The following is a 54,317-nucleotide window of genomic DNA, read 5'->3' as shown; positions in this document are numbered from 1 at the left end:
CTATTCTGCACTAGCTTGTGTTTTAAAATATTAAATGAAAAAAATACATCAATGTCTGTTGCATTTTTGTACCCATGTTGCAGTTTGATTTTACAGTAACAAATGAATTCTAATAAAATAAGAGAAAATACCATCTTTATAGATAGTAACCGAAATAAAATGAAGCAACAACAAATATTTAGTTTTGTGCAATTCTTTTGTATTGATGCTTGAATAACCAAATTAACTTGTTTATAAAGATCGCCGTGAAAATGATGCCAACGTTTAGTCATTCTTAAAAATAATTTATTTAACTGTAAAAAGACGTTTATACACAAACAGCAATGATATTGTAAAGATGCAGATTAAAAATAACTGTACGTATTCATGAAGGATCTTTACTAATAGACATTTCTAACGGAAAAGTGACAGTTAACTCCACTTTCTCCCTTCTTTGCTCTTAGCTTGCTGGAAGGAAGTGTCATGTCTCATCCCACCGGAAAACCACACACACATATACAGTATATGGTACACACGCGCACACACACACACACACACACACACACACACACACACACACACACACACACACACACACACATCACCAGTGTTCCATAAGCAGACGTCTGAATGGTAGCTATAAGGTGTGTGTGTGTGTGTGTGTGTGTGTGTGTGTGTGTGTGTGTGTGTGTGTGTGTGTGTGTGTGTGTGTGTGTGTGTGTGTGTGTGTGTGTGTGTGTGTGTGTGTGTGTGTGTGTGTGTGTGTGTGTGTGTGAGTGAGTGTGTGAATGTGGCTGCTGCCGTCAAGCTCCTGGCGTTGACACAGTAAACTGATACTAAAGGGTCTGAGAGGGGAAATGTCTCCCCGCCACACACACACACACACACACACACACACACACACACACACACACACGTATATACACTCACACACACACTCTAGAGGGAGAGGAGAGCACTGGAGGAGCGGCACTCACACGGAGATTGAGTTACAGCTGAATTAGATCTGAGCTGTGGGAACCAGCACCTTCCCCTAGACACACACACACACACACACACACACACACACACACACACACACACACACACACACTGTCACTTCTTGACACCATAGACACGCTGGGACACACGCTGAGATGATGCAGTATGTGTATACATTCTCACACACACACACACACACACACACCCCTTATAAACAAACAAATGGTCATGAACAGATGCAGGAAAAGCCTCAGAAACACACACACACACACACACACACACACACACACACACACACACACACACACACACACACACACACACACACACACACACACACGAATATGACATCAAAGAAAAAATCCCACAAATAAATAGCAAGTATGAACACGATACGTGTGTTCGTGTGTGTGGCTAAATTAACAGACATAATCATAAACACTGATACGGCGGCAAGTTAATATCTGGTGCAAACACTGCGTGTGTGTGTGTGTGTGTGTGTGTGTGTGTGTGTGTGTGTGTGTGTGTGTGTGTGTGTGTGTGTGTGTGTGTGTGTGTGTGTGTGTGTGTGTGTGTGTGTGTATTGATCGTGTTGACCTTGACTTGGGGATGGTGGCCCTAAATAAAGTGAGACTGAAAAGAAAGACGACAGAAGAGAGGCCACCACACCGAAAGCCAGTAAACTCTCCACATCTTAATTGCCCTTCCGTTTTCACATGGTAATGCCTTTTCCTTATATGTGTGTGTGTGTGTGTGTGTGTGTGTGTGTGTGTGTGTGTGTGTGTGTGTGTGTGTGTGTGTGTGTGTGTGTGTGTGTGTGTGTGTGTGTGTGTGTTTATTTGTGTGCCCCTGCCAGGTTCACACAGCGAAGCCCGCCAGTGTGCCATAAACACACACTCTGTGCCCCTCGCTCCATTGTACACACAGCCGGATGGCGGGATGGATGGAGCGTTTCCACCCCCACATACACCCATTTTGTTTCATCAACCAACGTTTCCCATCGCCCCCTCCTGATCTGCCACTGCTTCGTGGAGTGTTCTGGCATTTTAGACCTCTCTGAGTCACTCTTTTCTCTCGATTCATATGCAGAAATTCTTACGAACTTACAAACAGTCTGAGTGATGTTATGTTTGAACAAACTGAGAGGAATGAGAGCAAAGCTTGGACAGTCCTTGTACTTTTTTCCTGCACCCTGCCAGAACACCACTAGAGAAATCTTTATCTTTTATTTTTATACTTGAAACATTCTTTTTTAGATACACTGCTCCATTATTTCAGTTTGCGTTTTATTATGTTCAACAAGTGATTCTGTATTCGAAGTATGTATGTAACAAGAAACCCCATTTTAAAAAGAAGAAATGCACTCGTTTTATAATTCTAGTTGTCTGATTAACAGAAGACATGATGCAACTGTTTTTCGATCACCATTACCAAAAATGTAACCTTTACACTACAGCATGTGTCAAATCAACGTAGTTCCCCTTCAAAGGTGGAACACCGATGAAACATTACTCAGAAACTGTGTCACATCAAAGTCAGCTGTCAAGAGCAGTATTAAGCCGCCCCGCCGAGAACACTTTGAGTTTGCGATCTCCATTAATGTTTCCTCTCTCTTTGACCTTTGACCTCTCAGGGCCTTGATATGATGTGAAGGTAAAAATCTCACACACACACACACACCCAATGGGGCACAATTAGGTTCCCCTGTCGACAACTGCAGCTGTGACCACATGATTACCTGTTTTTCCACCCTAGGTTCTATAATATCACACACACATAAATAACCCCCCCTGAACTTCCCCTTGCCACAACCAACACACACACCTACGCTGTGCCGCCATCCGTTTAGCCCCGTCCCCGTGGGCGAGAGCTCCAGGAGCACCAGGGGAGTGAAAGGGGAGTGCAAACAAACTCTCCCCAGGTCCGGGGCTCCGGTTTCAGCCTTCCGTCCGCCGTGGCTGGGGGGCCATGGGAACACGAAGCGCCAGGGGCCCTGTGTCAATAAGGAGCAGTGGTTCAACACAATGGGGGCCTGCCTGCAGACAACACCGCTGACAGACACCCACACAAAAGGGCCTGTGAATGGGAAGGAGGCTCATGCACATGCGCGCGCACACGCACGCACGCGCGCACACACACACACACACACACACACACATACACACGAAAGAATAGAGCAGTGTGTGGTTGCCCACAAGGCCAGTGTTGATGACTGCTTCTGTGTGTGTGTACACACACTCCAACACACATGCCCACGCAGACATAAACACTGATAATGCCTGAAGTCTGTACAAGGTTTAAACTTACAGCACTGTGTGAACCAGAGAGAAACAGTGTGACAAACACACATCAGTAGATTTTACTTTAAATGCATTCTTGGCATTTGTTCTATGGAATTTGTTGCATTGAGTCGTTCTGATAAAATAAGATGGATCGTCACAGAAAAGTGTACCATCATCAGATACTGATATCGCACTGTGTAAAGCAGTGTTTGCTCCTGACTTGTTCTGCTCTTCGTGCATGCTTTGAGACAGGAATACCTCATCTGATTCCATGCCCTAAATGTGTTTACATGACTGTGGCACAAAGGTTTTAGTGTGTGCCTCTGATGTCAGAACAAAATGGGATGACAAAATTAAAACTGAAATCCGAGAAACATTGAAACAAGTTGTATAGCCTTGTGATTTGTGTTATATGTGGCTGTCTCTCCTCTAGCTTATTGTACTCTGCACCAACCAAAAGTATTTGTATTGTTGTCTAAGCAAGGATCAAATTACTGCTCGTTATTGAGCATTAACACGTTTAAACAAATCACTTTTTGTATTACTAGCATATAGAAAACATTGCTACAAAATATGTCCAGAGGAATCATTGAAACCCTGCAACCCCAGTGTTAGCAGACCTGTACTTCTTCTTCATTGCATGGATCAGTTGTTCCATCAGTGTTCTCAGTGAATAACTGGGACAGTGCAGGAGCTTTGTGGACTGTGAGGGAAGGATGCAAAGAGAAGTGCTGCCACCTGGTGTCGGCCCAGACAGAAAGTAAAACTGGGTTTTATTCCCGAGTCGGAACAGCAGGTGGCAGCAAATGAAATCCAGAAATGAACTGAGATCACATTCCTTGTAAGGAGGAAGGAGAACACTTAATGTTAATGTTAATCAGTAAGTGATGTATTTTTAGATGCATGTAACTTTGCAGCTGTCAGTAAATCTCTGAAAACGTCTCATCGTCAGCAGACTCCCTCTGACTGTGTGCTGTGTGTCACCCTGTTGTTATCCTTTAACCACAGGTGTGTCAGTGTGCAAACTGTTAGTTTACAGTGAAGGACACTTACAATTAACTTCCTTAAAGGGGGTTTCTAAATCTGGCAGAGCTAGTGTTACGGCTGCCAATGTTCATGACTGTTGTGCACGTGTAGTCTTCTTTAACAGTGCAATATCTAACACTATATCACCGAACCTATAACTATTATGAGCATGAGAGAATTGATGCAAAACCACCATGATACATATCTGCTTAACACCGAATACAAATAATCTGAAAACAGTGTAGTCCATGTTGATCACCAAGATTATCACAATGCAAAATGTGGTAAACTGGAGATATTTTTTGTATGCAGAGAGAATTGAGTTTCACTTGATCATTGTGCCCGAGCAAATGAGAAAAACTAAGTATAATCTCCTGAGCATGGTCAGATACGTCAGAAGGCTGTTATAACAATACAATAACAGTGTTGGATGACATGAATACAGGCATGTTTTAGGGCGCCTGGTTCCACCTTGTTCTAGTTCGGTGAGTTGTGGTCTTAATATAAAAAAGGTAATGTCAAAGTGGTTCAGTCTGAAATGCATCCCTTTGGATAGAAAGTGTTTGCTGCTCTGGGTCTTACATGGAGAAAGAAGTTTGTTTCGACCATCATCAGAAGAGCAAGGTTAAATAATTGCACACAAAAGGTTAAAGCAATATCAAAGTTTTATTCTTAAAATGTAGTATAGAGAGGAACAGTAGTACAATTCAGACAGAAAAAAAGGAGAATGTAGTTCCATCTTTGATAAAAACGTAAAAAGAGTAACCTGAATCTGCCGTGTTCGGAGGGCACTGAGGCGCGGCCCGAGTTTTGCATCACTGTTAAAGTTCGAGAGAAATTGAAAAATACAACCTTTTGAACAGCGTAAAAAAATACAGCTGGGGAAAGAAAACCTTTGCTTTACATCTTTAGTGTTTTTGCTTTTGTTTTCAATGTTTGTTTTTTTGTCCATATAACAAATACAGCATAAAATCTAAAATGATACATCGTTTTGAGTTTTCATTCATTACAGTAAAATCAGTAGAATGGTAAATAGTATCAAAAGAACAAACAAGACAACAGGTTGGTGTGATGAGCAAGCACACGGCGTGAACAGAGAGCGAGCGGCGGAGAAAGGTTCACGGAAATAAAACCGCCACGCAGGGAGGTTCGGAGCTGACCATGTGTTCCATTAAGTAAATCCACTAGTTAAATAATATATTCTTCATATATATATATATTTATCTCATATAATCTCCACATAGATATATATATATATATATATCCGCAATATAACTCCTCCCACAGTGATTTGAAGGTAAAAGTGACACGAAGAGGATGAATATCTCTAGGACTTAAAATATATCTTCTTGCACTGAGTAAAGGGAAGTTACACATCTTCTGTATCATTAGCACTTCAGTACATGTTGTAAAATCCACTGCATATGAACAGATAACTGCTGATCCAAGGTTTTAACCCGCAAACAATCCGTGTTTCTTTAGAAAATATGTGCTTAATGAAACAACAAAAGAAGGAAAGGAAACATCTGTGGAAAACAAAATATGCATCTAGGGTAAAGTGAATGATTCTGTAGCATAACAACATTTAAAAATCTCAACAATTACAGACACGAGCAAGGATTTTCTACACTAAGCAAGTTTCCATCTGGCTTCTCTCATACATTATAGTTCAACAATAATTAAAAACAATTTTGGTTGGACAAATAGAAATTAACAGTCTTGATTGCATTTTGGAGTCAATGTATATATAATATTAAATAACAAAACAAAAATATCTAATAAAAAAAACGTTGCGCATTGAAAGAAGACACAACAGTTTATAAAGTTCCATTCAGACCCGCTTTTTGGGAAGCGAAGAAGCATAAAAGAAAATGATAATCAGGAACACAAAATAAGTGCATGTCTATGAGGCGCCATAGAGCTTCACTTTTTGTGGAACAAAGTGTTTTTCTACCTGGCAGACCTAAAGAAATAAACAAACTACATCAAATTAAACCCACGACATTTTTGTATACTTTTAACACATGGAAAATGGAGTTCTTTCAGACATCACACATGATTTTCTACACACTTCGTTCCCCTCACAACCAACGTTCAAGTGATTTCAAAATATATATATATATATATATAAACTGTATTTACTTTATAACTCAGTACCAAATATAAACAAACGTATACAGGTATTGATGTTGATTAGGTCCTCGATTACAAGTACTGCCGGTAGTTCTATAAAATGGTATGTGTGTGTGTGTCTCTTTGTGTGTGCATTAAATAAAAAGCTTAAAAACATGGCAAAGCATACCTGATAGTCGCCGTAGCACAACAGTGTTCTATAGATTAAGCTGATTACATATATGTATAACTGAGTCAGTTTAAGCTTTATGATTAGAAACATCATATATAGCCAGTAGGTCCAGTATTCTGCGACAAGCATTACAGCACCAAACGTTTCGTCATTTGGCAAAATTCAAGCTTTAAGTGAAAGTCAAATGCTTTTGTTTAATAATAAAGTGTTACTGTGACGCCGTGATTTGTATAAAGCTAGCAATAACATTTCCCCTTGTACTTTTTTTTCATTCATCTTTCCCCCCGCCCCCCAACCTCACGTTGTCTTTTCTTTTTCTTTTTCTTAAGCGTATTCAGTAGTTTTTGCGTCCTGCTAAATCTTGGTGTGCGGTCTGTTTGGCACAATACCACAGCCCTCTTAAATTAAATTATAAATATGGCTGTAATACATTAGAGTCACAAAACAGATTTTTTGGTTCCAAGATTTTTGCAGGGAAAGAAAATAAAAAATGTAAAGAATATAATAATATTTAGCGCATCTAAACAAGATCTACAGAGAAAGTTAAACATCTTCCTGTGGACAATAATGCTCTTCTTCTGTCTACAAGCACCGAGCGATATACTTTCAGATTGTGCAGAGAGCCACAGCCACTCTCTCTGCTCGCAGACAAAAACAGAAATAAAAAATTATTGATAAGACCATAATAACCTCTCTTCATAAATTAAATAATTAACATTTCGCTTTTTTAAATGATTGGCCTACCCCATCTCAAAACTACATCATTACCCTGCCCAAGTCTCCCCAACCCAAAACAGGAAGTAGAAATACATCACCAAAAACCTGATTTATCATATTATTCGTCGATAGAATCTTTCTCCTGTGGGCTCTCGGCCCAGAGTTGGACACAATTTAACTAATAAAATCTGTACATCTTGGAGTTTCCACTCTACGAAAGCTTTTCATTTTTTTTTAAATCCATCTTTTTGTCGTTGCACAATTAAGTAACCTCAAGGTTTGATAGCACTTTGGAGTTGATTGTTTACCAGCTAGTTTACATATATATTATAAACATCAACTTATTTTTAGTTTTGTTTCTCAAGCTTGTTTAAATTCTTAGTCCTCTTCCGGGGCAGTGCCAGCGTTGCCCTCACCCCAATTTGATTGGTCGTTGTCGGTGGGCTCCTCCCCATCCAGGTCCTCTCCTTCCTCGCCCTCGAAGTCTTCATCACGGGGGAACTCCATGCCCTCCTGCGTGGCCTGGTGCGAGTCGGCGCAGTCGGCACAGACGCCGTAGCGCCGCGAGCCGTGACGGATCCCGACGCTCGCCGCCAGCATGAAGATCTTCTTACACACCATGCACTTGTACTTTTTGTCCTTCTTGTGCACCTGTAGGAGAGAAGGGGGCGGGACAGAGAGGGTTGGGGAAAGGATGTGAGCATTTTTACTTAATATCCACAGAATTCCTTTTTAACCACAACAATTATTTGGTATTTACATATCTGTTCCAGGGTTTCCGTTAGCCGGTAATTACCGGTTTTTAGCAGGTCAAATTTATTAAAAAACGGTAAATTCAAAACCTGCCGGTAATAATTAGGGATGCTCCGATCGATCGGCCGCCCGTCATTATCGGCCGATATTCACTCTTAATAGTTTGATCGGTGCTCTCTATAAAGGCCGATCAGGAGAGCTGGATCTGATCGATATGGACATAAACGCGAGTGAAGTGTAACCGGACACGAGAGAGAGATCAGATCAGCTGCTGCATAATCACCTGAAGCCCCGCCCACTGTTTGAGAAACTGACGGGCTGTCAGGAGAGAGGGAGGGAGAGAGGATCCGTTTCTCCCGTGTTATTATTCAAAGTTAATGTAAACTTTTGAATAATGTACTTCATCTACTACAAGTAGTTTGTTTGAATGTAATAATTATGTTGTTTGTGGAATCATTTATTGAAAAATGAATCTGAATTTTTTTATCTGTTACGATCAGCAATATAAAAATGAGCCATTAACTGAGTTTAAACATCATTATATCCGGTCACAGTCCGGTAATTACCTGCTAACGGAAACTCTGCTACACAATTATTATTATTATTATTATTATTGAAACATGACCTGTAAGTTTCAAATTTGTCCGGTAAAATAAATTCTGTCCAGACATTTGACCGGCGAGAAAAAATCCTAGCGGAAACCCTGGTCTGTTCATATAACATTGCTAGTATTTCTGGATCATACTTATTTAATGTTTCATTTCCTCCACTCCGCCTCTAGTGTTAGACCAGGGGTGAGGAACCTCCGGCCCCCGGGCCGTATACGGCCCGCGAGACAATTTGGTACGGCCCTCGAGGTAATTTATAAACAAAGAAAATAAAATCTAGACCGAAAACAAATTAAACAAGCGAGTGCCTGTTTTTCCTGGCCAAGGTCAGGGTCCTTGAACACAACACGAGCCTAACGTGTCATCACGTGGTATATGTCTCCTCTGGGGTGCAGTTATGCCGGAGAGCACCGGAACGACGCTCAGGGACTTCCAAAAATTGCAGTACCCATAAGGAGCCGTACACATGCCGCAGTTGTTGCGTTGCTGTGTCTTTAGTTGTAAGCCCAGTGACGATCTGTTCATCTGTCATACTGATCATACAGTCAATTACTTTGTTGTTATTAGCATCTGGTTAGCTAGCTATGCTAACACATATGAGAAGCTTTTTCTACAACCAGTCAGGCACATCTTTATATGATCATTATATAGTTATTTAAAAATAAGAGAATAAAGTAAACAGGTATAAATATTATATGACAGTAAAAAAAAGTTGTTATTAATAAACAAGAATACAGTTTGAAAGGAGAGTGATTTGTAAAATATCCATAAAGAAAAATAAAATCTTCTTACAGTTCTGTTTCATATGGATGTTGAGATGTATCCATAGATCTCCTAATGTTGCTCTCAAAGTGCACCAGATTGATGCTTTAAAAAAAAAATCGGTAGGAAATAGGAAACTACATTTGCACAAATGTTGTGTCCAATATCTTTCTGTTTTGGTGGTCATGCCACAACCGTGCACGTGCCGTGCATGCATGAGTCATGGTAAGATATCTGGATTAAGAGGTTACCTTTTCTTTGCACAGCATGAAAGAAAGGCCAAATGAATGGGCTGTGATTTTAGTATTTTTAAGCAGAGGTCAATCATTTGTACGGCCCTCGGAGGAAGTTGGAAACATGTAAATGGCCCTTGAGAGGAAAAAGGTTCCCCACCCCTGTGTTAGACAAACAAATACGACAAATACGACAAAGGGAAGGTTCCATTTAAAATGCTAATATATATATTTTTGAATACTCCTTTTAATACTCTTTTTATTGTCATCGTCAAATCCTAAAATATTTGTTGTTTACATAAGTGATTGTGTAGATGATTTTTAATTGAAGGACACTTTTTTGGGAAAACATGTTTTTCCAAATAAGAAATGTGGAGCATGATGACGGTTGCAAGGTTGATATTTTTCTACATAGAGAATGTGTTTTGAAAATGTCCCATTAAGCTTAATTTAACATTCAACAGATTACGTTATTATTTGATGCAGAAAACTGCTGCCTGTCATACAACTGGTTTTGCCTCCTGATTTATAAACACGTAATGTCATATCTTAGACATACTGTAGGTCTCACATCCATTTGTTGTTAGACATTTGGTGACTAAGATACTCCATATGTTAGAAAACCAGTATCATTGCATTCAACTTCTCACTCCCTGGAGCGAAGAGCTGCCTGACACAAAACATGAGGCGGGGTGCAAAGATGCGAGGGTGGCCTAAGCTCTGTAGCGTTTGGCAGAAGATGGTGGCTGCGCCTCACACGGCGGTGTAAAAGAGAGGGTCCGTTGCATATGTGGACTCACCAGGGAATGTCTCTTGACGTGCTCGCGGCGGGTGAACAGCTTGCCGCAGATGTCACAGCTGAAGGAGCGCACGCCCGAGTGGATGATTAGGTGTCTCTTCAGCGTGCGACGGTGCTTGGCGATGTAGTTACAGTGGGGGCACTTGAGCTTATTGAGGGCTAGGTGTGAGGACTCGCCTGCGAAGAGAGAGAGAAGCAAAAACATTCAGACAAAGTGATTTAGAGACTTCATGTCTAAGGATTTTTGATTTAGCGTACATCTTAAAAACGGACAATCAAAAGAAAACATGCTTATAAAGACAAAAACGGTTCAATTGCCACACCCACTGAGAACAAGTATTTTTTTCTGCCCTCTTTTTCTCCTCTTAAAAAAACAATACCCCATTTTATTCCTACACAATAGACTGCTTGGTCACCATATGTATTGAGACCACCATGTCTTCTCTCAACTGACACGTGTTTCTTTACTAAATAAAAATATATATAAGAAACTCAACCATTGTTTTCTCTTTCAGTTAGATTTATTGCATTGGAAGAACAAACCGGAGATGGACGAAAACAATCATCATAAAAGCTACATCTGCATCTATAGATCTTCTAATGAGAGAGGGGTGTGTCAGGAACCAATATCCTGTTTATCAAATCACAGAGTTGAGATGCGGTAACCATTACGGAGAATAGGACACCACAAAGGGATGCATCACAAAAAGCCTCTTTAGCAAAAGTTTGCTCAACTGTAGATTAAACAGAATACTGCACAGCTCTGTCACTGTTGCTAAGTAACTGTACGTAAGGATGCTGGAGGTCTCATGAACAAAGGATGCAGACATGTATTAGCAGTGAATGTAAAGCAGGTCTGTTGTTGTTCTACATGGACGTAATAATGTCGTTTGGTAGAAGATATTAAAGAATTAATCATTACCAAACCAGTGGTTGGGATGGCAACTGTAACCATTTTTAAAAGAGGTTCAACTAATAACGTATTGCCTCATTATATTAAGAATATATCAATTATCAGCTTTTTTACATTATCCATAATGCTGATTATCTAGTGCATTCTGGATGTTCAGTAATATGGGGGGGCACCCGTAACATCAAACCCAATCAAATACAACAGCTTTATTCATCAACCATGAAGATCAGCTTCAATAAGATTTAAAGACGAGAGAAACAAGGTATCACATGTTTGTTTTTGGTTTTTTTCGTGTCTAAATGAGACACATCAATTTGTCTTCACACAAACAGATGTTTATGCTAAACAAACTCCTGAGGACAGCTGGGCTGACAAATAAATAAGCAACCTATTGATTCTGAAGAGCCTCCTAACAGAGTGGTAGTGCTTCAGTGTTGAAAAGGGGGGGGGGCGGGCTTTTGTTTGAGCCAGGGTGAACACAACAGAGGCGTTGTCAGGGCAGGTTGCTAGGGAGCGGAAGGAGGGGAGGGTTGATGAGAAGCAGGTCACCTGAGTATTTTCCGTGTGTGTTCTGGATAGAATTATATTTCATAATAACAATAATAATTAGTAATTGCACTGTGGCTTCATTTTTTGAGTTTTAGATTTTTTTTTAAGCTTGTTTTTAGTTGTTTTTGAATATCATTTTTTATAAATATCTTGTTGCCCCAATGTGAAATGTATAAATAAAAATGCCTCGACTTACTTTGAACCTTTAGAGGTTAAGAATACAATAGAATTTTCTTAAGTGTATTTTCCTTTTTACTTTAAGGCCAATAGGCGCTTTCCCACCAGAGTACTTTCCTCCTCCTCCTCCCCCTCCTCCCCCCTCCTCCCCCCCCCCGAACTAGGCTGATAGGAGGAGGGGGGGGGGGGCTTTGGTTTCACACCAAAAAGTAAGGAACTAGTCCCTAGTTCGCGCCACCCTTTTCACCCCCAGATAGTCCCTGCTAGAGAGGTAGTATGTTCCTGAGGAGGAAATGGTTCGTGGGTGTGTCGGCCACACTAACAATTTCTGATTGGCTGGGCGAATTGCAAACCACGCCCCGTAAAACTCCGAAAAGTTTTGTGAACCCAAAGCAGCAGAAGAAGAAGTGACGTCAGCGGCTTCATTAGTCTAATCCTCCGTCAGGGACTAAGGCTGCGGCCACACGAGGACGAATTTGGTCGTTTGCGTTACTGTTTAGTGTCATATAGACCGTTCGGCCACACGAGGACGACCGAATACGGCACAAAACGACTGAGGAAACGATAACGGGTCCCAAGGTGGATAGAAAGGCATACGCAACTCTCTGGGGGGTCAAACGGCTCCGTGTGTACGCCCTATCCGAACATTTTCAGATCACTGATAGTGATTGCGCAATAGCCCCACCTCTTCTGCTCACCTCCGCTTACCCCGCGCCATTGCTGAAGTGTTTCGCCACCAACAACAACAACAATGGCGGATCGCAGAGTTGCTATCGTGCTCCGGACGCTATTGACCATGCTACAGTTGTTTGTGCAACATCTACAGCAATAATGATGAGGCAATAGCCCCGCCTCTCCCCACCTCTGCTGATCACCCCCGCGTCAAAGTAAACTGCATCCTGAATTCAGATTATTTATCTTTCTCTCGATATGGACCTAAACGCGAGTGAAGTCTAATCTGACAGGACGGAGACACGCAGCTCTGCTCACCTGCAGCTCCTCCCGCTGCAGCGAAACACACACTTCAAGTCAGATCATCACCCTTAGCTATTTTAATTACCTCTCAAACTACCTAAACTAGTTATAAATATGTTTATTTTTACTGTCGGCCGGGTCACTCATTACTGGATCAGCTGCTGCATGAGACAGACACTGACGCTGTCCGAAGAGAGGGAGGAAAAAGAGAGGCTCCGTGTATTTTATTATTATAATAATATATAGAGTCGTTATTCATTTGTTTTAAAGCTCAATAAATAACAAAGAAGACCTTTGACCGGCACTTTTATAATTTTGTCCGGAAGATTTAAACTTTAATACACGTTGACTGGCGAAAAACGCTGCCCGGTTCCCTCGGCCCCCACCGCGGAGAATAAACAGAAGGGCAACCATGACAACCATGCTTCTTCACTGCTTTTGTGGAGGAAGTTACAGCGCCACGTACAGGCTCCTGCATATGTACTGCAGCTTCTCCAGCGGTTGGAGCTAAACGGAGCGGTCTCGTGTGGACAGACACTATCCGGATAACTATTGCGTGTGGATGGAAGCTTGTTTGTGATTGCGTTTGCGTTAATCCTATGCCTTTAGCCGTTTTCGTCCTCGTGTGGCCGCAGCCTTATTCCGGTGAGAACGCGATCTACTAGGACAGTTGGAGGGACTAAAGAGTTCGAGGGGAACAAGTACCGGGGACAAGTACCGGCTAAGTACTTGGTGTGAAAGCAGCTAATCACCCAGATACTCTTCTACCACAATTAATAACTCTTTCATTCCCTATGCATTGTGGGAAGCAAGTGTCCAACAGCACTGGTGTAGTTTTTTGAAAGCATACATTAACTTTTCGACACTGCAATCTTAACACACTGCATACATACTTATTATCAGTGCAATGTATGGCATTAGGCTGCATAGCTTTGTGTACTTTAGACAACGGCCGGCTACTCCACCACCAGTTTGAAACTAATTCGTATTTTCTGACCTAAATGAATACAATTGACTTCATTCATACCTGTACAGTTTGTAAGACACTGACATGAGCATGTCATTTTGACACAACAATTAAATAGAAATAACTATTGACTCGACTGCCTACACTCAATTAGGAAGATGCATTTAAGTTAAACATTTCAAGTTGCGTTGAAACAGTTTTTTTAGTTTAGTTTTTTTTAGTGGTAGTCTAGCGAGTGCGGCGTCTTACCATTCTCCCAGGACTCCCCTTGCTGTAAGTCCTGGATGATGCTATACTGGATCTGATTGGCCAGCTCTGGGAAAGGGGGAGGGTGGGGACAAGAGAAGCGAGAGGGAGAAAGAGAGGAGAGGTGGGTGAGAGCCTGGATGGGGGGGTTGCACACCTCACAACGCCTTGTGTCAACAACTAACCAAACCCCCCACGTGAAACAAAGGAAGTTTCAAGTCGGCACACACAAACACACAGGTCCCTACTATATGTAAAACAGTGTGCTCCCCTGGCCAGAGAACAAACTGATTGTGTAACCAGGGCTCCAGCAGGGAGGGGGTTAATGAGAGTCTGGCCCTCACACCAGCTCAGCTTACACCCAGCTTTTGAAAGCACTTGTGTGAGAGCACCTGTGTGTGTCCTGTTCCTCCAGCGCTTAGAGCCCATTAAAGACACGCCCCTGTGTGTGTCAGTGTGTGTGTGTCCATTCTACCCAGGTCAATATTTGGAATAGTGAGGACAGTCCCAGTGCATTAGAGTGGATTAGGGAGGGTGGGGAGTGCCCCTGTTAGCTTTGCACCTCGTAGGGATTTGGTAAGTTATTGTGCATTTGTGTGCATGCTGCAACAGCGACTAGTGTGTATGCAAATGCATTTCACCTGCTCCGTGTGCAGCACGCACCCTTTACAACAATCCAACAGTGTTGGTTGGAGAAGACCCAAGGATTTATTGGCCATGAGCTGTGAGGCTCATCGATGCAAGACCAGACAGCGATGGCAAAGTACTTCTATCCTTCCAACTAGCCTTCACTTTCAGCTGCTATTTTCCACTCAACAGTAGCTTTCATGTCAATCTGTAAACGATCTACCTCCAATGGGTTCAGACATTTTCCCTGCAAAAAGCTATTCATGGTTAAAGTCTCTTAAACAAGATGATTCTGTGCTTTCTCTCCCAAATGTTTAAGTTATAAACTGAACATGTTTGGGTTTAGGACAGCAGTTGAATGTAGAAAAAACATACTACTCGAACTCAAGAGATTTTTTTTGTGCCATTTGCCAAGACTATATCCAATTAAGAAACCGCCACCTTATAAACGAGAAAAATTAAAAAGCACAAATTATTTCAAGGGAAGATACGCAACAGAGAGATTACCACCATTTGGGTGACTGCGTTTCCATTCTTGGCGCATGACCACACAGATCAAACTGAGGCTAAATGAAACCCAAATGGGTTACATCACTCAGGCAAACTGGGACAGCTAATATTGGTGGATGACTGCTCATAGGCTCGGTCAAAAATATGCAAGCCAGCAAAGACTAAACGCACAAGAGGGCTGTCTAGTTTTAGATCGAGCATCTCACAACCAGAAGATGATGTTTTGGTATTTAATCATGTCCGCATGCACAACAGTAAACCCTTCGAGTCGCTTCTGCATCATTGCTTTATGGAATAATCCAATAACCCACGGCAGATAAGGCTAACCGTTGGACACGTACTCATTTTTGCTTTGGAAAGCAATATTTCAGTAAAGCGTAACTAATATTTTAGATATCATGTGGCACAGATATCTAGAGCGAGTCACATCAAATGAGCACTGTGCAAAACACAAGACTAATCAAGCCTAGACAGCACAGAGAGGCTGTGGGAACAAAATGAAAGATTTAGCAAATTAATTTATCTCCATAAAGGGTACTCATCGTGTGCGTTCCAGGAGATGTAAAACATTGCATTACTATATGGGTGTCCTGACGCTACACACAGTTTACTCCATGACACAGCAGCATTTCTACACAGAAATACTACAAAACGTAGAATATTCTTCACACACACACACACACACACACACACACACACACACACATAACTGGATCCCTCTCATTCCTACAAAACCACATGTCCTAGAACCTGAGGGCAGGGCTGATTATTAAAACATTCATACAAAATAAATTAGTTAATAAGCAGCTTTCACATCACACATGGACACTTAACTATACATTTAAAACTGTCAACTTAAAAGCTTGACTAAATACTTGTTATGGTCCAAAAGGGCCTCCTGTCACTCTGACACTACATCAGCAGAATGTGTTTCTGCATCAAATCCTTGATTTTAAGCCCTTATAGAGACTAAATATGCGCAGATCTATTTTTAAACTCTTAACATAGAGTATACTGTATGAATGAATGGTCTGCTGAGCACAAAACTATCATTTAAGGGTAAACAGTTTCCTTGAAACCTTTTACTGTGACTAACAGCCTACTTGAAGTCCTAACCATATCTTTATTTGGAAACATAGTATACATTAAGGAGAGACGTGGAGCTAAACAGCAAAGACACATGAGGAGGAGGAGAAGGTACGAGAGTTAGCACACATGCAGACAAACCTTTAGGCTATTGCAACACCCTGGATCACTTTGTGCACACATTAAAGAACCATAGGAGGAGCTGGAGGCACCAACAGCCTCCACGTGCATTTAGGGAGGCTTCTTCTTTCCCTGCATTAGGCAGTCTCTCTATTTCTCTCATACAAAATGTAGATCTCTCACACTTTCTACACACACCCTGCTCTTCACACATCACCTCCCCTCCCCCCGATCCCTACCACTTCACTTAATATGTGATATCATTATGCAGCGCCATGCCTAATGGGGCCAACAGAAGGAGAAGGCAGCAGCTATGAGAAGAGATTACTGTAAGATAAGAGCGCTACACTGTATGTGGATAGTGATGCATAGATTAAGGTAAAAAACAAGGTATCAAAAGGTCAACAGAAAGGGAGAAGATCAACGGGTGCAAAAGTTTCATCAAGAAAGATATTGGGTTTAATATTATTGCCAACCACATCATATACGGTGGTATTTTGAGGATAGTTCCATCCCCTAATTCCGTTAAGTAACTACTTTTTGTGATTTTATAGATAAACATTACCCATCTGAACCATAACATCTTCAACATCATTGCATTGCACTTAATATTATCAAATCTGTCTTCTTTTCATCAGAACTATTCTCAGCAGCCATGTGGCAACACACCTGAGACAAAGCACTCCAGGTGGGCGTCACATTGCTAAGCCCCCTGCTCTGGGGTGATTAAAGGATCATGGGGGGAGTTACTCAAGTCTTGGCTCTGCACAGCAGGTTAATAGCTAGATAAGCAACTACCCTGTTAGGGGTCACAGCAGGGACTGGATGGAAGGGTGAAAATCTATACTTTTGGTGTTGTGATCAATTATTTGATCATGAAAACTAGTGATCATGCCTGTGTTAGCGACGGGTGGCCACAAATTAGCTTTTAGCACGAAATCGATCAACATGAGTGACATGATCACATACGACCCTGACTGAATATGAAAGATCAATCACCAAAGTCATACAAAGGTGTGATCTTTAAGAGCATAATTATACTACATTTTCCAGGCTTGCAAAAAGAGGATCAAACGCTAAAGCCATAAACTTCAGGGCTATCCTCTTCAGCCCTACAGACCCCCCCCCCCCCGTAGGTTAATCATTAAATCGCAGGAATTTTTCAAAACCTACCGAATTCCATTTCAAATACAGAATTCAACCAGAGATAGTTTATGTGAGCATCATTTAGCTTCAAGTGAATGGTGGGGCAAGGAGAAACTGAATGTCACGGTAGTCTTAGTGTTTAGAGGTTAAACTGGTGGAGGGGGAGGGGGCAGGCAGAAGCATCAAGCTAGTTAGTGATGCTAGCTGACCCAACCGGTTACATTTTCCAACTAGCTTATATTGGTTGATTCCAATTTTTTTTGCTTAGTATTTATATAATCTGTCCCTCACAACTTTTTGTTTTATTTGTTTAGTGTTCCCCAAGCCATTGTCATAAATGTATTTGCAGTACTGTAGATTCTCTAAACAATGTCCAAACACAATGAATAGACGTGCAAATAAAAGACAAAGTGAAGCATTCAAATGATGTTTTTCAGGTCAGCATTATTTATCTATCTTTGAAGTACTTAGCCCTACAAATGATAATATGTCACATTCTGCATGCACCTCCCTACCTTATAGGGAGCTTGTTCCTTTGACCTACAGTGAGTATACAGTGTGACTGATAGCAATAAGAAATTCATGAGGTAACGGTGAAATCTATTTATATATCATAGGGGTAAGGATTGGCCGTTGTGAGGATATGAAGTGTGTTTAGAGCTACAAATGTGTCTCATACCGGCATTCTCGGAGAGGGAGGAGAAGTCCTCTCTCGGGAAGGAGGCAGAGGGCTGGAGGAACATCCCCTCTTCAAATCCCTCTTCAGGCTCTGGAGGAAAGTTGTACACAAAACGGCGTGTGGTGGTCTGTTTTTTCCTCCGCCCGCTTCCTGCCGCTGAATCCGGGGCTTCTCGTTTGATTGATGCGGAGGCTCCTGCAGCGCCACCTGTGACCGGCTCGTTCCAGATGAAGACCTGTCCTCTGGCCGACCGTGGGTCATTGGTCTCTCCTGAATCAGACGAGTTGTCGTTGTGGTGGCTCCAGTTACCAGAGGCTCCGGGGGTCACCAGGGCACAGCCCTCACTCCCAACCACGGTCACCTCTATGTCACTGGACTCCTCCTTTACCCTGCCACCTGTGTCTTCGTCTTCCATCGATTCCTTTCCTTGATTGTTGCTGGCCTTGATCGACAGCTTTGACAGGATGCTTGTGGCCCAGAAGTTGCTTGGCTTGCGGTCCAGGCTTCTCTGTCCGTCTTTGGACACCGTCTGCCTCTTGTTGTAGTCCACCACCACTGAATCAGGAGCCTCCTGCTTGATGCTGATATTCAGGGCATCCTTTATAAAAGCCCTGCATGAATGTACGACCTCTGTCATCTGGAGGTAACTGGCGACAGACATCACCTCAATGGCATTTTGGCTTGTGAGCAGCAGATTCCCAGAGTAGAGAAAGTCGAGGATGACGGAGAAGCCCTGCACGGCAGCAACATCCAGGTGCGTGGTCGAGGCCTGGTCCTGGGCCTCGCTCTTGGTCAGACAGTAGAGGGTTTTGAAGTAGCGGCTGCCCGCAACCAGGATGTTCTTGTGTGCGCGGAACACCTGACCCGAGACGTTTATGTTTACGTCGCAGAGGATGCCACTTTTGCGTTGCTTGTCCAGCTCCTGGAGCAGCTGGTAACAGTAGGAGTTCTCGTTGGGCTTGAGGCGGTAGTCGTCCTCTGAGCAGTGATTGGAGGGGCTGCCGTTGTCCGAGGGCCTCATTGTCTCCTATTAACATGAAAGAGAAGGAAAAAAAGAGAAAAACACATTTAATACGTGTTCTCACAAATGAGCAAAAGCAAGCACAAACAAACAAACTTGCACAAAATATTTGCCCTTCCTGAAATTCTGTCTGTACTATAAACAGGAACAGACTCCCTCGGGGCTCGCGGTGTGGCACCTTCACGAAACAGGTTCGACAGGCTCTTGTTATGGGGGGGGGGGGGGGGCAAGAGGCAATGAAAGGTGTGTTGCCGTTTGGCTGGGTAGTATTACCGAGCCCTATAAGCTATTTAATATCAAGTCCTAACCAAAAAAATAACGCAATGCCAGATAATATTATAATAAAGACTGTAATTTAACGTAAAAGGGAAAAGTATTTTCCTTTTGTAGTAAAACTTAGGCTGAGAGCACGGATATTGTGATAGGAGGGTTTTGGTTGAGTTTTAGGTAGATGGAATATTTTATTCCATTTATGCTTTAATGAAAACACCTCAACAAGATACCACTTTTGTACCTGCTTTTGTTTAGAAGTCCAAGGCAAAACAAAAATGACATCACCAAGCAAAGTGAAAAGCAAGAGACATCATCGTTCATACATCTCGAAGATCACTCTCCATTAGAATTCCCCTCTGACAGAGTTGAAATTCAACTTTTAATAATTGTATTTTATTCAAAGCAAAAGTGAAGAGTATTATAAATGTTTCAGAAGCATTCATTTAACCTCCATTTGTAGTAACACTGGAGTTAGATATTTATTTTGTCATCGTAAATGAATACTTCAACGCTGCTTTGTTTATCAACTCCAGTAGATGTGTAAGAAGACTTTACACACTTTCTATATCGTTCTCTTCAATTTGCAAGCTAGATATAAAACAGGCCATTATTGGTCCTGAAGGAAGGGCGAACTGGCAGAAGCATAGAACTGCCCTGTAACAGCCCCCCTCCCCCCTCATAGCAGGGCAGAGGGCCAGACTGGTACGGAGCAGAGAAGAGGATTTACATGTGTATGCATACTTATACATACATAATAATAAACAGCCAAAATATATGCAAACAAGACCATATACATCATCCATGTGTAGAACTCTACATTATAGTTTCACACTTTAACACACACGCAGCAGCATACATCTACGACTCATTTTAGAATTGCACAGCAGATGTCCTAATCCAGAATAATTCACATTGCTCGAGCCCACACACACACACACACACACACACACACACACACAGCTGGGGTTTCAGCTCGAGTAATTTAGATTAAATCCATTTCTCTGAGGTCCCCACCCAGCGCTCACCCCCCACCCCCTCCACACTGCAGTGCTTGTCCAGGGCAGCCTGGGCACACAGGATAGTATAGGGGGGCTTATCATCCTCTGCCACAGCTGGAGGGGAGAGATGAAGAGATATGATGGACTAAAATCAGAGGCAGAATGGGGGAGGGATTGGGAGGGGGGGAAAGTGGACATACTTTGCTGGCTAGAAGAAATGAAGAGGACAGAAATAATAAAAGGACACGAGAGCAGAATTGTAGAATTCTGGCAATGAGTTGATAGAAATAAGTGTGAAAAGAAGATGAGAAATGGTGACGGTAACATAAAAGAAAAAGAGCCTGATGGCAGGCACAACGAAAAGCGAGCGAAAGCATGAGGCAGAGATTGAGAGAGCGAGACCTTGAGCCTCGAGAAAAAAGGGCGGAGGAGAAAATGTGGAGCAGAGGGGGACGGAAAACCAGTGCGCTAGAGAGAAGGAGTTGGGTCACCCCATTTTAGCCTTCACAATAGCCCGTGTTCTCCCCGAGGCTCATTGTCCACTCACTGTAGGCCTTTGTGAAAGGTTTCGGCACTCACTCTCTTATTACACAGCAGCTCCCACTCGCAGGCATAGAAAGGAGCCAGAGAGCGTGTGGGTGAGGCGAAGAGGATGGGGAGAGAGGAGAACAATTATTCCAAGATATACACATCAAAGCCTCTGGAGAGGCATGGTCATCATGCTGAGTACTGTGGTGGAATAGATTGGTGTGGGCAAGGGCAGGAGTGCTATCACAACAAGAGGTGAGAGAAGATGAGCATCCAATCTACAATGAATTTAGTTTTTGCTGCTTTGTTTTCGTCCAGTGCTTTTTTTTTTTTTTTTCATTTGTTGAGAACAAAAAGAGCTTTCAATTTGCTGAGCAAGCCGGCAAATAAAGTTAGAAGATGGGTTGAATAGAAGGAAAAAAAAGAGACTATATGTTAGAAATGCAATACATAAACAAGTGCTTCTCAGACTCAAGAGTACCTTGGAATTTACAGATGTGTTTTATCTTTCCAACTTACTGGCCATCCCACCCCCAAGATTCCCCACAGCTTTTATCCATTACACATAGCAAGGCATTGGGCCAGAGAGGTAAGACTCTGCCTGGCAGTTCTGATAGGAGAGGTGTGTGTGTGTGTGTGTGTGTGTGTGTGTGTGTGTGTGTGTGTGTGTGTGTGTGTGTGTGTGTGTGTGTGTGTGTGTGTGTGTGTGTGTGTGTGTGTGTGTGTGTGTGTGTGTGTGTGTGTGTGTGTGTGTGTGTGTGTGTGTGTGTGTGTGTGTGTGTGTGTGTGTGTGTGTGTGTGTGTGTGTGTGTGTGTGTGTGTGTGTGTGTTGGAGTCAGGCTAGGACAGCCTGGTACTGGATAAGTTGCGCCATACTGGCCTCATCAGCAGCAGCATCATCATCATCATCATCATCATCATCATCATCATCATCATCCTTTCTCCAGATGTGCCACGTGTGAGCAGGGAGCTTAGAGAACCAGCAGACCGACCCTGCAGAGCAGATGCTGGAGGCAAAACCAGCCTGAGCCAAGAGAGAATGTGGGGACAATATCAACCTCCCCCGTTGTGACGTGGCTAGGTTTTTATTTGAGCCAGAATTGGTAGCGGTGGAAGAATGAGAGTGCAAAAAGAATCCAAGAGGGCTCTGGGAAAGAAAAATCATTTGATCTAGATACATGGACGGTTAAAAATCTACCGTGAATGGCCGATAATAACTGATTTACAGGTGGATTAAACATATCAAGATGGTCATAAAGTCAAGCTTATTGAAGGGCTTGCCTCAGCCAGACTATTTACAGATCATGTGATACAGCACTGCTCCCACTCAACATAATGAACCACCGGAGCCAGTTTTTGTTATCCTTACATGTTTGCCTCCATCCCCTCATTTGTCTACCCCAGACCACCATCAATCCAGTCCCATGACCCGCCCAGCCCTGAGGCCATCTCTGCCGGTCTTTCCCCTAACTCATCTACTGTATCCTTCCCTAACCCCCCCCGGCCCACCCCTCCTCACCCAAACCCGTCTGTCCCCAGATGCTAGAACAATACTGCAGTGTGTGTTCGGCCCAAGGTGTGGGAGGGCTGCACTGAGTGTCTCCCGGCCTCCTAACAATGCTCTGACAGAAGAGGCAGAGATAGGCGGGGGGGGAGAAAACGAGGGGAGGGTAGAGTCACTGGCAGTTTCAACATGAAGAATTTTCCCTCTGGCTCAACCCCACCCCTTTTCCTTGACCTGTGGCCCCCAATAAACATCCCATCTATCTGTTGAACTCAAGACTGCAAAGGGTGGGTCCCCTTTCCCGTTCGGGGTGACTCACTCTTAACAATGAGTCTGGTGTTATCTCAACTAAAATGAGAGGTTGTAATGACTTGTGTTATAGACATTTTTTAATTCCCACCTGGGATCAACACTTATCTTATCTTACACCCCATTTAGACCAACACAGTGATGCAGGTAAATCGTTTGTTTGGCCGTCAAACTGATTGAGGCTACGCTGATCAACAGAACAGATCTTCAGGAGCCTCATCCTGGTCTGGGTTGACTGTAAGGGTTCGGTTAACAAACATCTTAGAATTGGACATTTCATTTGTTATTGACATTCTCACAAAGAATGATAAAGGGAGACAAGAAAGCAATAGTTGAGTAACAAACAAAGAGGGGGTTTATGGAAAGGCTGTGTGTGGAGAGAACTCCACAAGAAAATATGATTGTAGATTATTGTCTCTGTAGATGGTGGCGACAGGGGATTACTCTGCAACAACCAATGTGGGTTTAACAGAGACAGACACACAAACCCTTTTACCAATTTTTGAACAAAATGAACAAAACAGTTACTAGAGAATAAATGCAACTCTTTAACGGTCCCGGATCTGTGATCTCATCTTTGATTTACGGGGAAATGCATTACTTTTGGCCAGTCTTAACCTTTTACCAGTGAGCATAGGGAATAATCTGAGCACAAGACAGTGTCGAGAACACCCCCTTTTACAAGGAGACCCACATTTACCACAGCTGCCCTGGTGTGTTAGGGGTAATCGAGTTAGGTTTAACGAATGCAGCAGAGGCCTGACTAACGTCAGGAATGGGTGAATAGAACAAAAGGTTGCCTTATAACACCATCATTCCTCTTTAATGTAGTGCCGCACAATGCTACCTTACTAAACGTACACAGCTGCTATTATTTTCAACAGTACTGTATAAGAGCGAGTATGGCTTTACTCAAAAGTCAGTCATTAGAAAAAAAATCTAATCTGAGGAACCCTAAAATATAATTCAATAAAAATCAGAATGAAATTATCTCATAATGTGGCCTGGGGACTGCATCGTCCCAGCTCTATTCTACTTGTGGAAATGACCTGGATAACCTCTCAGTGCAGTGTCAGGGGTCCTTGTTGCTAGGGAAACGCCACACCAAGCCCCTAATCCACACTTACTGCCCTCCTTACCAATCAGAGATGTGTACAAGTTAGTGGATCACTTTAAGTCATTCTGATTAGTGATAGCGTGTGCAAAGCAAGGAACTAAATGTAGTAGTACAATCCGCTCTGCTCACAAATCAGAGTCAAACAGCGCCCGCTCTTAATTCCCCTGACAGCTCAAACCAATGTCAGGATAGACAATCAGATGTGGAAATATAGAAGAAACAGAAAGTGATAATACGTTCCAGAATAAGGATTGATGGGAGAAATGCCCTTTGACACCAGATTGTTCGGGCAAATATGCACTCCCCGTTTTTATGAGGTCTCTTAAGGAGTACCATAGAATGTTGGCTACACGGCAATACAAATAATTAACCAATAAAAAGACGTCATGCACATCAATAAAGACATAGTTCACCAAAATGGTGCAGTTGATTTTGATTCTCAGCAAACAAATACTGTCACTAAGTTTATACCTACCTTAAGCTTAGGCTAACCATGTGGTCTTTATATGCCAATTAAGTAAAGAGGGACACTTTTCCAATACAGTTTAAGTCTTGTGCATATGTAATGGTGTCTTAATCATAAGATATGCCCCAAAGGTATAACATTAATGCCCATTAATTCACAAATATGTGGATGACAGGGTCAGGTGATGCTATGTCATTCTATTTACTGACATCTATTTTACCCATTCAAGTCTACTCATAAAGGGCCATGCAAGCTGTCAGGCTCCAGGCTACATGATTTACTCTCCTGCTCTTGTCCAGCCCTGCAAGTGAGACCATCTATGGATTTTGGGGGGTCATTTTAGCACAATGCCTCTAATTTAGCTCCCCAAAGGGAGGAGGAGGTGGAAGAAGAAATGCGCCAGAGGTCACCCGGGACTGCGAGCCAGCAGAACTGCTTGATGAGAGGCGGAGAGGAGGGGGGTTGGGTAGGGGTGCGGTTCCCCAAAGGCTGCTAGGGTCGAGCCCTTGCCATTTTGTGACCTTTAGCAAGCTAGCAATCAAGGCAGCTGCTGATGAAACAAAAGAGTTTGTTGTACAGTGTGTACAACAAAAACATAAGCGTATAATACCACCAACACTGTCCATTAGCTGTTGCTGACTCTTTAGTGATTTCGAAATGACTTAAAGTTGTTGTTGTTGTTGTTGTGTGACTTGTTATTAATTCTCCATTCTAAGGAAACAGCCTCCAGTGTAGCAGGTGTCAGTGGAGCAGGTTTGTGCGTGTCACTTGACTGATGAGTAGGCAGACACCGACATCCGTGTCACTCACGCTAAAAATGTGTTTGTGTGTTTCGCCATTCATTAGTAGTCGACATTAACTTCTCCAGGGGCTTTCCACTACAGTGTCTGCCTCTCTACCACCCGCTGCACAGCGAAGCTTCAAGCGGCTAACCGGCTAGGCTAGTGGTTAGCTCAGGTTAGCAGGCTGACGCTAGCTAATCAGCCGGGAGAAGGGATTGTGAAGCTTAAGTATTTTCGCCTTGTTTCAGAAGTTGTGGAAACTGACGCTAAATACTGACAAACAACACTTTTTAAGACATATGCTATGAACAATGTGCGACAGGTATTTGTTGTCACGCGAAGTCGTCATGGAGCTAACGTTACCTGTTTGGTGGGGTCATTTCTGCCGTGCTCAGAAGACAGGTGATGTCTCAGCAGCAAGGCCCTCTTGTAGTTGCGACTGCCTTTCACAAGCTCGTCGCTGTTTTTAGTGGCAATGTTGTGACACCAAGAGCAAGACATGACTCCAGTCTCCTGGCAACATTTTAGCCATGGAAATTCTTGCAACCACGAAGCATGGAATACCGAGTGTTTCTGAAGCAACTTCTGCGGTCTCATCTCTACTCCTGATTTCCTGGAGCCCGGCTCGCCCCCGGTCGCACCGCTTCCCGACTCCGTGCCTTCGTCGTTGTTACCGGCACCGTTCGCCTCTGTCGAGCTGTTCCCCTCCCTGGACCCGTCCTCCGCTTTCACGGAGCCGACACGGTCGTCCCCGGCTGCCCAGCTGCCCTCTTCCGGGTCCTCTTCCTCCTCCGCCTCGGGTTCCGTGCTATCGCTGACAGACCCAGCGCCCTCCACTCTCTTCTGCGATGATCCTTTAGCCCCGAGATCCCTGTCCTCCTCTTGATCCGGCCTGTTCCCGTTAAAATGTCGGTCTTGACAGGTCGGGGCCTCCCAGCTGTTACAGTTCCCCCCACCGATACCGCTGGACGCCGTTAACCCAGCTAATCCACCTCCTCGGAAAGCCAGCGACCTGCGGTTTCTCTCACCGGACATTTTTTCTTAATATATATTACAATCTTCCCCTTCTCAACAGTATCCCCCTTACGCAAAATATATAGTTGTAAACGATGTATTTTCCGAAAGAGATGGACCGTCGTCGTTTCTTTTCCCCGCTTTGGCCCTCCCGGTGAGAGTATGTAGGTTATGCGGAAATAAATAAAGGTTTTAAACACATAATGAATTTCAGGGTTCTCGCTGCGTCCGCGCAGGCCCCGCAGAGGTCGAATGGCAACGACTTTCCTCCCCACAATGCACCTCGACCAGAGAAAGGGGGGTTGGCAGAGGGAGGGGGCGGCTTTTAAAGGAAGATGGGGATCTGTTGATCAGCAAGGGGTCTTTGTGTTTAAAGGCGGCACCCATTTTCCGCATGCTTTTAATCTTTTGACTTTGCTTGTCTACTCAGCCCATGAATGCTGACTTGTGTGCCCCACTTACCCCTATGCTTAACGGGGTTACCATGATATTCCTATACTATTCCTATGGGAATACTACTATAACTTTTCGTGTGTCTTTTTCTACTTTGTTGATTTTTGACTGAAATCATAAACAAGATAAAGCATCAACTAAATATATATCAATATACATTTCGATAAAGTAGTTCATGCATATGTGCGAATTTATTTTGATAATTTGTTACAAATACAAATGTGTGTCCCATTACATCTAGTAATACAATTTTCAAGAATACTACTAAGTGTATGTCACTATGATATCATAATTTAAAAAATGTATTAAACCAATATTCATTTGTTAAATAATGAAAATAGACACTCATGATAATATATTGAAAACACGTGACTGTAATGAAGTCATGTGGTGTGTGAGCATGTACATGATGTAGTAACCTCAAGAGACCATAGATATTACAGCTTAGAGTACATTTTGTCATATCAACATGTATCTCAAGTTTCTGTTCCCTGTCATCGGGATCAGGTCCTGCAGGTGGCACTCTTTCATGTGGACACCTCTGTGTGTGTGTGTGTGTGTGTGTGTGTGTGTGTGTGTGTGTGTGTGTGTGTGTGTGTGTGTGTGTGTGTGTGTGTGTGTGTGTGTGTGTGTGTGTGTGTGTGTGTGTGTGTGTGTGTGTGTGTGTGTGTGTGCGCGCGTGCGTGTGCGTGCGTGTGTGTGTGGGGGTGGGTGGGTGGGGGGTGGGGGTGTGTGTGTGTTTGTAATTCTTGACATAGTTGAGTGTCTAGTTTCAATGCTGTCCAATTAAGGGCTTTACACGCAGTGTGTGAACAAGAGTTGGATGTAACCCAGGTTTTGATTACCAACGGGTGGGGGTTGCAGCCCACTGTAATGGTTAAATTCCCAAGGGTGTAATAAGGCATGTCATGTACAATTAGTATATTTATTTCTTGCTCCAGCTCATACAAGTATTGGCTTTTAACTTGTCATGATAAGCACAAGAATGAATTTGACAAATTGAGTTTCCATGCTCTGAACGCAACAGTGTCAACCTATTCTCATTTGAAATACACAAGTAACCCTTGTGATACTTTTCTGCAACTCTAATATATTTAGCTCGGTAATACTTAAATTACAATTCTATTATTATTTTTTAAATCACGTTGATTTTACCTCAATTGCAGGAACAAACTTAATTTTCCAGTTCAGTGTAGTCTCTATAAGTTATTGCCTTCAAGTTAATGTCTCCATTAAGATTGACATAGCCACAAGTTTCACTTCAACCCAGTGTCATTGACAATTGCCATAACAATAAATAATTATTAATATATTTGGATTGCAAGCATTGAAATGTCATTAACAAAATGTTATCCAATAACAGTAATTCAACTAAATGAATGAATTTAAATGCATAGGTATGTAAAAGCTAGATACATATTTATTTGAAAAATATATATATATATATATGTTTATATGTAAGCACGTTATTGTAACTTGCACTTTATAAGTATCTTAGATGTACTTTTTATTGTTGTATGATGTTCAATTTGTACACATCTTAATTGTGTTGTTGGAAGGAGCCTGAAATACTAGATATCCATTGCCTGTATTCAATGTAATTGTTGTGCATATGATCAAATGTACTTCAAAACCATAACCATTCCATATATAAAAACATTTAACTGAGGTATGACAGGTATGCACGTTTAAGTTTGAGTAATACAGTAAAATAAATATGTATATAAAGTAAAATGACGTGTCGCTGTCATACAGCTCTGCGTTGTTGATGGTGTAAACCTTGATCCACGTGCTCGCCTCTGTTTACACTGCTGCGTGATGACGTCACACGGAACCCCACCCCTCACGGCGAGCTGCCTGGCAACATGAGAGAGAGAGCAGGAAGGTCTGCAGCCGTTAAGTGAAGAACCTGCTCACTCTGGACTCCAAAACTACCAGAAACCACTCCCAGCCGTACAATGGAGGATGCAGAGACAGGTAATGCATTTTCTAAAATATCTCTCAGTAACTATGTCGTCATCTGAAAAAGGTTTCGGTAAACTTTTGTCTTATATGAAAGTTAGCAACTAGCTAACTTTGCGCAGTTAGTTGGTGCGCTGAGAACATATGCTACTGTTCACTTCAAATTCAAATACAAATGCATTTCCGTGACAATGTTTGGACTTATTGAAGAAAAATAACTATGTTGTATCTATAGAATGACAACGGTAACCAGGGATATCACGGAAGTAGAATAATACACAGCATTTGTTTAGGTTACTTCAGTGAAATAAACGAGAAAGTTGTTATTTCCATTAAGGTAAATACTTGTGGGGGCTACTTTTATATACACTAAATGGTGAATTGGGCGTAGTTTTGATACAATCAAAAGTATTCGGTTGAAGATTGTTCTTAGAGTTGATAATGATAACACATGTACGATCTTAAACTTTTACAAGTAGGTTACACCCATTTGAAAGATTATGTTCTCTAAATCTCCCCACCTTGGTTATACCTGTTCAAGTCAAGCCAAACTGTCTAGAATTTCGAACTTTTTTGAAAAAAGCAATGATTGCATACAGTTGTTTGAAAGTAGCATATTCCCGTCAGTCAATGTTGGAAGGCTGTGGGGCTTGTTAGGGAGGTCAAACAGGCCTAAGCACACGTGTGGGACTGCCAAGCATTTTTAATAAATAAATAAAAGACGAGGGGAGTGCATAATTCACAGATATGCTGTGACTGCATTGGAGCATTCCTGCGTCCTTTCCTCTCCAACACCTACTGGGACATTTCCAACCCTGCTAGGCAGCCATCTGCTCTGTTATACCTTGGCACACGTACCATCCTCCAGGTTTGTCTACTTGCATATGATACACTGTTCAAGAAATTAGACATTTTCAACAAATAGAGCTTTGGTAGGATTCAGTTAATTTGATCACAATCCCTCTTCTCCTGTACTTCCTTTGCTTATATCATGACCTTGTAGTTATTGTGGCAAGAGAGGAGTGACAGAGGTCTATTTGTTCATCCCAAGGGGGTGCCAGGTAAACAAGGCATAGCCTTGACCTCATTTCCCTTCAGCAGAAACATTCTTCAACCCCCTGGAGAAATGTAATTTCCTGATGTCTGCATGCTGTATTTCGTCTTTTTTTCTTTACCCCAAGGTGAAGAATATTGTAAGCACCAAGGAAAGGCTCAGCATATTTGAGATATTGACGGATGTTACCTTCTACTGGTTGATGATGAGGTGCTTTTTAATATCAGACTTAATCAGATGTGTTCAGTCTCTGTGCGTGAGCTAGTGGTGACCATAGTAACAGACACACTTTACCATTTCCCTGAAGTAGCTCATAATGTTTTTTATTTGGCTTAGAGGTGTTTCCATCCATGTATTTTTCATAAAATAGTTTCTGAGTCAGTTCAGGATAAGGAGTACTTGTTTGGCTGCTTGTCTTGTGACCATGGTTCCTCTTTGTTAGTGTATGTTTCCTCTGCTCTTCCTATGCGTGCAACGTTTTCCCTCAACACATTACATTATTTTCCGCCGTGTGTGTGCATCTTTTCTTTTTGTTTCTCTTAAAGTTGGCATATGTGGCAGCTTTGGCTGTCTTTTATGTAGCAGAAGTACACTTTCCTCCTTCCTTTTTGTCATTGTATTCCTTTTCAATATAATCATAGGAACTGATTAAGTTCTGCTTTTTATAGTCCTACTCTCATGGCAACAGGAGCAGGAGGTGAAGTTCACTGTATTGTAACGGATGTATGCAGGTCTCTATGGTAGCTGGCCTGGCAACATCTGCACCTGCGTCCTTGTTAATGTTTTTCCTTGAAACTGTCACCTGAGAGAAATTCAACCTGCTCAGTTACCAGTAAAAAAAAGGCACTTGAATGCATTACAGATCTTGTTTTTTGTATCTGTTTTTGTTAATTCAGTGTATTACAAATGGTGTTAAGGGGTTCTTCTCCCAAACATTTGTCAGTATTTCAAGTGGCACATAACAACAGCTGATAAGGACGAAAATGAGCTAGGTTTAGGAAGAAAGGAGGTCAGTGCGGATACTGAGTTTGTCTGACTCGCTCTGTCGTGCGTCTGCTCTCCTCTGACGGTGTCACCTCTTTCTTTTCCCTGCAATTGAATGGATTTTCTAGTCGTAACTTCAGATCATATAGTTCCTTTTTTTAGCTTGTGTTGGAATTCCTCTGCTTAAGTTGTAGCTGTATAGCACAGTTGAATTTGAGTTTGTCTTAAGGAATAGCGTATTTGCAATGGGATATTTTTTCGTTAACGGCATTGATTTTTTTTTGTCATGTCTGTATAATTACTGCGTTTTTTCTTATACAGAATACCTTAATATATCAACTATGTTAATTCTGAGGACTTTATGCCAGTGTTCTTGAAATTCCCGTCAAGTCTTTATTCCCTTAAATCTCACCAGAATATCTCACTATTTTCTAGCTTGTTTCTAGAAAGTCATGATCTGTAGGATCCTGGCTGTAGCATGTGTCTGGCATTTCCTGGCTCCTTGATAGAAGCATTTGCTCTTTTCTCAAATGAGAAGTCCAAAAGGCAGACAGTCAGGCTTACCAATCTATCTTGTTTTTCAAAATTAGTAGTCTTATGAAATTGATCATGTGCAGTGGCCAACATTTTTGCCTTATTAGATTTCAGTAAGGCACAACTGGATGCTTTCAGTTGTGAGGAAGTCTGTGTCATGGATAAGATTCCTCCAACCATGTCGGCCTACAGCTGACTTGTTTGTGTTAGCGATGCGTTTCGCTAGAAGAAAACCATATTTTCCTAGATATCTTGAGAATCAAGTTAGTCAAATGGATGTTTATCCTCTGTCCTGTTTTTAGAAATGTTTTAAACATTCTGAAAAGTGCTTTTGCATTTTACACGATGGAACATGTTGAAACATCATAGCTGTAAAACAATAATGTTCAAATAAATACTGTTCATGTCAGCATTATAGATCAAAGACAACTCGGCAGCTATCTTTATTTTGTAACTGTTCCATTGTGAGCCATCATTGAACTAAAACACACTACTCAGCTCTTAGCCTAACCAGAAAAGCTACAGTTTGTCAGCAGATCTTTACATTTCCTCTCAAAGATTAAAGGGAAATCCCCTTGTCTGTTTAAAAACTTTGATCTTTGAATGAAAGTTGAGCTGAATGAGGTGTATGATTAAAATGTTCCCTATGTTCTATGAGCTATTTATAACCGCCCTTTAAAACGTCAGCACTATGCCTAGCTTACTACTGAGAGAGTGATGAACATCACAGCTATTGCAAGACAAGTTGAGGCAAAGATAACTCTTTATAACCAGTGGGCTATGCAGTAGCCATTACATTCCTTATCATTTCACTTTTTTGTTATGGAGAATGTTTCATTAACCTGTGAGATTTGGCCGAGCAGAGGTCTCACCTGTCTGGTAGCTCTGGCATCAGACGCAGTATCTTCCAACATGACACTGTAGAGAGAAACTTTGGCTCTCACTGTCAAATGGAGCACAGTGGGTGTAGATTATACATTAACAACCTTATACCTTAACAGAAGATTTCATTTGTCATTTGGTCCCATTTTTAAAACATTTTTCCATTCAGTGAGGACTTGACATTTTTAAACAAGACCTAAAAATACAAATCTCTGTAATGTTGTCTGTAAACCACCAGTTTCCAGGGCTTCTGTTCTGCTTTTACTTCTTAACTCGGTTGTTTCGGTTGGAATATTTTTGGCAGTTGAAATCTCTAATCTAAGTCAACCATAATTGTCTAGAATCTACCTTTTTTATTTCCTTTTTTTAATAGCTTTTGAAAGTTCCCTGGGGCCTCATTTATAACGCCGTGCGTAGGATTCACGTGGGAAGGTTGCTTACTAGAAATCCAAAAAATAGTTAAAGAAATGTTCCGACATTTTCCGATTCACAAAACATTGCGTACCGGCGAGGAAACTTTAACATTTGTAGAAATAAGCTTGCTAACTTTCTTGCCAAGATTTATAAGAGGAGAGTCAATATGAAGTTCAAGCTAGCAGCCGGCTAGCTTAGCTTAGCTTGTTGACGTAGTGCCAGTGTTAAACCATCTTCCATTTACTGTACTCTTTCTACTCTTTCTCCCCCCTTAATGTTTTTTCCCATGATGCACATGTCATGTGAACTTTGTGGGCTCTCTCCCTGGATCCTCAGTCAGCCATGTCTCATGATTCTTGTTTTAGGCCAATCATGTGACAGTGTATGCCATGAATAGTGAGCTAATGGATCTCATGCGGTGCTTCATTAACCAATTGAAAATGGCTGTTTGTGCCTGGTTACAGTCCGTGTGGATGGGTGTTGTTTTTGATGCTATTTTCTTATATGGTTTATAAATCAAATGTATTAAAGAATCCGTTCCAAGAACTTGCTAAAGTTGGATCTAACTTTAAAGATTCTTTTAAAGCAAATTTATGATTGAGACAGTCTTTTTATTTATATGGGTTCATTCGTGCAATACCAGAAATGTTTCTTTTTAACAATGTCACATGATTCCAGTGTAAGCACTGTTAAGCTGGCCTGAAGTTTGGAATTAATGTTAAGTATTGATTTAAGTATTTATTGTGATATAAAACATGTATTTACAATTAAAAACATTGTTTGGAAAAACACAAAAAAATCCATTAAAAATAAATAAAAACTAGCACCAATCCTGATTGATTACCTTGAGTGTATGGAAATTATAATAAAGCTTAATTTATAAAAATGATAGGTATTTCACACAAAAAAACTAATGTTGCTGCTTTTATATTTTCTTTCTGAATATTGCATTAAGATGTGTAAACATATTTTGTTGTGAAAAGAGGGCCTATGGGTTAGGGGGCTCTCTTGGTTTTGTTGTCGGTGTGAGACCATCTGAGAAACAAGAAGAGAGGAACATTCACTGTCCTTGGTGCGAGCCTATTTGAGTGCATGCGTGCATGCTGATACTTGATCGTTTGCTTTGAGAGACTGTATGTCACTTCCTGGGCTGACCTTGCTGAATGGACGCAATGAAGCCTGACTCTGCAGATCAGGGCACAGCACAGTTACATTAGTTAGCCTTGCATGACCCAAATGATCTGGAAAGTACAGAAAAAACATATCTTTTTTGATTAAATCATGCTTTCTACTAGAAACTTCACACAGCGTCACTATACTATCTATCACCCTCAGGGTACTGTTGTGCTCAGAATGTCTTTATCTCCCTCTTAACCTCAAGCTGCAATACAGTCTTGATATATACATCCTTTGTCATAAAGTTGGTGCTGGAATGCCACCAGGCTGCTTTTCCACTCCTCTGCAGCCTTTGGTACTAGCAGGTGTGCACATAATGGCTGGCTTTTGACACTCCCTGAATGTCTTTAAATGCAACGAGACATGACCTATTTGTGCACATTTCCTATCTTCGTGCAGCATGAATTCCTTTCACAGCTATCTCTCCTTTAGACACATAAAAGTATGACATGGCACTCTCAGATTTTGCATGGCGGGAAATGTGATTTAATGTATTATGTGGTTTGCTGGTTATAACCCGTGTTGTTTGAGTAAGAAATAATGGCAGATAAATTATAATAGAGGTTGATTGAATAGAGTTGGTTTAACAATTAGTGAAATAATTATGAGCTACAGTATTTTGAACACTTTTTTTTAAATGAAAATCATAGTTGCTGACCTAATATTTACACACATATAAAGCCACATGTACATGTTCTCTTTAGTCCACATAGAGCACTTTTCCTCAAGTAGCGTACACACAATACCAAGTGCCGCCTCTGGCATGCTCTCCCCTCCATTAGCACTGACTAGCATTACTGCTGCTCCAAGCCGGACCGGCCACCCCGGATTAGCGCTTTGCCGTAATCTGGGACACTGCAGATTACGTTTTTCATCTAATGCCCACCACACATCATGTGACCAGCCCACACAAATGGGACCTCTTGTATTCCCCCCTTGGATGACCGGCTTGTTGACAGAAAGTGAGTGAGGGAGGGAATCGACAGAGAGACCTGAGAGTTATTGAAACCCGGAGTGTAACGCAATATCTCTGCAGTTTTGCTAACAGTGGCTAACATCTGAAAACGACGCTGATTGTGCAAAAGGATGTTTGAAGGATGGATTGAGCATTGACCTTTGGGATTACGGTGCAGAGGCAGGGTGTGTGTGGAGAGAGTGTGTGTGTGTTTAACAGCTGTTTGAAGACACAGGTAACTTATTAACAGCAAGAAAGGAGCAGGGAGTTCACTACGCCTCGGCCTGCTGCAGAATGGAAATCCAGCTTCACTGTGCTCTCACCACCTGAAGGGCAATAAAAACCATTTCACACACTTGGATATTGCGTTCCCTCACACACACCCCAGAGTGCAGGACGCTGTAAACAGGGAGTGAGCACGCGCCGGGATCACATGCAGGCAATCAGCACTCTGCTGGCTGTGCTGTGGTAGTGGTGGGGGTGGCAGTAGGGAGGTGGAAGTCACTCCGACCAACAAACCCTCCAGGCTGTAAACATGGAGCCCCTGGAGGAGTACCACTCGCCCTTTGACTTTGAACAAGGAGTGAACGCCAGCTACCTGTACCTCTCGCCGGCCTACAGCGACACGCCGCCCAGCTCGCCAGCTGTCAGGACCAGAGGTAATCACAAGGAGATGGAGAGGCCGGCGGGCGGAGGATGTGAGGACTTTATATGTGTGGGTGCTGGACAAACACTGGTTTGGTTAATTGGTTGCGAAGCATTTTTGGGAACAGAAAAGCTATTGCTATGATATTTTTGGTTTCTTCCAATTACCGTTTATCTCGTTTAGTTTTAAGACTTCCAGACTGTTTTATTATAAATGATTTGAACTTATTTCTATTTGTTGTTGTTGTTGTATGGATCTGATTATTTAATTACACAACTCTTCTAATGCACCAAAACTGTCTCGACACCTTGTACTGTTTCTTTCATTTGATTTAAAAATGACTTATTATTGTTTGTGAAACCTAGAAACAAGGATAATTTAATGTCATTACAGTTCATCAGAAACATCTTTATAACAAATAGGATGTATCATTTCGTTTGAAGTGTCTTTGCCAACTCAATCAGTCAAATCGATGTTTTTGTCTTTGTAATTGAGTATGGAGGTAATATGGAGGAAATCGGATCATGTTTATATCATGTTTTTGATTTGACTTAACTCAATCTATTCATACATTATTTGAATAGACTGTATTATAGACCACTTTAATGAACAGAAATACAGCATGGAATCGAGGGCAAACCATTCTACATTTCTTAAAGCTGCTTATTAGTGTCAAAAGTCACAATTACAAACTACTAATTATGAATAGACCCAAGAGCTTGTAACTTGCATGTGCTGACAGTTTGTCAAATCTTTCGTTCAGACAGCTTTATAGCTTTAAGTTGATTTCTCATGAGTTGTTACCCTCTCCTCTCTCATCGTGTGTCTGCTTTGATCTCAAACTCTCTGCGCTAACTGATGGACACACACCTACACGGCGTACATTTGCTGCTCAGCTACCTCCACACTCGCACATACAGATCTTGCATTGCTGCCTGAAGAAATATATTTCAACATTGTAAATTGGAGGTATTCAGAAAGGTGTACACCGATAAAACTTTTGTTTTTTTAAGTAAAAGAGGACCGAGGGAAAGTGAATGACATAATTCAGTCACTGAATGGGCGTCTGTTCATTAGGTGTGTGTGTAAAGCCTCTGCTGTATCATCACTGATGGGAGGAGAGGGCAAATGTAAGATGTGAGAAAGAGATGGCAGATGATGTGTGATGCTTCAGAGGAACAGCGGGGGGTGGGTTAATTAAACAGTAATGCCCATCTCTATTTCCTCTGTAAACGATTTACTGATTTGTAGTCCGGTCCCATGCATGTTTTAACTTGTAAATGTTTTCACTTGAGACATATTTAATCATCACTTCGTATTCCCACGGTGTTAATTAATGTTGGAGCGAGTAATGGCACAGCCCAGTCCTAAGATCCTGTGAGGAAATGTCTCTGTATTCTTTGTGGGAATATCATTTAGCTTCTGGTATTTCTGTCTCAGTTATAATATGTAAGAACTGGGTGTTTTGAGGAGTGATATCAAATGGAGAAAGGGTGTTTCCAATGAGGAGTGAGATGGAGGATTGGAGGAGATTATATAGGGTTTTGTTAAGGGGGGGGGGAAAGTAATAAACAGTGAAGGATCATAGGATGGAAAGAGCACACTGACATTTGTAATCATGGAGGGCTGTGAAAAACTGCTTTACATCCAAATATTTTGTTACTGCTGTTTATCTTATATGTCTCCTTGTATGAAGATGGTGTTACCTTAACCCAGTGGTTCCCAAAGTGGGGGGCGCGAGAGACCAGGAGGAAAAATGGTTATTACAACAACAACAAAAATAATAATAATAATAATATGATACAGTACTATTACGTCTGGGTCTCTGTGTTTCATTAAAGCTCGGCTCTGTGTTTGTGTGGAACGAGCCATTTTGTGTGTGAGTGAGAGAGAGAGAGAGAGAGAGAGAGAGAGAGAGAGAGAGAGGAGAGAGAGAGGAGAGAGAGGAGAGAGAGAGAGAGAGAGTAGAGAGAGAGAGAGAGAGAGAGAGAGAGGAGAATAGAGAGAGAGAGAGAGACTAAGATAGAGAGAGATCTCTCTCTCTCTCTCTCTCTCTCTCTCTCTTCACCTCTCTCTCTCTCTCTCTCTCTCTCTCTCTCTCTCTCTCTCTCTCTCTCTGCTCTCTCCTCTCTCTCTCTCGTCTCTCTCCTCTCTCTCTCTCGCTCTCTCTCTCTCTCTCTCTCTCTCTTTTTCGTTCTGTTTTCATATGGGTGAAGAGAGATGATCTCTCAAAGTGCACCAGATTGATGCATTTAACTTCAATATTTAAAAATAAATCTTCCCGGGGGAGCTAGCTTGCCCCCGGACCCCTCTATGTGAGGTCCACACACCACCTATAAAAATAGCACTTTACCCCTGCTTACACCTATATGCCTCGAGCCTTCATTGTAACTGTCACACTGTGTATTTGCGTGGGGATTGTTGCAGTAGAACATTCCACTGTAGCGACCGGTACATTAATAGGAAACCCTAAATGTTTGAGCACCCTCTATGAAACGTCAAGCTACGCCACAGCACCCCAAAATAAATATCTGGCGCCGCCACTGAGCCTGACTATTTGTGTTGGGGGGGCCCGACTTTTTTTTTGCCTGACAGAAAAAGTTTGAGAACCACTGCCTTAACCCATTTCCACTCGTATTGCTAACCTTTGCTAACCATCGGTTAGCAAAGGCTGGTAGCCTAACATATTTTACAGACATACACGAGAGTGTTATCAATCTTCTTTCTAACTCTTGGCAAGAAAGTGAACAAGCATACAGCTAATTACAAAAAATGATGATTAACCAACTAAAATGACCAGACAAATGCAGAAAAATATGTTTTTGTAGGCAAATGAAACAATGTTATTTAGTGCCCTACGGTATTCAAAGGAACAACCCAAATGTTCTTGCTAGTATCATGTTACTTGTGGTTTCAAAAGTTAAATTACATTTACAAGGTCAAGGGTTTAATTAAATGTACCTTAAGTCTATTTTGTCCGTACATCAGGCTGTACTGCATCTGGTAATAGCACATTAGAGTCCTAGTTCTTTTCTCTAGCAGTTCCTTTTTTCTAATTCCCCCCACAATGATTTATTCAACTCCAGGGTTTCCCCTTTTATTTATACACTTTCCTATTTCTGACTTTATTTCTACATTTTTACTTTAACAGTGAATATTTAAAATGATAAAGAACGAGCAGATAAGAAGAAATGGACTCCAGAGGCATGTGTGTGTATTCCCCGCTCATCTCTGACCCATTATATCCTCACCTGCTCTCTCCCGCTGCCTGAGCCCAGGATGGCTCCATCTAGAAAAGCCTTTGTATTATTGAAGCAAAGCGCGCCTACTGGGCATCTACATCAAGGATGAGTGTTCACTGTATACTGTGTGTGTGTGAGGAGTGAACATATGACTGTGTGAGAGGGGGGGTTGTGGCTGTACGGTAGAAATGAAACCTGTTCCCTCTTTGATACCACCCATCATCAAACGGCAACTTTAGCATCCTTTACTTTCCTTAAGCTTATTTCGTCCTCCAGGGGAACAGCATGTCAGCTGAGCAGGGTTTGACAACCAACATCAGCCCCCCCTCCCTCTCACACCCCCACCACCTGTTCGCTGTCATGCTGCCAACATGGGCACACACATGTGAACATGTCTTCTTAAATAAAGACGAGACTCCGCAAAGGCTCTATAGCTTCAAAGCAGACATGACTCGCCAGAGAGAGTAATACGGATGGATCTAATATTTTCTTATTTGACCTCCCAGGTTCCCAGCTACATCCAGTCTCAGTCCCTGAGGTGGGAGAAGATGCAGTGACGTCTGTCAGGCCCTCTCCTCCTCCCCCAGGCATGACAGAAGAGGAGCAGCAGGAGCTACAAGAAGAGTTGGTCAAGGTCAGTAGGGATCGGGGATTACAGAAGTCTTGGTTCACGGAGTCAAGATCAGCTGTTGGACCCGATCCAGATAGTGGAGAGGAGTTTTAAAAGCAGGCTCCATTATGTTCACTGCAGCTTTCCATAACAACAAGATGCTTATTTCAGTTCCCTGGAGCGGCTCAAGCCACTTACCTTGCTTCAGATGATTGATGTGTAATTCCCATGACAGCCAGTATTTCCAGCAGCTCTTTTGTAATGGTGGCATCTTGTTTGCTGTGATTCAACAGGAAGGAAAAAATGGAGTACATAAGTTAAATTCTCTTAGATCAAAGAACCTGAGCCTTTATTTTTTTAAAGAGCTGCCAGATTTTGAGCAGCTTCAACTTACTGGGAAACAAACTAACTTGATGCTTCCTGGCCAATCAATCAATTATTTGATCCATGAAATGTCAGGGGGAAAAAAATCCCAGTAACCAAGTTGACATTTTACAATGTCATGTTTTATTAGACTAACATTCCAAATCAAATAATCTACCATGTTAAACTTGAAAAAGCAGAACATTTTAATTTTAATTGTGTATCCCAATAGTTACTTATTAATCTCAACATATTGTCTCTATTTGGAAATAAACAGTTGATAATATTTCACCTTCACTCTCTTTATTTGGTTAAACGTGTGTGTGTGTGTGTGTGTGTGTGTGTGTGTGTGTGTGTGTGTGTGTGTGTGTGTGTGTGTGTGTGTGTGTGTGTGTGTGTGTGTGTGTGTGTGTGTGTGTGTGTGTGTGTGTGTGTGTGTGTGTGTGTGTGTGTGTGTGTGTGTGTGTGTAGGTTGAAGATGAGATCCAGACTCTGTCCCAGGTGCTGGCAGCTAAGGAGAAGCAGCTGGCGGACATTAAGAGGCAGCTGGGCATCACACCTCTCAACGAGCTGAAACAGAACTTCACCAAAACCTGGCAGGATGTCACCACCTCCATCGCGTGAGTGCCCACCCACCACAGCATGCTGCCGTCTGACCTTACAGCACACTATATTTCACTAGATACATTTCACATGGTACCAAGCTCTTCCCTTTAGATTATAGGCAATAACATCTCTCATGAGATAGCTCTGGTAGTAGCTTGTCCTCTGACCTCATGACACACAGCTCTATTATACAGCATTTCTTCATCATATACATCTTCTTTGATCATGTTTTATTCATTTCCGCACTGCATGCCTTGAATACATGGTTTTAATCCCTCAGCGCTGTTGAGAGGAGGCTCTTTCTCCTCTGAACAATAACAAAAAGGATGTCAGTGCTTTTGACAAGCTGCCTGGAGCACATGTGAAACCGTTTGATGGGTTTCAAATGAGAGGAAACGGGGAGCATTGTGATGCTTTCAGCCTTGTTAAATGAAGAAGACATTGAGGTTTAGTTCACATCTTGACGCTTCTTTTCAGTCTTTGATCTCTGTGTCTCTTCTAATCACTTTCATATCTTCTCGTTTTGCTTCCCATTCTCTCCTCTCTCTCAGCTATAAGAGGACCTCTGAAACTCTGTCCCAGGCGGGTCTGAAGGCCACGGCGGCGTTCTCCAACATGGGCTCAGCCATCACCCGGAAGCTGGAGGATGTCAGGTGAGTCAGACGGGAGACTTCAGTGAGAATAAAAGGGAATAAAATGTGTAAAGCACCATATCTCTGAGGGACAGCAGTATCTTTGATCAATCGGCCCTCAAAGTGATGGTTATATGGACTGTTAGAATCAGCCTTAATATACTAAAGTCTTCTTTAGTTGCTTTCCTATAGTCCAGCGGTTCCCAACCTGTGCATTGCAAGTGGGCCGCCAAATAATTTGCAAAACATTATGATTTGTGTGGAAACATTTCATTATTAAGATTTTTTTGTATCCTTTCTCTTTCTTGATCCTCCTTAGCAACGGTCATTACAGTCTTTGAGAGCGGTCTGTTCTCCTGGATTAACAACGTGTCACGTGTTCTGAATTGACCAATCAGAACTTTATTTAGCCTCCGTATTGTTTATGGTTGAATGTGGGCCGCGAAAAAAAATGTTATTCTTAAATTGGCCCTGAGTTGAAAAAGGTTGGGAACCGCTGTAGTCCAATTCGTTTGCACATTTTTTTTCAGCATGTCATCAATCAAATTCTACCGACTAGCCTGAAATAGAGTCATATCTACACATAAATGTAGAGGTTATTAGGTGTGTTTGTGCATACAGTACATAGCCAATGTATGGGGATAGATTAAATAGATACACTTTCTGTCCTTAAATCATACTTTCAAACTACCTTTTTCAATATCTACCAATAAACATGATATTTTCTGGTAAAACAAGGCTTAAAAAAAACAGCAACAGATTGCTCCATTGGAGATAGAGCTCCAGATATAGCCTTCACCCCCCAATCCTAATCTGTCTTCTCCCTCCTTCTCTGGGGATTACTGAGCTGCAAATAAGATTATTAGCCCCTCAAAGCAGCAGTGTGCGGAGAAATGCAGCCTCACGGATGAGCCTCCACACAGAGACCGTTTTGGGGGGGTGGGGTAGTGAGGATCGACCTGACAGGGGTCAAAGAGGGGGGATGTGTGAGTGTGTAAGGGAGAGTGTGTGTGTTTGTCGACAAGATATCCCCCCGTAATACGCAGGATTAGCACACACCCACTGTGTTAATACACAATCAATCTTAATGGGATAAAGCAAGATTTATAGGATTAATGCACTTAGAATACTCACTGATTGAACATATAGAAGATGAATGTTCTGTATGTTTGAACATGCAAGCCTGTCTTTCTCTCATTGTGTACTATTTTAAAATGACCACTAACGCCCCCTTTCTTCTCCATTATGCTGTCGGATAGTATGCGCTCATTGCAACACTCAGCTAGTATGCCTGTCATGAGGTAAGAGGAAGTTTGTGTTGATGTGACAGGCACACAGTGGAGCCCACTGAACTATAACTGTTGAATTAAATATGATCCAGGAAAAGGCTGCACTGTGTGTTTTTGCAGGACTACAGGAAATAGACTCTTGTTTGGCTTTGGATCAGTATTTCCATTTTATAACAAGGTCCTAAGTATGTAAGCTGAGTTTGTCAAAGACGACCAATGCTAATATCTACCATGAGCTATCTAGCTGCAGCTTTTATAATCTTAGCTAGACAGACCTCTCTTTCGTCCAGTTGACAGCAGCCTTGCAAAAATATGGAGATAAAAGGTATCTTTGAAACCCCAGGCAGCATCCGTTAGCTTCTGGTTTAGACGTCCGCATTCAGGAAGACGCTCGGTCCAGTGCACTACATTCCTTTCTGACCAAATGTGGAACTCAAAATTCCAGATATGAGTGAATTTGTGTAGGTCTAAATGTGTCAGATTAGAGTGTACATCCTTTTCATATTCAATTAATTTACGGATTATTACCTGAGCAATTGATTAAATAATGAATTGTTTGGTCTATAAAATGTATTTCAAACTATTTAAGGGCTGTCTTCAAATAGTTTGTTTTGTCTCACCAACAAATACATTTAGTTTTCTGTCAAAGAAGACTAAACATGTTGATATTTAAGAAGTTATAAAAACTGAACCTACTCAGTTATCCATATAGTAGCTGATTGACTATTGATAGGCTAATGTATAATTCATTTCAGCACTATGCAAGACAAAAACAAAGTAATCATGCAAACCATTCTGACCTCAAAAATATCACAGAACATTAGCATCCATCATGTTTCTGCAGCTCTCCCTCTAAGGTCTGCCTAGATTTATTAAAGTTGTATGAAACAACATTTCGAATGCTACAAATCGATATTTATGTTGACTGTTAGCTCCTCCCATCCTGTTCATTCTTGACTCTCATGGTTGTGTTTTCATGGGAATCAACACCTCTTGGCATCTTTCTGTCGAGCAGAATAACGCAGAAATGGGTCACTTTAAAATCCTACATTGTCTGTATTGAGTATCAGATGACATGACCTCTAAAGGTGTGTTATCCTGCTCCTTCTTCCTTCTGAAGAGGTGACTTGTTCATATTTTGCTGAAATTGTATTGATTGAGTATATAAGCATGTCAGATTTATTCAAATACTGTAGATTTTGTGTTTTTTTGTGTTTCATTTGACAGGAATGCAGCACCAACCTTCAAGTCCTTTGAGGAGAAAGTGGAGACTTTGAAGGTAACATTCAAAGTCTCACAAAACGCCTTACAAAACGTTGGCAGCGGAACTAATGACTATAAGGACTTATAGTATTTAACGGGAGTGTAAACAGGACATTTCACTCATTTAGTTTCATTATATTTGTGTGGAAATGTGTGTTGCCTTTTAGCAGCTTAATGAATTCTTATAGACATGGTCAGATGCTTTGTATATTAACTGAAAACATAACCATTGCAATTAGTATGTAGTAAATCTATGAATAGCTTTATCTAATAATCCCAAAGTGGAATCCAGCAAACTGAAACAGGAATATTTAGCTAGCGTTAGCCACTTTAAGCTACTGTTTTAGACCCCCAAAGGTGACTTGTTCATATTTTGTGGCAGCAGAATACCTCAGTCTATTAAACTACATGATTGTAAAAGGATGATGTTATTATTTTTATTTAAATCTTAGCCCCCAGATAAGGCTACTTAGTGAACCTTGTGTTTTAAAGAATTTTGTTTGTATGTATGTATTACTTTGAGTTACTGAATAATTCTTCCTCCTCCCTCTTCCTCAGGCTACGATCAGTCCCCCTGCCTCCTCCAGTAGCCAAGGCGAACAGGCGGGCCCCTCCAATGAGACTTTGCCCGGTGTGCCTGAAGGCTCGCCCCCCCAGGAGACTCCAATGAACTGAGACCTGCCTGACCTCCCAGTCACCCCTCCTCACTTGACCCCATCACCCCTGGACCGCCAACACTCGCCCCCTAAACCCTTTGTGTGCCAGTCTCCCTTTTATTGGAAACAAGTGACTTACCACAGCCTGTGATCTAATTGTCTGGTCTCTTTGTTTGACACGTGCGCTCTCTTGTTATCTTGTGTGGAAACTGAAAGCATGGGATGGGTGCAGGCATGGGGTCTCGTGTCGATCAGACGTATTTGAGTCTACTCTGGCTCGCTGTGGGAGAAATACTCCCTGCTGTAGGACTTCTCCTTTTCTCCCTATTTATCTGCCTTTGTCTTACCAGCAACACTCAGATGCCAAACATGTTTGTTTTTCTTTGTCAAATGAACACTGTTTAACATGTTTTTGAGTGTAACAAAAAAAACAAATATAGAAATATTACAACATTGACAAGAGAAAGATTTATACCAAAAAATACATTATTATAAGCACTTGTTTTGTCTGACTCCATTTTGTGGCTGTTTTTGGTTTATTATGGGTTACCATTTTGGGGCCTAGATCATTTCCGTTTTCTTTGTTAAAATTAGGACAACGCACAGTCCTAAATTAGTCTAACACTAGTGTCATATAGGTACCTTTTGTATACTTTACCCCACAGTACTGAGCCAACAATACTGTGTGTCACGACTGCAGCCACCAACTACAAAGCTGGTATTTCAAAACACACTTCAGAATAAAAACCTTTCCTTTTTCCATTGTTAAGAGTCCGTCAGAAAATGGGCTCCACGCTCATATAGTTACAGGAAAACAGCAGGAGAGCAAACACAGTGGAGGTTCAGCCTTGACCCGAGTTGAGAGTGAAATAAATGTGTCTCTTCCAGAGCCAGAGTCAATATTTAAACACTAGTCCATTGTTTCTGCCTGGGAGGCAACACCTAGTCTCTCCCCTTTCTGTCGATAAGCAAGGCAGAGACTCCCGTGGCAGTTTTATTGTTTACTTTTATAGAAGTATTGAACTAAATTTCCCTTAGTGTTCAAGTTTGACATTGTTATTTTAGCCATGGTAGCAGAATGGCTCTATAAATGGTAGCAGGCTGTTTGGTTAGTCCAACACTGAAATATCTTAATGATTGGAGGAATGTCATAAAATCTTTTACTAAGTCATTCATTCCCTTTGGGGGATCTTGCACTATCAGTGTCTTAATTTCTCCAATCCTTTGGTTCATCAAAACTATACAGGATTAAAAACAGTATTTAAAAAAAAAAATCTGCTTTCAAACAGACCAAAAAACCTTTTCTAAGTGTTTCAATATGGTTGTATCAGCAGTAGCCTTAATCACATAACGCTTTTCTTGAGTTGGCTTTAAATCTCATGCTGCTTTAGATGATTAAATATTATAATCTATTTCACTAAATAGTTACACTCAACATAGTTTTTTACTATGCACAAGGCTTTTGATGAAGGTAAAATAAAACTTGAAAGGCAAACCGAGCCGGTCTGAACACAGCCAAGGTTTCCTCTGATATACAGATTGAGGACACAAACATTTCTAACACTTCTCCTGTTACGATGGGCAGGACCAGCCTGGTACAAATCTTCCCCTGCTGGTGTTCAATCGCAAAACATGAATGTGAATCAACTCTCCCACTTAATCATTAGTGTAGCAGTTGGCATAAGAAACTAGATCAGTGTCCCAGGAAAACGCCAAATACGGGCTTTCTGCTGTTAAGATCTTGTTTTCGCCAACCATCACAAAAATGTGTATGTGCTATTCTGAGTTGACAGTCATGGATTTTTAACAGTACAGTATCTCCTGTCCTCATGTAACGTCACTTTCTAGCCATGACCTGGTTCCCTGAGAGATTTAGTTACAGCCTTTTATCTCAGGCATGAGGGTTTTATTTGCATTTAGGTTCATGCAAACAGTGACACACACGATTTGTTTGTTCTTTAATTGGAACCATGGAGTGAAAACATGCACTCTAATTAAAAATACCTCTGAAGAAACCTTGTTCTGAGTCTTTGTAACAATAAAGGTGAAATGGGGATTTATTCACATGCATGGGATTCCTCAAATGCAACATGCCACTGCTTTTTGAAGGATGTGACATTCTTTTTAACAAATCAGTGTGTCTACTATCAGGAAACATATCAGAATTAATTCACAGAAGGTCCAAACATGTGACTGTATGCCTTTGAAGACAAAACAAACCTCTACAGCTGCAGAGCCACATTTGAACACAAGAGGGCAGCCAAGAACAAAGACAACCCCAGATGCCTTTATCTTTCTCCATCCAAAACAACACCACTCCCTGCTGCTGTACTGACTCGGTCATAATAACGGCTCAATATTATATTTAGTAGATATTTGATAAACTTCACCTTTGGTTGTTGCTCAATAAGTCATTAACACGTTAATGAAGAAACATTCCGGGGTTTTAACGACTTATATCAGCGTGTTGTAAAAGAAAAGTGAGTAGGGAAAATGTCTTATTTAGAGTGGCTTACAAAAACAGTAAATTTCTGGTGGTCCAGTGGGTTGCTGAAGTATGTCCTTATTCAACAAGTAATATTTAATCTGTCAAGTAAACAATTATAAAATACCTCATATCCTGGTTATGGAGGCAGGTGGACCCACATGCATAGGCAACAGGAAGGAAGAAGGAAAATAATAATGTATATGTACTACACTCAGATAAAGGCAAAATAGTTACAGCTGGCTCGAAAGATGAAGAGGAACACTTTTGACCACAAAATGAAACAGAGGAAACGCACCTGCTAAATATACTGGGACAGGAGGGTGAGAGGGGCAGGTGAGAGCTGAAACTCATCAGGGCGGGGCACGCAATCACAAAGGCGGTAGAAAGGTCAAAAGGCAGGAGGTAAAACAAGACCTGACATATAACGAGAGGAAAAAGTAAAACAGGAAACAAACTAAGCCAATGACAATTTACCCATTATCATTATCTTCGAGTTCCTTAAATATTGGGAAATGTCTCCCTTTTCATCCAGAACTACATTGAGACAATACTTAAATTCTATTATTTTAAATGAACAGACAAAAGGTAAATCACAAGAAATCTGATATTGTACTTTAAAAGTAATATTGCATATGCACTGTTTTTACTTTGTTTCGAATAATGTTAAGGAGCAAAGCGCTCTTTGAACTCAGCAGAGAAGAGAGAAGACAAGTAGTACTGAATCCAACAGTACCAATTTCATTAAGAACTTATTGCACAAAATCATTTTTATCTCTAATCAAAGATGGCAGAAAACATGCATTATTGTACTCTGGAGGGGAGTTTGACAGGGGATTACTCAAAAAGTACACAGTAAAAGTACTTGATTGTACTTTTGGTAGTAGTCCAAGTAGTACTGAATCCAACAGTACCAATTTCATTAAGAACTTATTGCACAAAATCATTTTATCTCTCATCAAAGATGGCAGAAAACATGCATTATTGTACTCTGGAGGGGAGTTTGACAAAGGATTACTCAAAAAGTACACAGTAAAAGTACTTGATTGTACTTTTGGTAGTAGTCCAAGTAGTACTGAATCCAACAGTACCAATTTCATTAAGAACTTATTGCACGAAATCATTTTATCTCTCATCAAAGATGGCAGAAAACATGCATTATTGTACTCTGGAGGGGAGTTTGACAGGGGATTACTCAAAAAGTACACAGTAAAAGTGCTTGATTGTACTCGTGGTAGTAGTCCAAGTAGTACAGAATTCAGCATAACCGATTTTATTAAGAACTCATTGCAAAAAATGATTGTATCTCCCATCAAAAAGGGCAGAAAACATGCATTATTGTACTCTGGAGGGGAGTTTGACAAAGGATTACTCAAAAAGTACACAGTAAAAGTACTTGATTGTACTTTTGGTAGTAGTCCAAGTAGTACTGAATCCAACAGTACCAATTTCATTAAGAACTTATTGCACGAAATCATTTTATCTCTCATCAAAGATGGCAGAAAACATGCATTATTGTACTCTGGAGGGGAGTTTGACAAAGGATTACTCAAAAAGTACACAGTAAAAGTACTTGATTGTACTTTTGGTAGTAGTCCAAGTAGTACTGAATCCAACAGTACCAATTTTATTAAGAACTTATGGCTAAAAATTATTTTATCCCTCATCAAATATCATTGATTGATTGATCAAATATAGCATAAACACTTGTACTAGCGTCAGCGCCACTTCTCGGCAATTACCGTAAATACGCTATTAATCGCGCACTCAAAAATGAAGCGCTGCTCATTTGACCAAGCAAATGCGAGAGACGGCTGAGTTGACCGCAGTGTGTTTCGGGGCCGATTCGGAGCTGGAGCTTGAAAAGTACCGGGTTTTCCTGTTCACACCGCTGCGGAGCAGCCTCTTAGCTCCGGAATCCGGTTTGTTTCAAGTACCAACAAATTGTCCGGCCAGAGCAAAAGCACCACATACGTCACGCTTACGTCGAGGCGGGGGCAGAAGCGGGATCAACTCCTGAACAACAACAAGAAGCCCGTGTTTTATCCAGCTTGTACACAACGATGGAGAAACTTAACAAGCAGCAGTGGTCCACTGAAGAGACCAGCTACCTACTGGGAATCTGGTCTACCGAAGAGGTACAGAGGAAGCTGGAGCACAATCGGCCATTGTTGTTGTTGTCGGTGTCAGCTGTGAGGGGTTTCCGCCCGGTTTGGCTTTATGAAGCAGGCACGCAAACGGTTACATCATGACGCAAACGATGACGCAATGACGCAGCACCAGTCGGACTCTGGGCAGTGTGAAAAGAGCCTCCGCTAAACCGAAGAACCGGTTCTGAACCTGAAAAGCTCTAGCACGGAGCTTGAACTGGAGTTGCGTTGGTGTGAATGAGGTAACAGAGATAACTCTGGAGAAGGTCTTCACTGTAAACAGAGTCAAAAACAACAACAGCAATTTGTCAGAAAACACTATTAATAACAAGAACAATGGCAGTTTCTACACACACACAGATCGGATACGAATAAAATAACTGGTAGGCTACGGGAGGTAACAGTCAGTGTGTTTTCGAACAATCTTAATATAATCATAGAACCCATTTCAATATATTGTGGAAAAGTATAAGAAAACATAATTGTTGCAATATATTGCAGATGCTTGTGTGGTGTGTAAACAACACAATCCCATGAATGTGTGACAACTGTCAGTGTGTGTACTAGTAGGCCTATGATGGAGCAGGCCTTGTTTTAAATGTGCAGAGAGACACCGTTCAGTTCAAACATGGCTTAGTTTGTGTGTGAGTTTAGAAGGCAAAACAACTTGAAACAATTATAAAAAGTATCCAACATCCCTGGCAGTGACCGTATCATTCTTACGTCTGCTTGTTTTATATGAAGCTACAACAAGCGCACAGCTAGCTTAGCTTAGCACAATTACTTGAATCAAGGGGAAACCTAACTTTTTCTAACCAGCCCCTTCAGAACTCACAAATAAATACATTATATCTCACAAAACGTGAGTGTTGTTTTAGGGGGATTAACCATTAGGTGTCTGACTTTAGCGTGCCCAGGAATGTCAACCCAGTCTCACGGCATTTCGTGTTCACCAACACGACTTTTAATCTATTGATTCGTGTGCACCAACACGATTTGCCCCTTTTTTTCGTGTTGCACAGCACGACTTTAAAAGCAATGTATTTCTACTGGTAATGTGTTTCGTGCCTGCAGGCTGCAGCACGTCTTTTTCTCCGGTCGGGTCGTGGAAGACCGGAAGCTGTGTGGTTCATAAAAACATGTTCTTACTCAATATCAAGCCACAATTATTGCTTTATTTTAAATCGTATAATTTCGGACTTTTGTTGCCGTCTGTGAGGAAAATAAATGGGATACTGAAATCTGTATTTTTAAAATCTGTTTTTCCTTCTAATTTGTTATTCTTTTCAAAATAACACACAGTTATTTACTCACCAATAACACACAATTATCCTTGCTTTTATTTATTGGTTTAATTCCATAATCTCGGGCTTTTTTGGCGTCCGTCAGGAACTGAATTTCAAAATAAATATAACCGGAAACAGACGTAGCATTTCGAGCGATTACCGAAGATCCTCAGCTATGGTTTTAAGCTCGCTGATTGGATGTGTTAGCCGCAATGCATGCTGGGATTTGGTGTTTATATTATATGAAATCCGGAAAACATTTTAAAAGAATAAAATAATACTTAACTCCGAGTGCTCTTGCTTTTCTCTTTGAAAGTCATCACATAACGGCATTGTAATACACGGTTCGGCTGCATTATATATTACAGATCTGCCGTAGTTCTTTATTTAGAGAGCCCTGATGAGAAGACCTTTGGAAAAACTGGAAGAAATGCCGCCAAAACTGAATACTTGACATGGATCATAAATATATCAACAATTAAACAACATCTTCAATTTCTCTTCACACAATACGTCTCCTTGCAGTATCAACACTAATTCGGCTGACTTTTACATTTGATCTAATTCATAGATAGGTTATATTTACACCATAATGGTGCACAGCTGATATAAAAGGACTGTAGTTTTTAAAGATATTACTGATTTTCTTTGAATGTAAGAATGTAAATACTGAGTCTGAAATAGTATAGCAATATGCTGTAAAATTATGTGAAAGCATGCATAAAACTATACATCTTCAGATGTTGTACATACACACTAATAATACAGAGTTATTATGGCTGTGTGTACCTTGTGTGCACCTCCTAGTGGTTAAAGCACGTTATTGAATTATTGTTTTTATGTGTTATATTTGATTAAAAAAATATTAAGAGTACATACTTTCATAGGGGGAAAGTAAATATAGAAATATAGAATGTAAAAAATCAAGAAGATAATATAAGTGATCTCTACAATAAAACAGTTTAGTGCAGGATGTACAAAGATATTGATAGGAGGTGCAAAACAGAAAAATGAATTAACCTTTATTTAAACATTAAATAACAGATTAAGGTACAAACAAACAAAGTACTTAACGTCTAATATATTGCTTTCCTGCAATGTTAACTATGTTGAAGCACTTATTTGAACTGATATTATACATATGAATTATACTCTTATGTATGTAGATAGAATAAGAAATGTGCAGAATATGACAGTTTAATGGTGGAGGTACACACATATTGATAGATGTCTTGTAATGCACTGTTGAGGGACCTGTGACCCAAGTTTTTCATTCATTGCATAACTACACCGTAGTTTAACTTGTGTATGATATGTCAATAAACCTTTGAAAATCTTGAAAGGGATGTGCAAAATAGCCATAATATACAGTCTTTAATTAACTATTAGTAGAGAATAACGAGTAATGAATATACTTTATTACTTGTTTCCATTCATGTCAATTGCAGATACATGTTTAGTCTTCTCAAGCACCAACTATCAAATATCTCTCCTGATTGTTGGCACTTGACAATCACCTTACCTGCATTTTACTCAGGTGTAACTAAAGTCTGATTTAAGGGTTGTTTATATTTCACATAATTAATCAGAATCTGCAAAGTAACTCAAATAAATGCAGTGGAGTAAAAATACCAGGTTAACCTCTGAATTGTAGTGGTGTAGAATTACAAAGTAGCAATGAGCTGTCATGTGGGTATATATTAATGCTATATATTAATGCTGCGCATTATGGACACAAGCGATTTTCACCCATTTATTAATTATATGTTTTACATTTGATAACACCAATGTGTTTAATACTGGCAACTTCTAATTGTGGTAAAAACGAAAACGTTCAGTAGAGACGTCCCATAGAACATTTTGCGAAACACAATAGACAGCATGTGTAGTTCTGGGGGGGGCGTTCGATTCCAGTTTTGGATAGACTGGCGTGGTTTCGTTCCATTTCACACAGCTGTTTGACGCTCTGCGTAACCTTACGGGACTGTAGTCCTAAACGATAGCTGGGGATTATGTGTAGTGTCTTCGGCCATCCTAAACTCAGAAATGTTGACAATCGCAATGATGCTCGAAATGTCCCTTATAGGCCTACGTCTGTTTCCGGTTATTTTTATTTTGAAATTCAGTTCCTGACGGACACCAAAAAAGCCAGAGATTATGGAATTAAACCATTAAATAAAAGCAAGGATAATTGTGTGTTATTGGTGAGTAAATAACAGTGTGTTATTTTGAAAAGAATAACAAATTAGAAGGAAAAAATATTTAAAAATACAGATTTCAGTATCCTGAGGCTCTGAGCCCCGTTTATTTTCCTCACAGACGGCAACAGAAGTCCGAAATTATACGATTTAAAATAAAAGCAATAATTGTGGCTTGATATTGAGTAAGAACATGTTTTTAATGAACCACACAGCTTCCGGTCTCCCACGACCCGACCGGAGAAAAAGACGTGCTGCAGGCAGTCGAAATACATTGCTTTTAAAATCGTGCTGTGCAACACGAAAAAAAAAGGGGCAAATCGTGTTGGTGAACACGAATCAATAGATTAAAAATCGTGTTGGTGAACACGAAATGCCGTGAGACTGGGTTGGGAATGTTTAACTTCAAGTGTTTGTGCCAACCTGATCTCACCAGAATGCGTGACTCCACCACGACTCCTTAACACCACAATGCGTGGTGGAGTCACGAACTTTGTTACATTTGCGTGTCGGCACCACGCAAACAACCCCAATGTAAAGTGAATGAGGCTCCTTTGTCGTGGTGCACACACGCATTTCTACAACGTCCCGCAGTGAGCTTTTATTCTATACAACGTTTTTTAAATCTACTATATAGCTTAGTAACTCACGGGAGGCTTCTTTTATTTTATTTGTATTCATAATTATTTTTATTTTTCGTCAGAATGTAAAAATTACATTAGTTACGAATTTGTGTTCTCAAAAAACAGTGCATTGTGTGTAATGCAACTGTGATTTTTATTAAATTAGTTTGTTTTTAAGGAAGGCCAGAGCTTCAGCTGTGTCAAATAGATTGTTCCCTTTAGTTAACGTTATTTAAAAGATAATTATCATGTCTTGTATTACGAGCGTCCATTCCCATTGGATAACGGAGAATTTTACACCCGGAAGTAAGTAGCCTATTCTCCTTACTGTCGATTGATTTTACAGTGATATCTGCACTACTCATCGACTAAAAAACACCAAATTGTCCTTGTTAATTACACAACATTGATTGGTTTGAATTGTGTACAATGCTTTTGTATTTTCCCCCTTCGATTCGGAGAAACAAATATTGTTTCGGAGTTTTTGGACGGCAGAAGACACTACACTACCCAGAATCCTCAGCTATCGTTTGGGACTACACCATGAACCCCGTGATGATCAGCCCTCAAGCTCTTTGATTGGTTGACCTCCAGCTGCATTCCATATGAAAAAAAAACGTTTCGTAAAAGAGAAAATCATACTTTATTCAGCAGTGCTTGCTTTACTCTTTGATAGTCATCACATGAATGCATTGTAATAAATGGTTTGGCTGCATTAAATATTACACATCTGTCTTAGTTCTTTATTTATCTACAGAGATCGGGCATCAGCATAGACCGGAAACTATTCTTTTACCGTTCTGTTTTAATTTCACAATAAAGTTAGTAGTAATATTTTGTTTTTATATTATTGTTTTTTATTAACTACTAGACGACTGGGTCATGTTAAGACCATCTTTTTTTGGTTGCTATGGATTTTTTCCATCGCTTTTGTGTTACAAATATCAAAACAATAACAAAATAATATTCGTCGTAAACTAAACCAGAAACAGCAGTATATCTTATTTTGTTAACACTGTAAACTTGACAGCCTTTTAACCCAAACCACCTACTGGTTAAAGCACGTTATTACACGTTTAGAGTAATTGCAATGCAGGAAGATTGTGTTGCTTTTTAATGACTGTTTAAAATGCCTTTTTCTTAATGTCTTTCATTTTTGTAACGCACTTTTGAATGTGTTATATTTTATGAAAACATTCAAATATTAAGAGTACATACAAAATAGTGGGAAAGTAGAAGGTCAATTATATAAATATAGAATAGAAAATATCAAGAAGATACTCAAATGATATCTAGAGTAAAACAGTGTAGTGCCTGATAGGAGGATGTGCTAACTAATAAGGCTTTATTTAAAGAAATGTGCAGAATACGACAGTGTAATGGTGGAGGTACACACATTGAT

General features: G+C 41.0%; 2 protein-coding genes across 6 annotated transcripts; one reads left to right on the top strand and one right to left on the bottom strand.

The window, feature by feature from the left end:
• Positions 1 to 4,915: 4,915 nt before the first annotated feature.
• Positions 4,916 to 26,720, bottom strand: zbtb10 (zinc finger and BTB domain containing 10). 3 transcript variants are annotated; one of them, XM_034094296.1, is made up of 5 exons: positions 25,802 to 26,720; positions 18,441 to 19,467; positions 14,276 to 14,341; positions 10,447 to 10,622; positions 4,916 to 7,941 (listed from the first exon to the last, which is right to left on the bottom strand). In XM_034094296.1, the coding sequence occupies exons 1-5, from the start codon at positions 26,471 to 26,473 to the stop codon at positions 7,669 to 7,671; spliced, it is 2,214 nt and encodes a 737-aa protein (XP_033950187.1). In that variant the 5' UTR covers positions 26,474 to 26,720; the 3' UTR covers positions 4,916 to 7,668. The 3 variants fall into 3 exon arrangements, with proteins under 3 accessions (XP_033950187.1, XP_033950189.1, XP_033950188.1); XM_034094298.2 differs by lacking the exon at positions 25,802 to 26,720 and adding an exon at positions 21,312 to 21,529; XM_034094297.1 differs by lacking the exon at positions 14,276 to 14,341.
• A 2,011-nt stretch (positions 26,721 to 28,731) lies between these two features.
• tpd52 (tumor protein D52) lies at positions 28,732 to 44,671 on the top strand. 3 transcript variants are annotated; one of them, XM_034094839.1, is made up of 6 exons: positions 28,734 to 28,882; positions 39,261 to 39,388; positions 40,199 to 40,347; positions 40,885 to 40,986; positions 43,482 to 43,533; positions 44,076 to 44,671. In XM_034094839.1, the coding sequence occupies exons 1-6, from the start codon at positions 28,864 to 28,866 to the stop codon at positions 44,190 to 44,192; spliced, it is 567 nt and encodes a 188-aa protein (XP_033950730.1). In that variant the 5' UTR covers positions 28,734 to 28,863; the 3' UTR covers positions 44,193 to 44,671. The 3 variants fall into 3 exon arrangements, with proteins under 3 accessions (XP_033950731.1, XP_033950730.1, XP_033950732.1); XM_034094840.2 differs by lacking the exons at positions 43,482 to 43,533; positions 44,076 to 44,671 and adding an exon at positions 42,225 to 42,366 and having other exon boundaries at positions 28,732 to 28,882; XM_034094841.1 differs by lacking the exons at positions 43,482 to 43,533; positions 44,076 to 44,671 and having other exon boundaries at positions 40,885 to 40,990.
• The last annotated feature ends 9,646 nt before the right edge of the window (positions 44,672 to 54,317 follow it).

Source organism: Pseudochaenichthys georgianus, chromosome 11 (assembly GCF_902827115.2).
Source record: "Pseudochaenichthys georgianus chromosome 11, fPseGeo1.2, whole genome shotgun sequence".
NCBI classification, from domain to species: Eukaryota; Metazoa; Chordata; class Actinopteri; order Perciformes; family Channichthyidae; genus Pseudochaenichthys; species Pseudochaenichthys georgianus.
This window is presented reverse-complemented; position numbering and strand designations above follow the sequence as displayed.

What these genes read in the sequence shown, in the direction of transcription:
- zbtb10 (XM_034094296.1), bottom strand. Translation starts at nt 26,473, where the DNA reads ATGTCCGGTGAGAGAAACCGCAGGTCGCTGGCTTTCCGAGGAGGTGGA. An exon ending in CTCCCTCTCCGAGAATGCCG is followed by an intron (nt 14,342 to 18,440) that starts GTATGAGACACA and finishes CCCCTTTCCCAG; the next exon opens with AGCTGGCCAATCAGATCCAG. An exon ending in ACGTCAAGAGACATTCCCTG is followed by an intron (nt 7,942 to 10,446) that starts GTGAGTCCACAT and finishes TCTCTCCTACAG; the next exon opens with GTGCACAAGAAGGACAAAAA.
- tpd52 (XM_034094839.1), top strand. An exon ending in CGGAAGCTGGAGGATGTCAG is followed by an intron (nt 40,987 to 43,481) that starts GTGAGTCAGACG and finishes TTCATTTGACAG; the next exon opens with GAATGCAGCACCAACCTTCA. An exon ending in AGAAAGTGGAGACTTTGAAG is followed by an intron (nt 43,534 to 44,075) that starts GTAACATTCAAA and finishes CCTCTTCCTCAG; the next exon opens with GCTACGATCAGTCCCCCTGC.